Source organism: Pogona vitticeps, chromosome 4, assembly GCF_051106095.1.
Source record: "Pogona vitticeps strain Pit_001003342236 chromosome 4, PviZW2.1, whole genome shotgun sequence".
NCBI lineage: Eukaryota > Metazoa > Chordata > Lepidosauria > Squamata > Agamidae > Pogona > Pogona vitticeps.
The window spans coordinates 151,117,606-151,189,694 of NC_135786.1; the positions used below are offsets into that span (position 1 = coordinate 151,117,606).

Below are 72,089 nucleotides of genomic sequence, written 5' to 3' on the forward strand. Positions count from 1 at the left end.
CAGCTCACTTTTGTGGAAGAAACAATTCCTGCAAATGGTAGACTGAATTAAAAGCACCTGAAGATAAAAAGCACAGAAAGCACACACTTGGCAAGCAAGAAGAAAAAATGTTTCAGTTCCTCATCCTCATCTTCAAGGACAAGTTAAATGATTATTTACATTCTCTGTTGTAACTTGAGTTGAAGTAGAAATTAGTCTGCATGCTTCATATCAGAAGAGTTTAGCAAATGTTGAGCAGTATTCTGTCAGTCAAAATACTACACAATCAGACATAAAATAATAGCAAGGTAAAAGCTTTTGCAATTGAAGGGAAAAAGGACAATATAGCTATAGTGACTTCTAAAATTCGTCTCTCGACTCCTTTGTCATGAAGTATTTTGTCTGAACTTATGTCAAGTGCTTCTGAGGGCATTGCTATCACTGGCTGGAAAACTAGAGACCAACAAAGAGAACCAGAATGTGTCTGCTCTCTTGAAATTATATTTTAGAAGTGTTTCTAGGTACATTATTTTCATGGAGGGCAGACAGGGGAAGAAAAAAGTGTGAGATTTGCTCATATATAAAGGCTTCTAGGCACGTAGTGAATACATATGTAGAATAACACAACCAAAGAGCAACCCAAGTTACACAGAATGGACTTTGCTCACTCTGAAATTCACTCTAATGCTGTTGAACTTGCTCCAGTCACTTATTTGCTACATCCATCACTTTTGAAGAAGCTTGCAATGAAAACAAAGCATGGCTTTATCCTTTCCATATCATACTTGACTGTCCACTGCTTGATAAATATAAACATGTATTTATCAGGCTCAATACTGCCCTGGCCAAGGGCAGTGGCCACCTGCACAGCAATCATTGTAGGTCTCCATACATCCTACAATTTCACTTCCTTCTTCCAAGGTGTCCGGGAGACATGGCCTCTCATGGTGGATTGGTAAGTGAGTGTGCCTCACCATCGAGTTCTCCCTTTTGAACAAATCATATGATCCTGGAACTTGACTACCTAGAGAGAGAGATCATCAGCTGCAAACATATTCAAAGGGATTTCAACAATGGATAGAGTGGTTTTACAGTAGCAAAAAGGCACCATTATAATGGGCAAGGTTCATTTGGAGAGAGGTCCTACACATTGCAGCGCATTTGAGCTGATGGTTGCTAGACATTTTTTGTGGACAGTGACATATTTACTTCCTGAGAGTATGGAAGCAGTGGTGCCTTGCTCAACAACTACCTTGTTAAACGATGAAACCGCTTGACAATGAAGTTTTTGCAATCGCTTCTTCGATTGCAAAACGATGTTTTATTGGTAAAAATTGGCTTAACGAGAATTGGTTCCCTGCTTTGGGAACCAATTTTTCGCTAAACGACAATTTTGAAACAGCTAATCAGCGGCTCTAAAATGGCCGCCCGCTGTGCAAAATGGCTCCCCGCTGTGTTTTCAGGATGGATTCCTCACTTTACAGGCACCGAAAATGGCCGCCATATGGAGGATCTTCACTGGACGCTGAGGTATTTAGCCCATTGGAACGCACTGAACTGGTTTCAATGCATTTCAATGGGCTTTTTCATTTTGCTTGACGAGGATTTCGCTTAACAGCGATTTCAACGGAATGAATTATCCTTGTTAAGTGAGGCACCACTGTATTTATTAACATATCACCACCAATGCACCCAATGGCTGTATAGTAGGATCACCATATCCAGGGGGGATCAGTACCAAGCCCACCCATGGCTGTTGAAAAATACTGATTATAGCAAATGCTATTTTAATAGTTAACATGATACAGTACATAGCATGGTTGCTGGATCTCTCCAGTGGGCAGTTCTGTTAACTTCATCTTTTGTTTAGTCGTTTAGTCATGTCCGACTCTTCGTGACCCCATGGACCAGAGCACGCCAGGCCCTCCTGTCTTCCACTGCCTCCCAGAGTTGGGTCAAATTCATGTTGGATGCTCCATTTGAACTGAACATTGATTCCATGAACAGTCCCACATAATTAAATAAGAGCAAAAGGAAATCAAGCCAGTCTTCACCTGTCTTAGCCCTGCCTTCTCTTCCATTGTGTGGTAAACTGGACTGTGACAAGATGTTGGAGAGCTGTCTTTTATATAGGTAGATCATAAGGCTATGATGTGGTAACAAGTAGCCAAGCATTGCTAATGGTGCGGTTTTGTGTACAAATAAGTCAAGGAATTCAGCATATAGTACTAAATACAGCTCTCCTTGTCTTGAGCATTCAAGCACTTTGCCCTTTTCTGTCATGATGCTTTATGAAATATGAATTGTGTGTATCTGGAAGCCCTAAGTGTGACAATGGAGCAGTACTGACAGTAATGTATTGTCATTTTGTGCACTGAAAGTGCCTGCTATTCTTTACCGGGGTTCTCAAGTTTAAATTATGTCACTGACTACTAAGGTTCCAGTCAGATAAATATGAAACTGCCAGGAATGTAAGGCTTGGTAGATATATCTCGTGATTATCACTTTAAAAACATCATGTTGTAGGTGTGTCTGTGCCTAGGTCAGTTTGGCCTTCCAACACAGGTATGTCTCCTGTCATAGTTCACCTGAATTCTTTGTGTGAGACCTTGAAGTAGACACCCTGTTTTTCAAGTCTGCAATGCTTTGCTGAACAAAATGAGAGTGGGGAGAACAGGTGTTCAGAGAGATTTTACATGGATCCCGTTGCTAAGGAAACCACTTCTTTTGGCTGCCGAACATGGGCCGTGTCTGTCAAAACTGGCGAAAGCAAACAAGGGAAGGGATTAAACACACACTAGAAACACACATTTTGCTTGATACACAACAGGTTTTGAGAAGGGGGGGAGAGTAATATTCTGTACAATTATTTATATATATATATATATATATTTGCAATCCTTGACTAGATTTGTAGAATATCCCCTCCATCAAAAACCTTTAACTCAGTATTTAGTTCCCCTAGAAAAATCTGACAAATAAGAATAATGTCTTCTTGTAAAAGCTATAAATGTATGTTAGTTTAAATAACAGACAAGGCTACCACAAATTACTTGGGTCTGTAGTTTTAGGCAATGAAAGAAATTCAGTATGTATGGTGGGGAGAATAGACTAAGAATCCAAAGAACTATTCATATATGGAAATTTAGCAAAGAATGTGATTAGAATATTTGTCTGGAATGGTTCCAATTTGCTGAAAATTTTAGAAGCTGGGCCTAAGCCTATATAAATTAAAATTCCATATAGAAACATGACATAGAAGTCTTTTGTGGTAAATATATGGGTGTTTAGTCCACTGCTTGATCCACTGCATGGACAGGCCGTGATCAGATTATGTCTTTGTTGGAGTGAACAAGCCTACTCCGGAGAAGTCATATCCATCCATCCATTCATTCATTCATTCAAAATATTTTTACCCTGCCTTTCTCCTTAAAAGGACCCAAGGCAGCTTATAATATTAAAAGAACAATCTTTACAAGCTAAAAACAGTATATATTCAAATATATAAAAAAGAATGAAACAAGTATCATATTAAAATGATATATAAAATTAATATTAAGAACACATTTAAAAGCAACAGAACACAATAGTCCAATTGAAAAAAAAAACCTCTCAGACTTCCAGTCACAAAGGAAAAGCTTACATGAAGGGAAAGGTCTTAATCTACTTGCAGAAGGACAGTAAAGATGGGGCCAGCCTACCTTCCCATGAGAGGGAGTCCCAGAGTCTGGGAGCAGCAACAGAGAAGGCCCTTTCCCATGCCCCCACCAAGTGCACTTGTGAGGGTGGTGGGACTGAGATAATGGTCTCCCCTGATTATCTTATTGCCAGGATAGACTCATAGAGGGAGATGGCTTCTTTTAGATAGCTTGGACCCAAGCTTTATAGGTTAAAAACTGCATTTTGAATTGTGCCCGAAAACAGATAGGCAACCAGTAGAGTTGTTATAACAGAGGAGTTAAATTGCCACAGTCTCAGTTAACAATCTGGCTGCTACATTTTGGACTCTCTGAAGTTTCTGAACACTTTCCAGAGGCAGCCCCAAATACGGTGTGATACAGTAATCCAGCTGAGATGTAACTAGGACGTATATCCATACATTTCTGGTCCCTGTCAAGGGCGTCTGTCATTTGATGTGGGCAGAGTCATTCTGTTTTGGTTCATTTCCAGTGTTGATGGTTGGAAATGAACCAAAAGTTAGCCTTCTCTTGTCAATTTGCCAGTATCCTGAAGTGCCTTAATAAAAGAGCCACTTCAGGATATTGTCAGATTAAATGCTTCCTTGGCTCCAAGGAAAGGTTAATGAAATGACATTTTTAAGTGTAATAGGGCAGCTCATATACAACACATTAAAAAAAAAATCTTAAGAGAAAATAGAAAAACAAAAGTCCCTTTTGTTCCTTCTTCCAGACTTCGGCTTCTGAGAGGAAGTTTTTTTAAAAAACAATTTCTAAAGTGATGATGTGCATATGTACTGTCCTAATGCATTAAAATGTTTTCCTACATCACCAGCACCTCCATGGAAGAAAAAATGTTTAATTTGCCAATATCCTGAAGTGGCTCTTTTAAAAAGTCACTTCAGGATACTGGAATATTGAGACTGGGTTGGTGCAGATCAAGGAGGGTTGCTTGAGGTTTATATGGTTTCAGGTGTGAGGATTGTGTCAAATGGCATACTGGACATCCTAGAAATCTTATTTAGCCCTCAACATTCCACTTTAGCAAAGCCTTGTATCTGTGTAGACTCAAGTGACTACCTTGGGTCTCAATGTTCCACACGTAGTATTTCCTGGGAAAGGTTCCAGACTTGGAGAAACACTTGGTGAAAGACTTTGGACAGCTCTTGACAGTCACAGTTTTCGCATGTTCATCTCAAGGGCAAAGGGCAGCACTTTTGGACATTTGTGAAATATCCAAACACAGGAATCCATCTGCCAGGTCCTCCTTCACCAATCTCATATTGAAGAATAAAGGGCAGCTTTAAGATATTTCAGGGAGCAAACAAATAAACAATGAATAGGCAGAATTCACAACCACTTTCTGGTTATTACAGCTACTACTTAATATAATTATAAGTATTTTGACAACAAACCTAGCATTGAGAGGAGAAAGGTGGTGGTGGGGCTATACTCTGAGCACTTAATTTGCCATCTGGTTAACAGGAATCTTTTATGTATTTATAGATTTAAAATCCATATTTCATGTATACTGCCCTCACATGCTGGTGTGTGTGCCAATTTGATATGTTTTTCATTAATTAAATATCTATGTAATTCTTTGAAATCTTCAATAAATATCATTTGTTTTAACATAGGGAAAGGGAAAATAGTATGTGTTAAGAAAGCCTAAGGCAGCAGCAGTGGGGAAGACCAATAGTTAGGGCCACCTGAGTCCTTCCCCTTTTGTCCATCTCATCTGTTCCTCCCTTCTGTTCTCACAGAGAAATTCCCCTCCTTTCCCTCTGCCCTTTTCCATCTGTTTGCCAAGTATGTTGTGTAGGCAACAGTACCAACCTAAGTTACCTTTATATCTTAGAGCAGGGATTCTCAACCCCTGGTCCATGGCCCAATGGCGGTCCATGGCCTAGGGTGGACTGGGCTGCGGAGATAGACCTCTCATCCCCCCGCACACAACCCCTTTGTCCATGCACACGAGTGTGTGCATGCTTCCATGAGCACCACCCCCTTCGTACATGTGTGCAAGTACGCACGTGCCTGTGTGAACGCCCCCCACCCCTTCGCACATGTGTGTGAGTGCAGTTGGGGAAGGACTCCATTATCCCCCAACCAGTCCACGGTGACAAAAAGGTTGGGGATCACTGTCTTAGAGGGAACATCTGTAATTCTATCCATGTTCCTGGTTTCTCCTAAGTCAGTATTTGCTCCTTAATTACACCTCATGCACATCATCCCTTCTTTTAATTAAGACACAACAATTAATGACATGTAGCTTGAAATAAAAATGTCTTAGTAGCTTTGTATAGCTCTTTAGTGAAGAAGATTTCCATGTTGTTCAAGTAGAAACCATTTTATAAATCTGGGGATTTAAAAGAAGGGCCCCTCTCTCACAAAATCTCTCCAGGCAGGGCATCAGAGATCAGTCTTAGAGTTCATACACATAGTCCTTTAGGTAACCAAGTTCCAAATAGTCTGAAGTTTTAAAGGTAAGAAAAGAAAAAGAAGCACTTTAAATTGCTCCTTAAGACAAACCAGCAACTGGGTATCTGTCACGGAACAGTTGCAATACTTGTGTTTTTCATCAGATGCACATTCCTCCTGCTTCATTTTCTATTAAATGAATTTTCCAATGTGTCTTTCCAGGCAACCCCATTTACAGCACATTTATAGTGATCCAATCTGATTATAACCAAAGAGCATGTGCCACTAAGGCATGGACTGCTTTCTCCAGATAGACTTCCACCCTTCATCTTGCAGCTATCTGAATTTCATCAGTATTCCCAGTGTAATTAAGGTTCAGATAGAGTGTTCAATCAGAAGAAAATGTCACTACTACTTCATCCCCTGGATTACACTTAAATTACAGTACCAAGGATAGCTATTCTAACACAAAACTCAAAGGTTATCTGTTAGCCGATAATAATTTCCAGAAGCTATATGACGGATACTAACTATGAATTCTGCTTTAAAGTATAATAATTAGAAGACAATTTATATTACAAGGTGGCATTTACTGGATACAATGTCCATGAAGAGTAGCTTGCTATTTCTGTCTCCCATGAAAAAGGTAAAAATGGGTCAGAAGCTACAGCTTTCTCCTCAGTATGAGATTTCGAGGCTTATCTGAATTGCCAGTACATTAAAATCTCAAATCAACAATTGTAAGACCAGACCTTTAAACCCAATGTTTAATTTGTATTAGTATCAGAAGCAAAGCAAGGGTAACCTTCAAATGAAGTTTAAAGCACCTTTGAGGCCTCTGCTTTCAGCAGAATATTGTGAAGTATTGAAAGGAAGTAAAAACATGTCAATAAAAGTCAGAAACAATCTTAAGATGATTGAGGATGCCCTAAACTTTTTTCTCTGAAATTCGACTGAAAATGACAGCTGAAGTGTATTTGCTCTCGGAACATGGGATGTATCCAGCAGTAATCCAATGATAAAAGCCAAGGTTGCCCCAAAACCGCTGCTTCCTAAGTGCCCCCACAATGATTTAGAGGGCAGGGAATCCATTTGTAGCAGATTTTTGGGCAATTCAAGATGCTTCAGGAAGATATGAAAACAATTCTATCACTACTGTTAGTGTTGCACTGAATTTAGACCCATGTCGGTTTCATCCTCTTACTGTTACCAGGCAGTTAGCTTTCTGGCCTAATTTGGGAAGTTTGTTTCCTTTGTCTTCAGTCTTTCCTGGTGAGGGCATTCTGTATCTCAGGTCCCATTTTAAAGATTTTAATAAGTTTCTAGTACAAGGGATATAGAAAGGGGAATGGGGTTCATAGGGAGCAAAACAGTTTAACAGTTTTTCCAAAGGACTGACATTTTGGAACTTCCTGTCGCTTGCTACTCAATCTAACAGTTACTCCTTCGCTTATCCAAAGTAGACACCTCAAAGTAAATATTCACTACATGAAAGTTATTACATACTTGGGATTTTAGAAGTCTCCATTAATTTGAAGTCTTAACCATATCTCTAAAGTTCAAAACCATATACCATTAGTTCATTTTTCCCTTACGTAACTGAAAGTCCAATAAGGGCTTTGAAGTTGTTCTGAGGTTTACTAATGATTTGCCCTTAATTGGTGCTGAGAACATCAGAATTTCTGCTATTTCCTGTACCTTAAATAGCCATTCTTTCACTGTGTGTACTTTATTCAATTTTCAGTTGGATAGCACATAAGAAAGTTGTGCAGCTGTTGCCATGTATCTGATAATTACTGTATTGTTCTTTTCAATCTGAACATCCACTAGGCTCAAAGGAAACATTTATGAATTGAAATGCAGGTTGATTTTCAGTATCTCTTGAATTGTTAGATTAATTTCCTTCCAAATCTTTTTTGCTGCTTTGCACATCCACCACATATAGTAAAAGGCACCTTCTTTCTCTTGACAATTATTGGTAATCCTTTTGTGTATTTTAAACATCTTTTCTGGCATCAAAGATCATCTGTACCTCACTTTGTAAAAGTTTTCTTTAAGATTATAACTCATCGTAAATTTCAATTTCATTATAAATATCTCAGGTCCAAGCAATACATTGCATCATGAATTCTTTTTGAAGAAAAGTATTATACACATTCGCAAATAATACAAAATTATTATTTTTAGTCTCTTTGTGCATAGCTTTAAGGATGCAGCACAGTAGGTGAACCTAGTATGGTGTAGTGGATAGGCTAATAGACTAAGACTCTGTAGAGCTGGGCTCAAATCCTCACTTTGCCATGGACACTCACTAGATGGTGGCACTCGTAAAACCTTTCCTTAAATATCTAACTTATTTTGAAAGTTGGTTCTAGCATGATGGCATATAACACAAGTGTTAACTGGTGACATGCATAATCCAAAGAATAATCACAATATAAGTCACTCTAGATGTTACCTCAGATTAGGATGCTACTTTAAAAAAAGAGAGAGAGAACTGAAGAAAATTCTTCCTCTGGAACATACAAGGGGAGGCGAGTCTAAACAAGGGCTCCAGTGAGAACTGGATGGGAGGTTCAGTATGCTGAGAGGTATGCAATGATAAGACAAGAAAACTCATTAAATGCTAATAATGTCTGATTGTTGCACAGGCTGATTTTTGTACTTCTCACTGCTTGAAAATGAGTTTGTTTTGGTTTCTATTTGGATAGAAACATGAATTTTGAAAATATGATTGCTCAACAATAGAGGTCTGTCTTCTGAAATGGATTCCTAGCTTTTAATCAAGGGCTATGTGTAATTCATTGTTTGGACCTGAGGTACAGAATGCTTTGACCAGGAAGGATTGAGGTCAAGATGAATTTCATGAATTAGGCCATAAATCTCACTGTCTGGTAACAGGTATCTGGTGCTATTTCCTTGTTCTTGAGATGGGAGCAAAAAGATGAAATTTCTGAAATGCTTTCATGGATGAAATGGGTTCTACTCCAGAAAAACTTATTCAGGGTGCTGTAAGACAGTGGTCCCCAACCTTGGGCCTCCAGATGTTCTTGGACAACAACTCCCAGAAACCTTCACCACCACCTCTGCTGGCCAGGATTTCTGGGAGTTGAAGTGCAAGAACATCTAGAGGCCCAAGGTTGGGAACCACTGCTGTAAGACACTTTCTTGTTTCAGCTGTAACATGCAAACATAGAATCATAGAATAATTGAGTTGGAAGGAGCCTATAATGCCATCATGCTTGATGGCTATAATGCTTGACCAATCCCATGGTCAATTCGGGAATCCAAGTCAAAGCAGATCTGACAGATGGTTGTCCAATTTTCCCTTGAAAGCCTCCAGTGTTGGAGCGCTCACCAGCTCCTGAGTTAATAGGTTCCATTGTTGTACTATTTTAACAGTTGAAGACGTTTTTCCTTATATTCAGTCTAAATCTGGCCTCCTGTAGCTTGAGCCCATTGTTATGTGTCCTGCACTCTGGGATGATCGAGAACAGATCCTGCCCCTTCTCTGTAGAACTACCTTTTGAGTATTTGAACAGTGCTATCATATCTTCCCTTAGTCTTCTTCTCTCAGGGCTAAACATGCCCAGTTCTTTCAATATTTCTTCATATGGCTTGGTTTCCAGTCTCCTGATCATCCTTGTTACCCTCTTCTGAATTGTTCCAGTTTGTTCCCATCCTTCTTAAACTGTGGTGTCCAGAACTGGATACATATTCTGGTTACATGGTTACTGTTCTTTCAGTTTGCCAGATGTGGATGTTTGCTGGAATCAAAAATTGTAGTTAATTTGGATGCCCTATGTGAAATATCTGAGGAACTCTGAGGGAAGCTATTCCAGTAAAACTAGTAAAGATTCTCAGGACATTTCACACATTCCCAAGGATGCTGAAAAAATCCCTGATATTACAAAGTGGGAGATGATGATGCCAAATTAGCAAGACAGGCCCCAGTTTTGCAGGGAGGAGAAAACCAACATATAATGTGTAAATGGTAAAAGGCACTCTGACGTTAAGAGACTGAAATGACTGTTCTTTGTAAATAATGCATTTTTAACCTTTCTGAGTTAAGATGATAAGACATACAACCAAAAAAGTAATATTTAACTGCAAGAAATTATACTATTCCAATAACACAGAATGTCAGCCCATCTCTTATTCTGCACACACACCAAAAAGTATTGGGCATCAACCCACTTTTAGAATAAAAATAACAAATAGGTATCTTACACAGCTCAATGACATTTAGCAAAACAAAAATTTTAGAGAACTATGTAATAGTATTCAGCATGGGCAGAGATGGAAATATCCATGTATTCAGGCATATTAACAGCTTGTTTCAATATATAATGGTATCCATGAAATAGCCCCCTAAGATGTTGCATTTGAATTACTCTTCTTTTGAAATTTTCACTGGATATGAAGGCCATGCCTCCTTAGTTTTATCTGTTTATTCAGAGTATCAGTGAAAACATTCTTTCATGTATCAACCTTGGACAGCACAACAATGTCTCTCTTGTCAAAGAACAGCAAACACCACAAGATTAATATGACTGAATATACCCCTAGAGTATTTCCATTGACTTCAGTGGAGGCAAACCACAGATCTACTTACTGTTCATTAATCCATTTGCTAATCCCTTTTCTATGAAGGCAGAGAGCTGTGTGGAATTAAAATCAAATGCATTTATTTGATTCATCCTTTGGAGGAAGAATGGTAAATATACATTCAGCTAGAAGATGACTACAGATGATCCTCCCATGCAAAATAGACTGTAATTTCAGTGAACAGTAGGTGTCAGTTGTTCTAAACCACTGTGTACTATAAACTCACACCTAGTTATTCTAGGAGTCCATACAAATTTTGGAAGAAAAGTACTAAGCTGAAATTCTATCCTTCCTAAAAAGGTAAAGGTAAAAGTTCCCCTTGACATTTTCAGTCCAGTCGTGTCTTTAGGGGGTGGTGCTCATCCCATTTTCATCTATCCTTCCTAGTCCTTACCAAAGAGAATAATAACATGAATCTATGAATATGTGTTCCTATCCCAAAGGCAGCAGTCTCAGAGATTTGTCTACCTGGGCCAGTATCCAACTGCTAATCTCACTTTGAGTAGATCCATTGACTCAATTGTGTTTACATAAGTGTTGATGTCCTAACCAACAATTGATTTAAAGGGACTATTCTCTAGCTGAGACTGGCAATGTAACACTGGTTTAGGATTGGCAGATTTCTCTCTACCTGAAGACCAAGAATAATTTGTCCTGAGTTGTTACATGCTGTGTTAATAGCATGCAGATTGTCACTGTACTACAGTGCAAATCCTATCAGGAGGGCAATGACTTATTAGCAAAATACTTGTAGCATATATACAACGTGTCAGATTCAATCCCTTTCATCTCTTAAGCTGGACTGAGAATGTTTCGTGCGCAGGAGGGGCGTAGCCATGCCCTCGAACTGTGCAGCCGGCTTTGCTCTCCCGGTCCCGGAAGAAGCAAGCCAGCTGGGCCACGTGACAAGGGTTATAGGGCTGGTGTTTATAAAGAAGGGCCAGCCCTCCGTTTGTCCTCTTTCGCTTTTGGCAAAGAGAAAAGACGGATGGATTTGGCTGGCTAACCTGGAGGCTTTGGAGACAGGTTTGAGGGGGGATAGCTTTGAGCTCCCTCCCTGTTCTTTTTCACTTTGTTTGGGACGCGAGGGAGGCTGGATTGGGTTACAGTTGATTGGGAGTGGGGGGTATTAAGGGAGCAAGGAGGGTGAGCGAGGTAGTGCGCAGTGGGTGGGTGCGCCCCGCCGTGCGACCTAATTCATCAGCAGAGTCTCCTCTCCTCTCCGAGTGGCGATTTAAAAGAAAAGAGGGCATTCTCTTGTTGGGCTTCCCGCTCCTTCTGCCTTGGTCGGGAATAACCGGGGAAATAGCATGAGGCTGATATTGGTGCCGCTTGCTTGGAGACGTTTGTGATAGCAAGGACTGGCTGGCACTTTTCATATCCCCCCTCTCTCCCTGTGGTTATTAGTTCTCTTCCCCTCCATTGTCGGTACATCTCTTGCTGCTTTTACAGCAGAACGAAGGGTGGTTGTTGCAAGGGGACGCCATTTTGTTTGCCAGCACGCTCGCTTAGTATAGCCCCGTCCACCATTTCGTGGGCTAAATACATGTGGGAGTATATTCAAGAAGAAGAAGAAGAAGAAGAAGAAGAAGAAGAAAGAAAGAAAGAAAAAGAAAAAGAAAAAGAAAAAGAAAAAAAAGAAAAAAGAAAAAAGAAAAAAGAAAAAAGAAAAAGAAAAGAAAAGAAAAAAGAAAAGAAAAGGGGGGAAATAAGATAGTATACAGGAGATAGGATTTAAGGGGCAGGGGAGTCAAATCAGGGTCCCATATTAATGGGGGGGTTAATTATTAAAAAATTAAAATTAATTTAAATAAGCTAACAACATAATAGGAACAATTTAGGGCGTAGGGAACCAATTGATGGTTGGAAATTGGTTGGTAAAATTAATATACATTTATTTGATATCACTTTAATAATAATAATAATAATAATAATAATAATAATAATAATAATAATAATAATAATAATAATAATAATAATAATAATAATAATAATAATAATAATAATAATAATAATAATAATAATAATGTTAAATTTAATTAAAATCATTGGGGCCAATTAAGGGCCATAAAGACTGGTGGATTCATAAAGAAGATTTGAGCTTTAGTATAGGGATGAAAAATGTCTAAATTGAGGGTTGTGTTGCCATTGGGTGAAATCGTCAGGACTAGAGATGGGGGGTATTCGTATTCATATATGAATACGAATACCCCACCACAGGTGGACATAATACCCCTGGGGTCAGACTGTCCACTCACCCATCCGCTACTGTGGCAGGGTCCACACTCCCTTACTATTGCTCTGGAACAGTCGGTCGGCCAGCCGCTCTTTGACCTGGCAGAGACGCTTGGCCCACCTTCTGCCAGGAGTGGCTAATTGACCACAAGCTCCAGAGTGATAGGAAGGGAGCAAAGAGCCCATGGCAGCAGTGGAAAGGTGAGTGGACTGTCTGCCCCCAGGAGGCTGGACCCTTGTTATGTCCACCTGTGCAGGAGTATTCATATACGTACGAATATCCCCAGGACTAGTCAGAACCACAGGTACTTGCTGCTTGTCTCCTGATCCTCTCTCAGTGTCTTTGTCTACACACTCTCATTAACTTAAATACAATAAGGATCAGATTAACCTTTTCCAGAATGCTTTTAAAGGGTATACTAATGAGGCTTCCAATCATGTGCCATATACTGCAACATTTAGTGTTTTGACTGCAAAGAATCCTAAAATCCTACAATATTCCACAGGTTTTTAGGAATTGGGAGAGGCATTCAAACCTCACTGCACTCCTTAGAGCATCAGCAAGATGGAAGGAAAAGTGAAATAAGACATCCTGATGTGTGTGTTTGTGTATGTGTGTACGTATATGCAAAGTTTTGAACTTCTGGTAAAATTCCTTTTGCTACACAGCAGAAGTACAAAAACTCACAAGTCCACCCCTTTCTCATTAACTGGCACTTAAAGTCTCAATAACTCACTCCTAAACATTTGTAGGAGAAAGAACACATAATATTTCATTAATTACAGTTGTGAACAGATCAACATCAAACAAGCAATAGATTAACGAGAGTAAAAGGAACACTACACAGAGAGATGGGGCTCTCCTTGAATGGAAGAAATGATTTCCAGTACTGGATATACAATCACTCCAGTCCCAGAAAAGTCCCTTTGAGCCAAACTACAGGCAGCATGAGATGTTACAAGAACTCCAACAGTTGTTGGTTCTGTGACTTCTCTGATATGTTGCAACCAAGTAAAGATCATATTTGATTTAATCCAAGGAAACTTTGGAGGTGAATTCAGCAATGAAGTAGCAATTGAAATAATTTATTCATATAGTTTTGATTCCTTTTTACTATTATAGTACCTAACAGTTAAACAGTTTGGAAAGAGGAATAGTAGGAATTTAGTAAGTGATGTATCAGTTTAAATGTTCCACTTAAATGTGTTCTCAATATACTGCTCATTTGTAGTCCTCAATTGTTTATCAATTTTTATATATATATAAACTGATGGGGTCTGCATCTAATAAAATGCTCTTCCTTCCCAAGTATTCCCTTAATAATAATCTATTCTAAATAGCAAAGACCTTGTTATTCTATTAACGTAAATCATCAGAATGTGTTACCCTTAAATATAATTAAGGTCAAAATTTGGTTCAAACATATGTACACTGTTTTATTAGTCTACATTTAATGACTGTCAGCAGAATTTCTCTACTAATTCCCATGGAAAACATTATGAGTGAGGTATTGTGAGGTAAAATGAAATTTCTGGCCTTGTTTTATATCTTTAATAAGCTTATTATAATATTCCTTCTTCTAGGTATGAACTCAAGGAAGCATACATCAGCCCACTTTATTTTTCCTTCAAGGAGGAACTGTGCAGGGTAGACAGAAGAGGGCTAGATCATTTCCAGAAGTTGTTGAACGGCAGTTTTCTTCAGTCCTACCCAGGTAGGTGTGGCCCAGCAACAAGAGAGACACAAAATTCCAAGCATCAAGACAGAAAGGTGGTGGCTGGCCCAAATACGCCCAATATATAATGCCAGTCATTCCAATTAAACCATCAGCTCTTTAGAAATCTGGCCTCCATCAGAGCACAATAGCTGTGAGGGCCTTTTTTTTATCCCCCCACAGAGGAGAGGTAACCACATTGGATCCAGTGTGCACCTAAGGGAAGATGCCAGGGAGCCTATTAAGGCTGCCTTGCCACAGTCTGGGCCTCTTTTCTAATTGAGCAACTTTCTTGCTCACTCTGTGTCCAATGTGAGACTATCTGTTTGCCTTGTGGGGCCTCATAGGAATTTTTTGGCCCAGCTCATCTGACTGGTATCTTTAGAAAAGATGGTGCGTGTTTTTTTTTCACTTATCCCATGCTGGACTACACCCATGAGAGTGACTGGGCAAACTGGCAGGTAAAAAGCAAAGTGTGCTGCTTATATACACATAGCATTTAAAGCACTCTCTGGCAGTATGCAAGTTAATTATGCAGGCTACACATTGTCCCTGTCCCAGCTATCCGAGTACTCATTTTATCAACCTCAGAAGGATGGAAGGCTGAGTGAATCTTGAGCTGGCTACCTGAGACTGGACACCAAGCTGTGAGCATAGTTTTGGCTGCAGTACAGCAGTTTAACCACTGTGCCACAAGGTTCGGTCAGTACAATTTCCAGAGGGGCACTAATGGGTGCTAGCACATCCAAACTCTTAGTGCTGCAGATCCTGAGATTACAATACTGGGAGGTGGATGCATCGGGGGCTCCCAAGTTCATGGGTAAGGGCATGGCTAGCTATTGGTTCAAGGACGTCATACTATCATTGGCCAGCCAAGTTTGGCTGTCTTGAGGACAGTATAACTTTAGAGCTTGGTTGGAGTGGAGGTCAGGTGAGACCCTGGCTCCAAACCAAGATTCCGCACTACAGCAGACCCCCCTGCTGACAGAAATTGGGAGGGTTGAAGTGTAAAAGTTTAATAAAGTTTTGGCCCTTATTTCAACTCGACACCTGTAGCTTGCCTTTTTATTCCCGGATGAGTGAGCAAAGACCCACTGATCTGAGGATCTGCACATTGTTTCTGTTTAAGCATTAATACATTTCTGAAAGAACTCATGCCATACATTTCTCTACTGATGTGTTACGTATTTGGATACGCAAGTCACCAAAAATGATTCATTCTTAGTTTGCTTCCAGATTTTTCTGATTTTATGAATACAAAAAAAGCATCAAGGAGTCATTTGTGCATAAAAATCTTCCATTCTACATTCAGCAGTAGTAACTGAAAATGCAAATTAGGCAAAGCACATTGTGTCCCCCTCCCCCGCACTTGGAACTATGAACATCTGTTTGCATACAGGAATGTGAAATGTGAATTGTATCCTTTATACCCACAAAAGCATGCCTGAGAAGGTTTTGCATTAAGTACCATGTAAAAGGAACAAATGTGTGTGCAATTGATGGAAATTTTGCCTTGATAGATTATTAAACTGTGCCCCAAAATTGATTTCCCCTCCCCCACAACCTTGGGGCACCATTTCATGCTCAAGGTGAGCTGGAACAGAACTGTGGGGCTCTTACATATGGATGGTTTTGGTGATCAGGTTTGAAAATGTCCTTAAAAACAGACCTGCCAGATTCTTATCATAATGCAGACAATCCACAATTATGGCTGATGCCTTGAATTCCATAACGCAGTTTGATAGCAATCAGCTCCTTTCTGGTGCTAAGAAAATTCACCTAATTCAGAATGAGGATGGGTAGATCTGTGAAGTTCATTTCTGTAGCCTACCCAGTTCCAAGTCTCTTATGTGCCAATTCTAGGATGATTTTACAAAAACAGGTGCATATTTTTTGCCCATTTTTGGAAGTGGTGCATGAATGGATGCATGAATAGACCCATTTATGAATACATGCCCCCTAAGGATTAATGTATGTTTGAGCAGAATGCAGGAATGTACAGTCGTGAAAAAAAGAGTACATCCTGTGGTTGTTGTGGGTTTTTCGGGCTCTTTGGCCATATTCTGAAGGTTTTTCTTCCTAACGTTTTGCCAGTCTCTATGGCCGGCATCTTTAGAGGACAGTAGTAGCACTCCTGTCCTCTGAAGATGCCACCCACAGAGACTGGCAAAATGTTAGGAAGAACAACCTCCAGAACACAGCCAAAGAGCCTGAAAAACCCACAACAACCATTAGATCCCAGCCGTGAAAGCCTTTGCGAATACAAAGTACATTCTCTTTGAATGCTATGTTTTTCCAAATTAAGACATATTAAAAATCATCTGGTCTTTAGCAGGTCTGAAAATTAAATACAACCTCAGATGAAGACACCCTTACTGCTTCCATAGGGATTAAGAGGCTACGCAGCAGCCAGGTGCTGTTAACAAAATGCCCTTGAGTAATTGATCATCAGCAAGTGTGACCATTTCTGTAAAAGTCAAAGGTTTAGCAATTTGCTGATCTGGAGCATTCAGTTGTTTGTTAACACAATGCCAAGGAGGAAATGCATCAGCAATGATCACAGAGAAACTATTATTGCTGCCGATCAATCTGGGAACAATGTTTTTGTGTCTAATATGGAGCTGAATACTTTATTTTATAAGTTTTAAAATAAAAACAAATGTGACATGTATATCACATGTCATGTTAATATACTTTGTTAAGGCAATATGCATGTCACATAGTTTTCATGACAATGAACTAGAAGCATTTCCAGAGTCTTCCTAATTTATTAGGATTGTGCACAGAGAGCTTTCAAATATGTAAATTACATTTCTTTAAGGAGTCTTTCATTGGGCTTTGCTTGGTAGAGGTGCCCCGGCCACCAAAAGGCTGATATTACCATTATTCAAAGAAATAGCATGAAGCTTCATTCAGCATCGATAAATTGGATGGAAAAACAAATGGGATATTTCTTCTTCCTTTAAAAAGTAAAGAAGCAGATGAAGGTTTGAGGGGGACATGGTTGAAAAATGTTTAGAAAAATGTCAGAATGGGATAACATGAGGCTGGACCCTACCAGCACCTTTTGGTGGGATTCCTCTGCAAAACTGGGCCACAGTGTTGCTAGAGAGAAAGAAACAGTACATTTCAGGAAGGAAGGAAGGAAGGAAGGAAGGAAGGAAGGAAGGAAGGAAGGAAGGAAGGAAGGAAGGAAGGAAGGAAGGAAGGAAGGAAGGAAGGAAGGAAGGAAGGAAGGAAAATGGAGGGAGAAAAGGGTTACAACCTGGGATGGGAGGTGAAACTCATTGGGAAAAATTCTGTTGCATAACTTTGGACGTGGTACAACTCTGATCAGGCACCACAAACATTTAAACTATCAGTGACTGAATTCCTTTTGGGAAGCCTTTTCGAGTTTTGGCATTTGGACCGTGCAAACTGGGAGAATTTTTACATCAGTTCATTTTTGAGGCATTTACTTATAGTCACGTATCTTGATATGAAAAGAAACTGAGATTTTTAAAAGAAACAAGAATAGCAAGAATGAAACTGAGAGATTTCTCTCTCTGAAGAATTGATTATTGTGAACACATTTGGGCCTCTCCTGGGCAACAACAACACCCAGTTGATTGACTCTTCCACTCTGGAAGTGCCATTAGATTAATTCTGACATGAATGAATGGAGAAGAATCTCTATTTGTGATGCACCATGCCAAATATGGGCCACCACCCATACCACTGTGGTAGTCATTACTTGCTGTCAAGTTGCCTTTGCTTTATGGCAACCTTATGAATGAGTGACCTCTGAAGTGTCCTGTCCTCAACAGCCCTGTAAACACCACAGTATGGCTTCCTTTACTGAGTTAACCCATCTCATATTTGGTTTTCCTCTTTTCCTGCTGCCTTCTGCTTTCCCTAGCATGTTGTCTTTTCCAGTGAGAGTTGCCTTCTCATGAGTACAGGAGAAGTACAAAAATTGTTTGTGCACCACAGCTCTCAAAATACCCAAGCCAGCATAGTAACATCCATGGCACTTGGAGACTAAACCATAGAAATGTTCATGCTGTCTGGAGACTTCTGTATTTTCTGCTAAAAACAATAGTCCAAAGAATCATTTTCAGATCTCCAGCTCATAGATTGTTATATACCAGGAGCCTGGTAGCTCCCCTACTATTTTCATCTCAGTCAGCCAGAAAAAAATAGCAGCCTTATCTAGTCCCTCTCTGATGGTGGTCCAACACAGGTGGCTGGCAGACTTCATTTGTATTGATGGATCACAAGCTGTGCAAGCTGCTCTAACCAAACAGTTGAGAACATAGCAGCTTTTCATACCAGAAGAACAGCCATCCATCTTTCGTCGTTGTTGTTTAGTCGTGTCCGACTCTTCATGACCCCATGGACCAGAGCACGCCAGGCCCTCCTATCTTCCACTGCCTCCCGGAGTTGTGTCAATTTCATGTTGGTTGCTTCGCAGACACTGTCCAGCCATCTCATCCTCTGTTGTCCCCTTCTCCTCTTGCCGTCACACTTTCCTAACATCAAGGTCTTTTCCAGGGAGTCTTCTCTTTACATGAGATGGCCAAAGTATTGAAGCCTCAGCTTCAGGATCTGTCCTTCCAGTGAGGAATCAGGGTTGATTTCCTTCAGAATGGATAGGTTTGTTCTCCTTGCAGTCCAGGGGACTCTCAAGCACCACAATTCAAAGGCATCTATTCTTTGGCAGTCTGCTTTCTTTATGGTCCAGCTCTCACTTCCATACATCACGACAGGAAAAACCATAGCTTTGACTATTCGGACTTTTGTTGGGAAGGTGATGACTCTGCTTTTTAAGATGCTGTCAAGGTTTGTCATCGCTTTCCTCCCAAGAAGCAGGCATCTTTTAATTTCGTGGCTGCTGTCTCCATCTGCAGTGATCATGGAGCCCAAGAAAGTAAAATCTGTCACTGCCTCCATATCTTCCCCTTCAGTTTCCCAGGAGGTGATGGGACCAGTGGCCATGATCTTAGTTTTTTTTATGTTGAGTTTCAGGCCGTTTTTTGCACTCTCCTCTTTCACCCTCATTACAAGGTTCTTTAATTCCTCCTCACTTTCTGCCATCAGAGTGGTATCATCTGCATATCTGAGATTGTTGATATTTCTTCCGGCAATCTTAATTCCGGCTTGGGATTCCTCCAGTCCAGCCTTCCACATGATGTATTCTGCATATAAGTTAAATAAGCTGGGGGACAATATACAGCCTTGTCGTACTTCTTTCCCAATTTTGAACCAATCAGTTGTTCCATATCCAGTTCTAACTGTTGTTTCCTTTCCCACATATAGGTTTCTTAGGAGATAGACAAGGTGGTCAGGCACTCCCATTTCTTTAAGGACTTGCCATAGTTTGCTGTGGTCCACACAGTCAAAGGCTTTTGCATAGTCAATGAAGCAGAAGCAGATGTTTTTCTGGAACTCTCTGGCTTTCTCTATAATCCAGCGCATGTTTGCAGTTTGGTCTCTAGTTCCTCTGCCCCTTTGGAATCCAGCTTGTACTTATGGGAGTTCTAGGTCCACATACATCCATCTTTACCTCATTCAAATGTTTTGGTTCCCCAGTGACAATGCTTTATCCTTATAGAGGCCTTGGATCTTCCAATAGTATGAGAGAAAAGACACTGCTTTAGTAAGAAACAGTTTTTAAGCCAACTCCCCAGTATGCCGTTTCTCACTTTGGTAAAGTTACTAACTGTATATCAACTTAGTAGTCAAAATTTAGAGACTCCTGGGAGACAAATATTAAGCAATTATTCAAATACGTGTTAGTAGGCTTTTTCTTTGTTTGTTTTTAATTAACATAACCACAGTCTGCATGCGTTTGCTAATAAATTAAACCATTATTAAGAGATTTTAAAGGGATAGAGGACATGCATCGGGGACTGAAAGTCCCTGATTACTGACTATTCTTTGAATATTCAAGATATATTGTTTAAGAAAAAAATAACAGATCTTGGCAATCTATTACCTTTAATCTTTTCATTTTTTGATAAGATGGTTTCAGTAAAATGACCCCCAGATGGATAGAAAAAGAGAGATGGAAAAATGTTGTCCTTTCATCTTTTTGCTAAAGTGGAGGATGGTGTTTATTCATAAGTATGCCATACTGGCTGAAATCCTCTTGAGCCAGTTCCAGGGATTGTGTCAACAGCTGCAGAAGATTGCCACTGATTTAAAAATTCCTCTTTAATTTTGAGCTGAGCATGACTTTGTCTCATTGCATGTTAGCCTCATGCACCCCAAAACTAAAAAGGAAAGTCTTTAATCAGAGGCATTCTGTCCTTGACCATGATGTCATTCTTGTTGCACAGATGGCACAGTGCAACACGACTTTGAGAGTTTATTTTCAAGTAGGTCTCCTGAGAATTAAGGCAAAACCAATCTACCCAACTGATTTTAACAACATCTTCAACAACAATTTAGGATGTTGCTGAGCCAAATGTTCGTGAATTTTGATTTTCAAATTGAATAATGTACTTTGAAATACTAACTTCATTGAAAAAGAAGACCGGAATAAAAAACAGGGAGATTTTTACTACTGGTGACAAAATTCTTTTTCTTAACTTTTAGGAATAAAAAGGTGTACCTTCTGCACATTGCAGCCAAAGGATTTTTCTACACAATATTTGTCCAATATATAAAATGGACATTAACTCAATGTAGAAAATAATGGGCAAAATTTTATTGGTGTCAAATGACACTGAAGGAAACTAGAAAGAACTTCATGGGCTCTTCAATACAAACTGAGATAGACCACTGGACTATGTGGCTCATGCTTGGGACCAACTCTCCCAGATTCTCCTTGATTCTTGTTGCAAATGGAAAACAAGTGTAGGCTTATAGATCTCTGTGGCCAAATAATCTTCTCTCCTTTCTTTCTCAAAGATTAGAATCCTATTTACTTATGCAAATGCATTTGTAGAAGTTTTTCTCCTCACTGGAAGGCTCTAAAGGAATGCAGACAGAGAAACTGAGGTGAAAAACCACTGTGCAATTGTCTTACATGTATGATTGTTCTCAACTTGGATTTTGGGCACCGGGGAGAATTTATACTAGAAGTTCTTCAGGGCAATGATCTCTTTCCCACAAAATGCCCTGTATGTGGAATCTGCTGTAATCATCCAGCAACTTTATAGCCAGTTTTGTTGGGCTTATAATGCAGCATGTATTTTCCCCTTTTGTTCAACTCATATATTAAGGACATTCAATGAAGCAAGGTATTTATATCTTAGCAGTTCTTTAATATTAACTATACATTTAAATGATTTCTCGGCTGATGTCCTAAGAAGTACTTTGCATTTCACTTATTTAGCATAAAGAAATCTAAATATAGACAGTTAGAAAGTACGTGAGGTGACATTTTCTTTGTTCTTCAACTCTTCTCAATAACTCCTATTTTGGATTTATCTAAATATATCTTCCATCTGAACTCACTTTTAGTTTTTGTTGCCCTCATATTTTCATTATTTACCTGAGCAACACTCTGTTTTCAGAGTTGCGTATTCAGTCTTCAGTTATTTTGAAGACACAGGCAACTTCCATTTCATTGATTACAATGCATTGATTAAGACTGGATTAATTCATCTTGCCTTTAAATGTGATACCTGTCTGCAGCACTTAATGGAGGCCAAACAATTCCATGTGAGTCCCAATAGGGGAATAATTTTGCCCCATTTCCATCTTTCCTCTTACTACTTAATGTAAGGTCTAATAATGAGCTAGGCTCGTCTCTTTACTGCAGATACTAGAGTGAGACCACCATGAGAAGCAGAGCTCTGTTAAGGTTTTCCTCATTTACCTTAGTGTGAGGTTTCTCAGCTCTGCAAGTGGCAGATTATTGTGCTTTTATTTTGGTACCTGGTCATGGAAGATAGGCTTGGGGTCCATTCGCAAGGTGATTGGCCAAGCACACTAGCTTTGATGGGCTGTGTCGTGGGAGGGAAAATGTTTTATCCTGTTCTGATCATGAAGCCAATGCCTCATCTAGTTTGGCTCAAAAAGTGCAAAGAGCACCACCTCTCTGCCCGAAAGACTTTAAGGATGGGTGTTCTAAGAATTTTTGTTTCATCAAGTATTACTCCTCCTTTCCCTCCCTCCCTCCCTCCTTTCTTCTTGGTAGTCTCACATATGGACACAAAGGAATATGGTAAATGTCTCTCAAAGTGAAGAAAGACAATCCCTTTTTAAAATACCCATTTTAAACTCTCTGTTCAACAGCATGCACAAGCTCTGTGATGTAAACTTTCATGTATTTTCTGACAAAAGTGCCATCCTTTTCATAAAAAAATGAAGCAATGTTTCTGTGACATTTGTGCGGTCAGTCAACAGTATAGAAAAAATATGTAAATGTGCATACATACTCATGTACATGAACAGAAAGAGGGAGGGAGGGAGGGAGAGAGATATATATATTTTTATTATGACTGTACCTTTTGATATTTTACACTGGAACTTTAATGGCGTATGCATTCCAAACTGCTCACAAACCTCTCTCTCTCTCTCTCTCTCTCTCTCTCTCTCTCTCTCTCTCTCTCTCTCTCTCTCTCTCTCTCTCTCTGTGTGTGTGTGTGTGTGTGTGTGTGTGTGTGTGTGTGTGTCTGAACTACATTTTTAGTTCTCATCCTAAATCAGCCTTGGAGGTGACTCTTTCTGTAATTTTGCTCCTTTTTCATACATAGATACACACTTCCCAAGACATTTCTATGGAAATTTCATACAAATTATACCCCCATAGAGGTAAGCAAAATACTTTTTGAAAACCTTCCAAATGTAAAGACAGATTTTGCATATCCACTCCACGTTTCCTTCTGAAATGTTACCTGTTAATTATTTAAGGGCACATGTACAGTCCATGAATAACTGCTTCACATGAAACAAAAAGGGAAGAAAACCCAGAACATGTTTTCACTTCTAACAGCTCTAAAGGCACCTAACTAGAGATTGCAATGAGCTGGGGAAAATGGCAGTTCATGATGGTTAATCTCCGTTCATGAAACACGAACTTTCTGACAAAAGGAGCCATTTTGCATTTCATAATTCTGGGAGTGGTAGAATTGCCCCCACATGAGATAGAGACGCTGAACCTACAGCATGTCTTCAGAGGACTCTCCTCCTCAGTTCCTTCAAGTTTGGTGAACATTGATTTGGGATGGCCAAGGTGGCAGGGTGAAGTGAGGACACACATCCATGTGACGTACACCCCATGTCCTTTGTTTATTTTGCCTTAAACACAAGTCTACCCTCTGGATGTGTGTCCTCACTTCACGCTGCCACCAGGTATTATTCCCTTAATACCAAATAGAACTTAGACACGTGCTGCCAATTCAACAGAGTTATTGATTTTATAGATGTCATGCAAATCACAGGAGTACATCACAGATGTTTAGGCTTATTCATTAAATATCATTTGCCTTCACGTTGGGGTTGTTTGTTTTTATTCACTGTTATAATATTCTTTGACTATCTATATATTCTCTATACTTTTAAACTCTTTCCTATCTCTCTAACATTCTCTCTTAACTTTCTCACTACAATCTCCTAACTCTCGCTTCAATTCCCTATCTGCAACCTTTTATCTCCCACTCTCTTCCCTAACTGTCTGCCTACCTATCTCTGTCCTTTTTGTTCCGCCCCTCCTGTCCTCTCATAGGCTCCTGCCTTTGAGCTTCCCATGATGGACAGGTGTGACATGGAGTTCCGCTCCAGGAACCATTTTGAATTTCATACAATTCGGGAATTCTGGGAGTGGTAGAATTGCCCCCACATGACATAGAGATGCTGAACCTACAGCATGTCTTCAGAGGACTCTCCCCCTCAGTCCCTTCAAGTTTGATGAACATTGATTTGGAATGGCCAAGGTATAGCTCCCCAAAGCAGGTCCACACAGGAAAATGATATTTAGCAGATGGCTTGTCTGCAATCTCATGAACCCCAAGCATATGAATCACCAACACTGATAATAGTCCAGTGTTTCATTTCATTCTGGACAGGCACATTTTCCCAAAGTGCTCTGAAATGAACCATGAAAAGGCCCAATTCATGGGTTTGTGGTTTTTTGTTTTGTTTTGTTTTTTGCTTTGTGATCCATTTCATGCCCAGCTCTACACCTAACATGAATACAACAACCTTTGGACTGGTTCTTTCCCCCTCTGGAATGTTGCAGTTTTCTTCCATCTCCACAAGATATGCAGTTTTTACAGAGCATATGGAAGGGCTCCATGCACCAATGGATTTTTTTTAAAAAAAATCTCCAAATTGTAAAGCCTGTTCCTGCCAACAAACAGGCAGACTTCTTTAAAAATCCTGTGTACCTACATTTATACAAAGTTAAAGATTCAAAGAATATTCCCTAAATTCTCCGTACACAACTATTGAGGATCACTCAACCCAATGAGGCACCTTGTTTAGGAATATTCAAGCCTTCCAGGATTCCTTTCCTTCAGTGAAAGAGAAATACAAGGCACACTATTTTTCTTCTTCTTAAGATCGGGGTCATTTGAATAAACTTGCTGTGCAAAACTAATTTCTTTTCCATTTGAGAGATGAAGCCACAGAGAGAGCAAATACAGTCAGACTTGGTAACTGTTTAAGTAACACACACACTCCAATGGTTCAAATCCATAAAAGGCAAGTCAACAAAACAATGTTGTTATATGCTATCATGTCACCTCTGACTCAGGGCGACCCCATGAATGAACACTCTACACAATGTCCTGTCCTCAGTTGCCCTGCTTAGCTGTTGCTAACTCAAGCTGTGTTTTCTTTCAGGGAATCAGTCCATGTCATATTTGGTCTTCCTCTTTTCCTGCTGCCTTCTACCTTTTCCAGCATTATGGTCTTTTCCAGGGAATCCTGTTTTCTTATGATGTGCCCAAAGTAGAACAACCTCAGCTTCAACATTTTTGCTTCCAGAGAGAGTTCAGACTTGATTTGATCTAGGACCCACTTGTTTGTCTTTTTGGCAATCCAGGATATCTATAAAGCTCTTCCCCAGCACCATATTTTAAATGAATCATATTTTTTCCTGTCAGCTTTCTTAACTGTCCAGCTTTCAAATCCATACATAGTGAATGAAAATTCTGCTTAATTCATGCACCAAAAATAAACAAAGAAACAAATAACAAAATCATTCTTGTTCTTTCTTCAAAACCACCTCAAAATGCATCACCATCTCATGGGCCAAGAAAGTAATTTTGCAGTATCCTTTCCATATGTTTTAAGATTTTTTAATTTTTTTTTAAAGCATCATTCTTCATGACAGACAATAAAATTAATTTATTTCCTTTGCCCTCCCAGATCCTCACAGAGAAAAGCCAGTATTTACTCATTTTTGTTTGTTTGTTTGTTTGTTTGTTTGATTTGTATCCTGCCCATCTAGACTACGTCTACTCTGGGCGGCTTACGGCAAAAACATGAAAACAACATATAAACAATTAACAATTGGAAGGTAATTTCCCAGCTGAACTGTTGAAATGTGTAACTGCAACACAGGAAGTATGTTTATCTATGTTCATATCAGAATGACTGTGTTGTATAATTTATACATTTGAACTTATGTAACCAATCAGATTCTGTCCGTCATTAACCAATGGATGTTAAAAGAATTAACTGCCAGATAGATTTTTAAAAGAGACATTAATTAATTGGTTATCTGTGAGAAATGTCTGTTAGAAGTAGCCTGTTATGTTTGTCTGTTAGCAGTCTGCATGTACTATTGGTCTGAAAACCTGTCACTATGTCTGATGAGGAAGATAATATGAAATCATTATAAATCTGTCAAGTACAAAGTCTATATCAAGCCAAATATTTCAAGCGCTGCTACTTTATTCTACATATATGTTATACAGTCAACATCACTTAAGGTTTTTACCAAGACTAAGTTAATATTATTCCAGTTGCTAGCACCCACAAGGGAGAATACCATTCATAGTTATGTGGGTTTTTTATACTGCACTCAAATACTGTGTCTAAATTTGTATGCAACATCCCAGCTGAACATGGCTATAACAGTCCTGTCCCGTTCTGTTTGGTGCTCTGAACAATCCTCTCAGTGTCCAGGGGAATAGATGTGAATATATAATATTGTGCAGGTCAGGGTCTATCATGGAGGCCCAGGGCTCATACGCATGGATATCCAAATGAATTCTACAGACATTCACAGAGAGACACTGACAGAATTGCAAGGATTGAAGATATTGCACTGTAACTCTTCTTCTGTTAAAAGTCTTAATTTGTTATATGTAGACTTTGAAAATGTGCCACATTTTTGTAATCCTCTTTTGTCATTTCTTCATTGCTTAACATACTGGACCCTTTAAAGTGGAGTGAGTGGGTTCCAGGCCTCTTTTGACCTCTGAAGAACCCCTGGGACAAGTTCCACTTGTACTCTATTATCATGACTTCCTTATTTTACTCAAGAAGGTTCTTCATTCCAGAACTTGTTCACTGGTTTATTTTCGATGTGCCCTAAGCTTTCTGGAAGACATTCTCATGTTTTTATTGAATGACAATCAATTAAAAATGAAATGAAACAGAGGAAAGAGTTCAGTGGATATGAAATGGCCCACAAGTCCTTCAGAATAGATCCACTAGTTCTGCTTCAGTGCATAGCTTAGAGGGGACTTAGCAAAGAGCTCAAAAGATTCTCCCATGTTTCATTGAGGGACTTGAAGTGCCTGTGCTTCATAGCTGAGGGAATTAAACATTCCCATCCACAGGGAAAGGAAGAAGACTTTTTTTCAAAAAGGACTGCATTTTCATTCTCTGCAGAGAAAATGCAGCATCCAAGCCTATAAAACCAGAGTAAAGGGCACAGATTCACCTCATTGCATGTGGAACAGAGGTTAATACTAATGAGAAATACATAGCCTTTAGAAAAATACATTCTGAAAGTACTTATTATATGGTACATTATATCGGAAATTAATAACATTATACCCAGTATTATTCACTGAGTTAGGCCGAAATCCTGAACTGATAATTATTTTTTGCAGTGCAATGACTGTATTTAGCAGTGTAGCTAGTCCTCAGGCATGAAATGTGTTTAACTTGTTCAGCCTGATCTATGACGCTTGTATTTTTTTCCTGCTGATATATGAAAGCAGAAAGACATGGAAAAAATTATCAAAGAGTAAGTGTTCAGAAACTTCTCTTCTCTCTCTCTCTCTCTCTCTCTCTCTCTCTCCCTCTCCCTCAAATCTTAGAAATGCCTCAACCCCCTCTGAGCCTGAGATTCTTCTATAAACTTCCACCATCTTACCATTCACATTGTGCATTATTGATACTTTTATTATTGTTTAATATCGTTTAAATGTTGTTAGGAAGTAGTGGCTCTGGATTCTGTCCCTTTCAGTTTTCCCATTTAAGGCCCCTTTTTCCACCTGCTAGTATGAACAAATGCTATATTTTTGTTCAGTATCACCGAGTGAAAAATTCCCAGTAGCATTTATGTTACACTTCAAATAATTTTCTTCCCCTTCCCACAATTGGCAGACAATTCCACCCTGATGGAGTTTTTGGTAAACTCTTCACACCATTTTCCAGTTCACCAATAGGATACATATGCTCGCAAAGATATGTTCCATGTAAATCCATCAAAATACAGGTTGAGCCTCTTAACTGCAGTCTATATGGTCTACTGCATACATTAGTAGTCAAAATTGGAATCAGACCACATGACTTCATAGAATCATAGAACTATAGAATGATGGAGTTGGAAGGGGCCTATAAGTCTATTAAGTTCAATGCAGGAATCCAAGTTAAAGCACATCTGAAAGATGGTTGTATAATTTTCTCTTGAATGTTTCCAATTTAGGAGCACTCACCACCTCCCAAGGTAACTGGTTCCATTGTCATGCTGATCTAACTAAGAAGTTTTTCCCCTGATATTCAAGCTAAATCTGGCTTCCAGAACTCTTTGATGACTGAGAATAGATCCTGCCCCTCCTCTCTAGGACTATCTTTCAAGTATTTGAAAAGTGCTATTTTATCTCCCCTCAGTCTTTTTTTCTCAAGGCTAAACATGCCCAGTTCATGATTCTGTCATATGTGTTTTAATGCATGGGGTGTCATTTGAACCACTCTCTATGTTGGACTGGGTTTGACACAAGTTTTGTGCAAGAGTCTTGAATTACAGATGGTAAACCTAGGAGGAGTAGGAATACATTGGCACCACGGTCTTCTGTATCTGGCTCTTTCGCCCTGTTAGCACAGAGGGTGATTAGTTTGAAGGGGTAGATTTCATATATCTGTGAGGATCTTCACAGAAATTAGAACTCTAATTTTTCAAGGATGATATCTGATACAAGACCCTCTTTGTTTCAACTTCTCTTCATCCACACACAGAGGATAATAGACAATATGGTGGAAGATGAAAGGATCAGCATGTTCTTCCTCCTTGCAGGTCTGCTGTCAACAGTTTCTAACATTTAAACATGTTATAGCTTGCTGACTCTTGGTTCTGAAATTTTCACTGGAAGCTGCAGTCAAAGAAAAGACTGTCTTTAATTTTACTCTGTTGTTACTGTTGTTGTTCTTTAAGATGATCCAAAAGAAGACAAATGGCTGAATTACCTCATCAAGCTTTGTCACACATTTCAGTGCTTTATTTGATTTGTGTACAATTTGTCATTTTGTTCCACGTTGCCTTCTGGTAAGTCATAGAATATTGTGAAACAACCCATGAGGAGAGAAATAGAAATCCTTTTGTTAAAGTCAACTTGAATTAAAAAAAAAAGATATGAATTTGAAGGCTCTCCCACCCAGCTTCATTCCCTCCTCCTCTTTCTGTGCCTTCCAGCAGTGAAAAAAGCTCCAGTCTGTTTACACTGTGACTGTTTCATTTACAATTCAATTAGAGCGAATGGCACTGGAGGCAAATTACTGTGAACAGCATTGCTGGATTCATTTATGAAGATGCCTACTAGACATTGAAGGTTCAGTTACCAGGAGTTAGACGCCTACTCCAGAACCCTGGGATGTCTATTGGGGTTATATCCTTTTTAATCAGTAAAGTATATGCATGATGTGCTTTTCAGCCCATTTATTCATAGCTCTTGAAATGTTTGCTGCAAATGCTTCAGGGCCTACTTCAAAAGGAGGAGGGAAAGGAGGGAGAGGTTCGTTTACATTGTAGATTTCTATACCATAGATGTGGAGCCATGTAGGTTAAGAGCATGGGTCAATGTGTTCCAAGCCTGCATAAGTATCTACATAGCAGGTATGCCCTTGGTTCCTGTAAAACGCTTGTGATAGAGCTGTTGAGCCTCATCACTGAGGATGACCCAAGCTGTTTTGCTGAAGTGGAGCAAGGCATGTTGCTGCCTAAAGTGCTCCCCATAGGATGAAAGGTTCATAGGATCAAAGACTGGATGAGTTACTGTGGTACCTAAAACAGAAAATACCAATATCAAGATCAATTTTCACAAAATATCTCTGGGCAAAACTATTGCGCTTTCCCTTTGGCAGCAAAACACGTACATATAAGCAAGCACAGAAAGAACACAGGCAATCTATCCAATGCTTTTCTTTCATGGCAGTCAAGGAAACAAAGCAGTGGCTATCACAGTTTTGCACAATTTGTGCTATTTGTGTTACTGCATTATCTGCTTTAATTGTTCATAACTTGAGTGTGGAAAATGTAAACACTGGGATAGACAGAAAATCTCTCAGGACAGGATATCATTTCCCCATGGTCTTGTTCACATGCACCAGAATGAATCTACCAAGAATTTGCTTCCCCAGGTTGACCTGCCACACCCCCCCTCTTTTTTGTTCCCCATTTTGGGTGATAAACAGAGACCTACTGTGGGGCTGGAGAATAAACTGTCTTACCAACTGCCATGTTATGATTTTCTTAGACATTGTTTTCTTCTGAGAGACAAAATGGCTTGCTATGGCTGGTTGCTCTGGGACACATTATTACCATAGATGCCAAAGAAGGCAATAGAAATTTAAGATTAGAAGAAAAAAAGTTTAAAGAAAGCCATCTCTGGTGACTCTCACTTTGATTTCTCTTACTTTTAATGTTCACCTTTCATACTTCTTCCACTATATCTACATTTTGCCTTAACTCAAACACTGGAAAGTTAGAATGTCTAACTTTTTGGTAGGTCCCCCTGCCTCAGTTTTTATAACCAAACATGGCAGAACATAACTGATATTGGCAGACAGTGCCAACTTATTTTTGAATGCCATTCTAGAACTTCCCTTTTAACAACTCCTAACAATATTCTGAGGGAGTCCAGAGAATGATTGTCTCAGTAGGCTGTGCCTTAATGAGCTGAGTGCAGCCACTTAGTAATATATAATGGCTTTCTAAATGTTTTACCTACACACCTCTTTTTTTGCAGAAATTGGGAAGCCAGATAAATTTAAAACACTGTTGGGTCATCTCCAATTGTGAACTGGAAACGTCAAAGACTAGGGCTTCTAGATCAACTGTTCTCAACCTTTTCTGGCCATGATCATAAACAGAATATGAAACAAATATAAATCAAATCAGGATTGTAGAAGTTGCACAACAAACCTCGTAAGATGGTGTGTGAAGAATTGTTTCCAGTCTGTGGCCACCTTCAAATGTGCCAGGGTCCCAAAAGGGGCCATATTGCCCCTGTTGAGAATGATTGTTCTGGACAATCATCTAAATGAATATTATTTCTGCCTCTTTAACCAGCGAAGACACCATTCTTGCTTCTGACCTCTTCCTGTCCTGACTCCATTTTCAACTCTCCCTTCCTTTTATGGAGCAAATTTGTAATGCTGTGTTCCTAAGGCAAACTTGAAGGATGGATGTAGAGGACAGTTGATGAACAGAAAGAGGCAGTTATGGTCTATGGGTGATGACCTGGAAAGCTTTACTTGGACATAACATTTTCAAGGCAGTAGAATTTTCCCACAAGCTAGAATCCTGTGAGCATGGACAAGTAATTTGGTTCAATCAGAAAATCATGGCTATACTTTTGAGATGGAAATTGCTCCCACATTAGCACCTGAAAAATATGGTGTCAGGTACAGCCCTTCAAAATACATTTTATAAGGTTATATCTTGCAGTTACAGCCTGCATGACATTTGATGAGCTCACACCTGCAGTTTCTGAGATTCTACAATTCATTTCATTCATCACAAATTCTTCCCTTTATCTTTCAAATGAAATGGCAGCATTTGTAGTGTGAACTTTGAGAAGGGCATTGACAGAACCGAATATAAATACACTGTAATTCTACAGTTTATTTCTGTTGCCAGGAGCCATGTTTGTGTCCCATAGCTTTATAGCTGAGGTGTTTCTAAAATGATGTCTCATTATATGAAGAAAGATACAGTCACCAGTCAGAGAACAATGATGGAAACTCACAACATAAATAGAAGATATATTGGCAAAACATAATGAAGCCACACTAGAATATTCTGGGATAGAGCAGAACTAATGCTGGGTGAATAATTCCCCACTCCTGAACTTGGTTTACCTTTATTTTCATGGATTTTGAAGGCAGGGGCAACTTGTGGACTACAACAGGGTATCTCACTCCAAAATTTCAGAGGCCACTCACCCCAGTTATGCACTACTTATCCTTGAGGGGCTCTTCTTCAGATCTCAATCCCTCTTGCGCACAAAAGAAAAAAACAGACTAAGAGTTGTTAATGTAAACCTTTTTCAGCAACTGGATTGGGTATCTTCCACACTACAGATGGGGATGAATTGCCATTTTGGCAATTCATCCTGCTTCCTGATCCATCAACGTTGATGAAGCACGAAGCTCCCCCCATGAACCGATGAATCATGAATATCTTTGTTGGATCGTGGGGAGGTTAGACAGCCAGAGGCTGTCTACAAAAAAACACACACCTGAAATGTTTCAAATGAAACATCACTGCCGCCGCCGCCACCGCACCGCCCCTGCACCGCCGCCACCGTGGAGGCAGTGGAGCCAGGTGATTGCTTTGGTCCCTCTCACTCTCCCCCATCTCTATGCCCCTGCCAGGTATAGACAGAGGGGAAAGCCAAACCCAAGGCACCTCCCACCACCAAGGGTGGGTGTAACATTCAGCCCTGCTCTCACCTGTCCGTCACAGCTGGGCAGTGAAACATCAACCAATGAGGGGACGGAGGGTGGTGCAGAAGGGGGAGGAGCTGGAATATATATATAGGGGTGTGTGATGTGTGAGATGGAGAGATTGAGAGATTGCTAGTTAGTGATGAGCATGTTTGAAGGCCTGTGAGCCAAAATAGTCAGTGAGGAAAAGTCTGTGTGATTCAATGAATGAGAAACAGTGATTTACAACTTGATTATCTACCTGTGATTTACTCATTTTATTTTATTATATCAATAAACAAGTTTTGTTTTGGAAGAAACACTTGTCCTTTTTAAATATTGATTATATTTGGTGGCAGCAGTTGAAGAGGAAGAGTAGTGAGCACTCCTGGGGGCCTGAGTGGATAGAGGCTTCAGAGTGGCCCGCTACAGTGGGTTTCCCTTCTGGCAGACTTTAGCAAGCTGCTGGAAGGGAAAATCCCTCTCTGCTTATGCCCCCAAAGAACAGCTGATCTGCAGGGACATAAGCAGATAGGGAATGAAGAGACAAATATTAAAGGGTTATATTCATTGCTGTGTATTTTTCGGGGTCTCTGGACTCCAAGAATATGGAGCAACGAATATCTGACAGATCAGGGATATTTGTTGAATATCCTGATTCGTTTTTATATTTGTCCCCATGTCTATTCCACACATCATTTTCATTCTGCATCATGGTTTCAACCAATCTGCCACTGGAAGCCAAGCCATTACATCCATGGCCTCAAAGCAGTAGAACAACCTCCATTCTGAGAGAAACAGAGGAATCAGTGCTGCTTTTACAAGTTCCTGTATGGACAGGATGATTGAGTAAATGATCATGGTAAAATAATCAGTACATAGTCTTTGTTAATTATTTAGCCAATACAACGAATTTAAAGAAGTCATGAGAAATTATAAGACAAAAGTACAAATAAGGGAGGTACCCTGTTGTACTGACAAGAAGATTGAGTGAGTCGGCCTAGGTAAGAATGAAGGAATGGGTCAGTTAGAATGACCGCAGGGAGGTTAGGAAAAGGGATATACCAAATAAGGATAGAAATAAAGAGTCTGGGGTCTAAGTAAAGAGAGGAGTGGGAGATGTAAACATAGGCGGAACTTCCTGTGATCAGTTTAGGCACACCGGATAGGCTTGGAGTACCTAACCAATGGGGAAACAAGGGAGGGACCATGCGGCCGGGAATAGGGTATAAATATCATGCTACCTGTATTGATGTGTGTGCCTACACAGTCAGGACACCCGGTTTTGCAAAAGTGTTTTTTAATAAAGGAGAACTGCTTGCATTTGTGGTTGTCTGGTTACTGCATTTAAGCAACAAGGGGCGAGCATTTCTCACAATTCAGAACTAAAGAATTTTTTCTTTCTGGTTGACTTTTGGGGCAGGGGAGGGTGTTATAGAATTTTACAGCATGCATCCATCCATTTGTGCCTGGCCTTTAAAAATTTCACCTCAGAAAGATATTGTTAATTGGCTGAAGGGTACACTTTTAGTTATTTTGTTTTGCTTTTGTTGTTTTCTTTTTAAATTTACTTTTTAATTTTTACATTTATCTTAAAACCCCAGAGCTACTTTCCACATAAACCAGGTACACAAACTGCTTTAAAAACAAATTGGACTCATCACCTGTTAAACCAACTGGACTTCCTAGATATTAATGATGTCATACAGGCCTCCGTAACAGTGTGAAACCATCGGGCTTGCCTCAAGTTAAACAATGCTTTAAATGGTGATGTTGTTTTCTGTCAAAGAAAAACTCTATCAAGTAAAAGCAAATTGTTCTTGCTGTTGAGAAAACAGATCACAATAAAATTGCCAGGCAATGGATCATTATGTAAAAAGCAAAGCAAAACAAAACAAAAAAACAAATTATAGCCCAATTTTTCTTGAATTTCTCTGGACTGATTAACTGACAGATGAAGCATTAATTTGGTTTGGGAAGGTTTCAATGTTCTTAATGAAGATTCAAAAGCAAAGGCTCTCATACTGTCATAATGCTTCATAAGAACACTGATAACTCATATTAAGAATCTCAAGTATCCTGCAGTGCAATTCTACAGTGGTGCAGGAGCCATGGAACAGAACAGAAATGCCATAGAGAAGGACAGAGACAGAATTTGAGTCTCAGAGAAGATCAAATGTTTGATTTCAACCTTGTTGAAAGGTTTGTGCTCTCCGACATCAGAAAAGAGGGGTAAGAGAGACATTAGAGACATTGTGTGGATTAGAAAAAAAAAAAACAGCTAGAGATAGTCACAAACTGAATTATGAACGGAAAAACCCACAAACCATTTTGGTTCGGGGATCCAGTTTTGCTGAAATGAAATGAAGCACTCAACCTTTTTCCACTGGTCACTTTGTTTTTGGCAAAATGGATGCCCTGTCCCCTAGCTACTGCCCCTGTTACCTCCCTGCTTAGAAATAGATACACACGTATGCACAGAGACAGATAGGCTGGCTCTCAGGAGGAAAGTCGGGCCACTGTTTCTAAAGATGGCAGTGGAGGAGGACAAAGCGGAGGCAGTAGCAGGACCAGGTAAGGAGGTGATGGGAACAGTGGAAAGGGGACAAGTCAGTGGTGGAGTGGGTGGAGCTCTTAGGTTCCCTTCCCCCATGCACAAACTGAGGAAAAACAAACCATAAACCAGTTCATTTATCTGGGGTTTGTGGGTGGCTTGTAGTTTGCGGGTAGCCACAAACAACCCTGATTCTTCATTTTTTTCTGGTTTGTGCACATCTCTACTCACTGTCTCTCACATTTTAGTAAGAAACCAAACAGAGGGGAATCCCCTTTGCAGAACGATTCTCTGCAATATTTTTATCTTTTTTCCTGCCTGAGAATTCCTGTGAGAAGTCTTGGAGAATTTATAAGAAGTTATACAGGGTTATTGCAGTACCAGCACAGAAGGGCATCTTTCTTACAAAAATTTTCATCCATAAAAAGCAAATTAATTGGCAAGGTTGGCAGGATCATTACAATTATGATGCAAAAAGTCATTTTTCCTGCATAGGATTCACTGGAAAGGCTGTTAAGCTGCACCAACTTTGCCAGTTTCTAGCACAGAACAATAGGGGTCGAATGAAAAAAGGAAACAAATACATGGGATATAAATAAGACTAGAGTTTCATATACACATATACTCAAGAAGTCTTCCAAGTCCAGGAGGAAGTCTCAGCATGATGAAATTTGGAAACTATGAACAAGTTTTTTTCGAATATTCATAACATCTATTGTGAAAATAAAACAGGGAAAACATTCTTCATTCCAAAGTGACAGAAAAAAGGGGGAATTTCCAGCACTGCCACAAGCCAGCTGCTAAAGGCCACTTTCTTCCGGCAACTCATTTTGTGGGTGCATAAGCCGGATGTCCAAAATGCAACCTTCATCAAACTAGATTGTAGACAAAGGTTAGAGGAAGTTCCCCTGTACTTTTGGTGAGTCTACATGCCTGGTGTGCCATTTTATAGCATTTTAAAGTGAACATAAATCCACAAATTGATTCATGGACTGTTGGGAAAAAAATTGTACATTCATGATTCGTCGACCTTGACGAATTACAGATTGCAGTGAATCACGCCCATCTCATTGATTCATGCCCATCTCTTCATAACAATTAAAATGTAAGTGAATTTAAAAGCAGAATAAATTATTACATCAAAAAGATATTAAATTAAAAAGATAGTTAAACATAGGTGACTTCGCCATCGGTGACTTTTTATTTGTCACTTGAAAAACAAGAGGCAGGGAGCCAGCCTAGACTCCAGAGGGAGGGTGTTTCAGAATTAAGGAGGAGCCACAGAGAGGGTCCTTTCACATTCCCACCAAATGTGCCTGAAGAATGGTGGATGTGAGAGAGCTTGTACTGAAGATCTCAAAAGACAAGAAGGCTCATATAGGAAGTTACGATCTAGATAGCCTCAATTCAAGCTCTATAGAGCCATAAGTCATAACCAACACTTTCGATTGGGCCAGGAAACAAAACTGGGGAAATATATTTTCTTTGTATTCAGTCCTGATCAGCAGCCTGGCATCAGCATTTTGAACCAACTAAAATTTAGCAACTGTCTTCAAAGGCAACATCATGTGCAGTGTAGTAATCCTAATGAAAAGTAACTAAAGCACGTGTCACCATGGCCAAAACAAAGATCTCAAGGAAGTGTCTTTTAATTTGGAAGTGTGAGAACAAAACTGGCATGACACTGTTTTAAAGATAATTAGTTGGAAGTCAACAGAGAAAAAGAGGGATATTTTGACAATGATAAGATAATTATTTCATTACAGTCTTCTATTTATAGTTGAAATGAATCTGATACAGATTAGGGCTTGAAATGATAAGCAAAGTATCAGGGTAACACTGCCATTCACTGGTGACATTTGTGGTTACACCAATTGCAAACAAACTTTATATGAACAGCAGGATGACAAAAGAGTACATTCAAAGCAGAAGATGGGGCTGATATATAACAGAGATGAATCATACATATTGATTATCAGGAAAAATATCTCAGATAAAACCACTCAAGTTCTGGCAATGTAAAGCTGATCATTTAAAATAAAGAAGTTCTTCTGATTAGTTTAAAAAAGAATGAACACACATGAAGCAACAGTCACAAACTGTGCAAGATTTGTATGATTCCTGGGTAATGGATTGTCCAGTGGTTCAGCCTGATCCCCACAGATTTTTCCCCCTCTAGCCAATTTTACAGCCCACCTCTCAACCGTACAACAATTATTCCGGCATCTCGGCCACTTTCTTTTCATTGAACTGAGACATGGTGATTTTATGGGTTGTAATCCCCAAAAACAAATCTTCATGGATTGCTGTCTTGTCATGGCGAAGGGCCTTGAGTAATTCAGAGAAGCTATGGGCTATGCTGTGCAGGGACACCCAAGACAGACAGGTCATAGTGGAGAGTTCTGACTAAATGCAGTCCACCTGGAGTAGAAACTGGCAAGCCATTCCAGTATCGTTGCCAAGAAAATTCCATGGACAGAAACAAAAGGCTAAAATATATGATGCTGGAAGATGAGCCCCTCCGGTGGGAAGGTGTCCAACATGCTACTGAGGAAGAGTGGAGGAAAAGTACAATTAGCTCCAGAGCTAATGAAGTGGTTGGACCAAACCTGAAAGGATGCTCAGCTGTGGACGTGTGTGGAAGTGAAAGGAAAGTCCAATGCTGAAAAGAAAAATACTGCATAGGAACCTGGAATGTAAGATCGTTGAAACTTGGTAAGCTGGATGTGGTCAAACAGGAGATGACAAGAATAAAAATTGACATCTTGGACATCAGTGAACTAAAATGGATGGGAATGGGCAAATTCAATTCAGACGATTATCATATCTACTATTGTGGGCAAGAATCCCATAGAAGAAAAGGAGTAGCCCTCATAGTTAACAAAAGAGTGGGAAAAGATGTACTGGGATACAATCTCAAATATGATAGAATGATTTCAATACAAATCCAAGGCAGACCTTTCAACATCACAGTAATCTAAGTTTATGCACCAACCACCGATGCTGAAGAGGCTGAAATTGACCAATTCTATGAAGACCTGCCCTGTACAGGACGCAGCAACAAAAACCATCCCAAAGAAAAGGAGATGCAGGAAAGCAAAGTGGCTATCCAGTGAGGCCTTACAACTAGCAGAGAAAAGAAGGGAAACAAAATGCAAGGCAGATAGGGAAAGTTACAGAAAACTGAATGCAGACTTACAAAGAATAGCAAGGAGAGACAAGAGGGCCTTCTTAAACGAACAGTACAAAGAAATAGAGGAAAATAATAGAAAGGGGAAAACCAGAGATATGTTTTAAATATGGAGACATTAAAGGAACCTTTTGTGCAAAGATGGACATGATAAAGGACAAAAATGGTAGGGATCTAACAGAAGCAGAAGACATCAAGAAGAGGTGGCAAGAATAGACAGAAGAATTATACCAGAAATATCTGGATGTCCCAGAAAACGCAGATAGTGTGGTTACTGACCTTGAGCCAGACATCCTGGAGAGTGAAGTCAAGTGGGCCTTAGAAAGCCTGGCTAACAACAAGGCCAGTGGAAGTGATGGCATTCCAGTCAAACTATGGTATTTAAAATCTTAAAAGATGATGTTGTTAAAGTGCTACACTCAATATGCCAGCAAGTTTGGAAAACTCAGCAGTGGCCAGAGGATTGGAAAAGATCAGTCTACATCCCAATTCCAAAGAAGGGCAGTGTCAAGGAATGCTCCAACTACCGTACAATTGCACTCATTTCACACACTAGGAAGGTTATGCTCAAAATACTACAAGGTAGGCTTCAGCAGTATGTGGACAGAGAACTCCCAGAAGTACAAGCTGGATTTCGAAGGGGCAGAGGAACTTGAGACCAAATTGCTAACATGTGCTGGATTATGGAGAAAGCCAGAGAGTTCCAGAAAAACATCTACTTCTGCTTCATTGACTACGCAAAAGCCTTTTACTGTGTGGACCACAGAAATATCAACAACCTCCGATATGTAGATGATACCACTCTGATGGCAGAAAGTGAGGAGGAATTAAAGAACCTCTTAATGAGGGTGAAAGAGGAGAGTGGAAAAATTGGTCTGAAGCTCAACATAAGAAAAACTAAGATCATAGCCACTGGTCTCATCACCTCCTGGCAGATAGAAGGAGAAGATATGGAGGCAGTGACAGCTTTTAATTTCTTGGGCTCCATGATCACTGAAGATGGTGACAGCAGCCACGAAAATAAAAAACACCTGCTTCTTAGGAGGAAAGTGATGACAAACCTCAACAGCATCTTAAAAAGCAGAGACATCACCTTGCTGACAAAGGTCCACAGTCAAAGCTGTGGTTTTTCCAGTACCGATGTATGGAAGTGAGAGCTGGACCATAAAAAAGGCTGCCCGCCAAAGAATTGATGCTTTTGAACTGTGGTGCTGGAGGAGGCTCTGTAGAGTCCTCTGGACTGCAAAGAGAACAAACTTATGAATTCTGAAGGAAATCAACCCAGAGTGCTCAGTGGAAGGACAAATCCTGACGCTGAGGCTCCAATACTTTGGCCATCTCATGAGAAGAGACGACTCCCTGGAAAAGACCCTGATGTTGGGAAAGTGTGAGGGCAAGAGGAGAAGGGGATGACAGAGGACGATATGGTTGGACAGTGTCATCGAAGCGACCAACATGAATTTGACCATACTCCGGGAGGCAGTGGAAGACAGGAGGGCCTGGCATGCTCTGGTCCATGGGGTCACAAAGAGTTGGACACAACTTAATGACTAAACAACAACAACAATCCTAAATAAGCAAACTGGTGGATAATCCTACTGTAAGGGCAGAATCTAATGTTGGATGCTCATTGGCTGGACCAAGAAATACATGCAAAAATGCATGATATTACCTTCCTACTGAGCTCTCCATGGCTCCTTAAAAATTGCATGGGAAACCTTTGGAAACCAGCACTTGGCAGGCCTGAGGACTATGGAAAGGAGTGAAGGATAAGACCCCATTACACTGATACAAGAACACGAACACCAGCGTTATATTGGATTTAGTTTCAAGTAATATAGATCTCAGTAAATTTAGTTTGAGCTGAAAATTGAGCCAACTGGTTCTACGCACAAGTAACTGAAGCTTTATCATACACACTTAGATTTAGGGACCTGGTAATTATTATTTCTCACAAACTATTGTTTGACATTCTGAATCACAAGGACCTTTCTAAAAATTCTTTTAAATTCTAAACCACAAGTACGCTGAGCAGGTAAGTGGAAGATGATGAGACTGTCGCCCCAGGTGGTGCTATTGCTCTAGGCAGGATATGTTTCATGCCTACATAAGTACTTTGCTTAACAATGAAACAGGGAGAAGTGGTACAATTACCATGCCATAAAACTACAAGAGTGAGTAAAGATCAATACATTCAGCAAAGGCTTATTCTCTCAGGATCCACTTCTCCTTCAAAATGGTACATAATCAGAACTGGCATGGCTTTGTTGTTGACTCTATCATTTTGCTTGGTGGTGGAGCCAAGTTTATTATAGCCCACATGCAAACATTCCTCACAACATCTGTTGTTACTCTGTTTTTAAATTTCTTGCACTCCCTTCTCTCCTGTCTCAGTTACAACGAAGAATAAAGACACATTGTACTGTACCATTATGAGTAGACATGGGAATGAACTGCATATTCAGCAGTTCATGGCAGTCTGGGGCTTCAGGCGCACAGCTGTTATGCAGGCACCCTGGCTTCCCAGCCCTGCCTTCACTGGTGGGCACCCACTCAGGGCCAGCGCCTGAAGAAGGTGAGGCTGGGAAGCTATACTGCTACCTCTGAGTGGGCACCCATAGAGGAGGCAGGGCTGGGAAGCCAGGGCACCTACTGTATGGAACAGCGGTGTGCCCAAAGTTTCATTTCATGCCCATCTCTAATTATGAGACATTCCGTGCTCTTTTTACTAGCCCCAAAATTCAGATTCTGATTTTGAATTCATAATTGCAGCCCTTTGGAATTTTATAAATCCCAAATGCCATTCTCTCTGTGAGCAGAGTGTGTCACTCTCTCCCCCAAGGGGATTTCAGGGAAAACCAACAATGGTAGGCTAGCCTTAAGGAAATAAAGTTTTTCTATAGATCCCGGTTCCAGGCATGAGCCATGTGGACTGACAATGTCCTCTTCCTGAAAGAACACTCCCTCACTGGGCACACTAGTTGGTGGGCAAGACAGCAGTCCCACCACCACATTGCCTAGATCTCCACAAATGGACTCCCTTTCAGCCCAGTAAGATAAGGAATTGGTCTCGTTCTGTTTGTAAGACTCCTGCGTGTACACCCCTATCTCTGCCTCTGCCATGTCTTTCCTTTGTGATGGTGTCTTCAGAAGATAGGTCTCTGTTCTGCTTGTCAAGGCAGTGTTCCAGAAAGCATTCTCTGTTGTGATTGTTGGCAAGGGACTTGAATTCTAGAATGCAACTCCAGCCACTGCCATTTGGGGTGCTAAGAACATTGTTAGTTTCCTCCTGCTTTAGGAGACCCCTTAGTGTTAGCCAGATGTTCTTCACTAGCTGCTTGCTGCATATGATGAAAAGTTTGCTGGCATTGACCACCTCTTGCTGCTGCTAATACTCCCACTGTGTATTTTGGGAATTCAAGGGTACTGGAAAGCTGGAACATACTCCTTCTTTCACAAGGAGGCAAACCTGCAATGGAGCGGGTCTTTTGGTTTGCTGCTCAAGGCCAATGCTTCAAGCTGGAAAAAATGTTGCTCTCCTTTTATGGGATCCCCCATCTACTTAGATTGTCCCTTCATTATGTCCTCCATCATGCCAGCTATGTCCTGGAACATTAGTATCACCTGGCCTTATAAGGATGGTTGTCTCCCCACTAAGGGTTGCACTCTCAAAACTTTAGGCAGTGCAGATGACTTTTTTCTTGTTTTTGCTGCACCAGCAGACACTGTGGTGGAAATGCCCTGCCACCTTTCTGCCCCACCCAATTATAATAAGTATGTATGCATCTGACAATACTTTGCAAAGCACCCCACACTACTCGGTTGAGAGTGTGGGCCATACACCACACATTTTTCCAGCTAGCAGTGCGGACACCATGTTTGCTCCATTGTCTGTGACAAACAGACCTTGCTTTTCTGTACCTGGACTCCATTGCTGCAGCATATTCCTCAGAGCCTCTTGAATGTTGTGAGCTGTAGGGCTGGCCTCCATCCCAGCCATATTCAACATGGCTCACTTGTATCCTGTCTTTCTGTGTTGCCCTATCCTTAATGCCTCCACCTCTCAACAGTATCCTGTCTGGGAGAGACAGGCTTGTTTGATACCCCTGTGTGAGATCAGGGGTGAGAGGAAGGAAGCTCTCGCCAGAGTGCCGTCCACTTTAAAGACAGAAAGGGAGGTGAAAACTTCGCTGATGCTCATAACTAAAGGAACCACTCAATAGGGAACTGACACCCGGGATCTAGAAAGTGAATTGTGCAAGATAACTGTGGCAGTTCAAACCCCAGATGAATTGGCGGGAAAAAGGGGAACAAGGAAGGTGGAGATTGTGGAGGGGATAGTGGATATAAAAGAGAGGGACCCGATACTGGGAGGGGTGTTGGGAGATGGTATGGGTACAAGATCCGTAGACCAAGAAATGGGAAGGGGTAGAGTACCCAGGGAAGAAGCTGATTACTGATGCTAAAAAGGGTTCTCAAAAAGACCCTCGTATTGGGGAGAGTCTGAGGTTCAGGAGTGGAGAAGGAAACTAAGGGAGGGAAAAGAGTTTGTTGAGAGGGAAGACAGGGAACGTTGGGCATGGTGAGTGGAGGAAGTGAGGAGGAGGGGATTCCAGATGGACCCTGGACCACCTTGTGTATGACCCAAAACATCAGATGGGCTACCCCGACCAAGGATGATGTGTGCCCTGGCCAGCTGCTGCTGTACCACTTGCCTGACACCCCAGAAGAAATATGGCACCACCTTGCAACTAAGGGTTGTTTGGGATGGCAGTTGGTCATGGGGTGTCAGTTCTGCCACAAACCTATGGAAACCAGTGTTCACCACCAGAGCAAATGACTGATAATTCTGGCATTTTTACATTTGCACAAGGCCATTTCCTGCACCCCTCAAAGCTCCTCCAGAGTAGCCTAGAATTTATACTTAAGATGTGGATCTGGTATTTGTTTACTCCCATATCTTGCTATTTACTCATCTACCTCCCTGCTTCCCTGGGCTCATGGCTCAACTTCTGCCCTCTGAGGACCCTTACCTTCCACAATAAGAAGCACTTTGCCCCCACAGTATCCCCTTCATTTGCCAGCAGCAATGCCCTCTGCTGAGTCTTTAGGTGGCTGAACATGCTAATATTGAATTGTTGGCCAAGATCCCCCGTCACCACTTGAGCATGTTGAAGAGTATGCATTCAGCCATCCAAGCATCTGTTGCATGCTGTTGAAAAACTTTCAGATAACTGACTTTTTGGGAGGTCCTGTTTTTGACTTCAGGTTTCTAACAGGGATTGCTAAAGGGTGGTTTCAGTTTCACATGCCTCTGAAATAGTGCTCACTTGAGTCCCCTCAGTCCTCTCCCCCCCTTGAATATGATGGAACTGCATGGTATGGAAGGCAATGTCTGGAGCTCTTCATCATTCTCTTCCCCAGCCACAAAAAGCAGCAGCACCACTGTCATCCAGCCTAAGTGCTAATCCCATCCTTGTCCTTCTCTGACACATCATCTCTTTGGGGGGAAAGTGCCTTCTTCATCATCTTTTTTGGCCCCTTGCCCTGGCTGCCCTGGCTGGATTGCATGAAGATATCACTCGAATGACTCTGATGTTCACTCATATTTGTCCCACCTTGAACTTGAAGATTTCCTGCTACCTTCTTGGCAGAGAAACGTACACCCTGTACTGCTGCCTGCTGTTCTTTCATAGAGTCAGTGCTGAACAAGGCAGCTGGGTGATAGAGTTTGGTTGGGTGACTCAAATAGCACTTATAGGCTATTATTTTTCTCCCACTCCTCTCAGAAGAAGCTGCTGTAGCATTCCTGCAGCCTTCTTCAAGGGCCTACTTTTCTACCATACCCATATTTCACACTGCCTGAAGATTGCTCAAAGACAAATAGTGTCTCATTCTGCTACAGCAGAACACAAACTCTTCCAATGAAAATTACATAGACAGAGAAGCACAAAATTTATTAGCTTAATGTATCTGTCTAGATATAATAAAATCTTATTCCTGTACCAGATAGACCCCTAAGGGTCGCAACCTAATATTTCCCTGTTGATTTATAACATATTAATCTATGAATCTACTAATTTCATTCCTAAATTATATATAATGAGATGTACAGAATGTTAATGAGCATTCAGAGAAGGCACAGAGAAAGCTGCTGCACTGCAGGCTTGCACCAGAGGACATCCTAATAGCATATGCTCAGGGGATTTATAAGCAGCTGTGTCCACCTTCCAGTTTGAAAGAACCAATGTGAAAAAATACCTTCTGGTTTCTGTGTCTGCTTCTAGATCACATTGTAGACAGCCATCATTTACAGATTTTGCTTTCTGCCCAGCCCTACTCCTTGGGAATCCCAAGCCAACCCTAACTGGGAGACACTGTGTTCTCTCCCCCCACCACCACCACTACCCTTGAAGCTAGAGTGTCTTCAAGTTTCATGTCTCAAGAAATCACTGCAGGATGCTTGAGGAATAGGTTTCACTTTTGATTCTTCCTCTAGTAAGCCTTTTGCTTTCTAATTTATAGGAGCAAATGGGACTCCAAATATTAGGAATTATTATTACAGATATTAGAACTATCAAATTTATACTCAGATATACTTGGAACTATCCAAATATGGCATTATTTGGTGAATTCCAAATATTTTTGAATCCTAATGTCCCATAATACATGTAGAAAGCTATACATACCATAATGACAAACATCCATACAGTTGTGGTTTTTTTAATCCCACATTTAAAAAAATGAACAAACTCTGCTCATTCCAATTGGATGGAATTTGGGGACTTTTTCACTACTCTGCAGGTAACAATGTCATAGAAGAGCTATATAGCAGATCTATGTTTTTTGTCAACTACTCTTTGGGTTAAGGGATAGATACTACTGCTTCAAAGAGTTAATAAAAACAAAACCTTGATACTGAAGGATAATCCCTGTTTTAGTGGAAGTTTAATTATTGCATACATCCTTCTATCCTGTTTTCTACAGGGCTTATTATTTTTAATATGGCATTTGTCATGGTAGAGCTGTAATTTCTGATGCCATGTTTGTCTTGGAATTCCATATGAATCTGACACGAGAGTTATTAGCCTTCTAAATAATAGAACACCTTTCAATCAAACAGATGGCTGTTATCTGCCTTGAGAACTTGTTCTTTTACCAGCTGACCTGATTTGCAAATGCTCAACAAAGCTGAAAATCTGTTTCCTCATGCATTTCTTGTATGTGTGTCTATCTTCCATTAACATACCACCATTTAAATTTGCAATGATATTTAAGTATTGTATGTGGCAACATGATCAGAGAGGCATACAGTGAATGGGAAAAGGGTGTGCGTGATTTGGTTTGCAATACTTTTATATATTTTCCTTCTGTAAATGTTTCATATTATTCATTTTTTTCTCATCACTTCCTGTGCTGTTGAAAATTTACAATGAAAGACTTTTACGGTGCTCATTTCCATTTGGGAGAGGACAGAGCTTCAGGTCTGGGGCAATCAGAACTTTTGAGCCTTTCAGTCAGGACCCAAAAACCTGACTCTCAGGAGGAGAATTTGTTTAACTCCTGCCTTGGGGATCAGTTTCTGTTTCTGGGTCCATTAAAAACATCATTATGTGAAAACATTGTTAAGCGAAACACCATTTCCCATAGAAATGCATTGAAAACCGGTTAATCTGTTCCAATAGGAGCCTATTCAATACATTTCAATGGTGAAAAAAAAATCACCAAAAATTCAAAAAGACTCAGAACGAAGCCAAATTACTTTAACGAAGGTTTTATTAGGTGCACTAACAATTCCAAGCATTTAAAACATTTTTTAAACATTTTAGAATATTTTTAAAATAGCGAAAACAGGGCTGTCAAAAAAAAAAAACGTTAAGCGAAACAGGGGACCTAAAACTGTCATCGTTAAGTGAAGCAAGGTCCCAAACATCGTTATGCGAAAATCCCCCATAGGAAACATCGTTAGGTGAGGCGGCAAAATTTCCAGCAAAGGCCATCGTTATGCGAATTCATCATTGAGCGAGGCACTCATTAAGCGAGGCACCACTGTATCTTTAAAAGAGTAGAGAACAAATATTCAGAAGCTCAGTTGTTTAAGCTGTGAAATTACCATTTTTGAATAAATGTATTTGAATAAATTTATTTTTTTCTACATAAAAAAACCTAAAACCTCCCCTGAAAATAAGCCCTAATGTGTTTTTGGAGCAAAAATTAATATAAGACTCTGTCTTATTTTCAGGGACAACACGGTAATATATGCAGTGTTTGGCCATCTTGCTCTTAACTTTAAATTCAAAGAGTCTGAAGTAGCATGTCCTTTCTTTTTTCCTTTTTTAAATGTATCTCCAAATCATCCAGCAATCTTTCTCACATTCCTCAAGCAGCCTTCAGGCTACCAGCATTTCCTGGAATGCCTGAGGGAGAACATCAAGAGGTAATGTCCCCCATGGGCATCCCAGGAAGCAACGGGAGAGCTAGAGGCAACAGAGACCAATGCAAAGCTGAAACAAACAAAAAGCTTAAATAAAGAGCAAATGACTTAGCCACTTCATAACAAGTTATTATTATGATTTTTATTAAAGGTGAAAGCAAGATGGATAGGCTATAGCCTGAAAAAATCTGGGGTGATACAATATAAAATAGTAAATTAAAATCAAAATATTTTGAAATCTCTTAATGAAAATGCTAATAATAGTTTACATTCAAAGAGAGAGAGAAATTCAGCACATCCACTAAAACCTTGTGCCAAAGAACTGCTTAAATAAAAAGTTTTTTATCTGCCTGAAAAGAGCAGCAAGGAGGGGCAAACTTAATTTCTCTGAGCAAAGAATGACCGGACAAGGAACCTTAATAAAGAAGGCCCTCTCTTGAATCCCCACCAGATGGACTTCTGAAGGTGGTGGGACCCATGAGAAGAACCAATTTAAAGTCCAGGCAGGCTTGGGTGAGGCAATTCACTCTTCCAGATAGCATAAATCAAAACCAGATAGGGCTTTCTAGATCACAATTAGCATTTTGTATGGTATCTGGAAATGGACTGAAAGCCAGTAAAGCTGTATAGGAGAGTTTATCTTATCTATAATTGCTCTGACCAGCAATTGGGCTGCATTCTTTCTATGAGCTGAAGTTTTCAAACATATATCAAAGGTAGCACCACCCTACAGGACTTTACAGCAATCCATTTGAGATGTAATTCAGGTGAATGTCATCAGACATCTTCAGAAATGGTGTTACCACACTAGCCAGGTTTGTACAACACCTCTGGACAGTCTCATTTTTGCTAACACATGTATGCATAACACAGACTGTTTTAACTGAAAAACTTGTCAAATCAAGGACAAGTATAGGTTTAACACAGTGACTGTGATGACATAGTCTTAAGTGAGCCAAGCCCCCAAGAGGAAACCACCACGGGAATATAACTCTAAATGACCACTTTTGAAATCACATAGAAGACATGAATACTCCAGCCAAAGAGAAGGGGTAGCCCTCATGTAGATGGAACAGATAGAATGGATTGTTTTATTCTACAAGGATTGCCTGGAGTGCTAGGAAAATAAATGCCGTGGGACTTCTCTGCATTTTCCCAAAGGAAGTCTTCCCATCTTCTTCCTGTGAATTATTGGATAGGATTAGCCACTGGGCAAGATTAAGATCAGCAGGCTAAGTGGATACATAAGAAGAGTCCAGATCATTAGACAGCCTAGCCAGAAACCAGGTAAAAAGAAGCTATATTAGTTGTTGTGGGTGAAAGTTCTAAAGGTGAATTTTCTGAGGTAAATCTTCTTGCTGTGTCTCTGGCTGATTCCTGCCAGCTGGAGCCCCAACATTCCCCATTTCCAAAACAATCTAAGAAGGCTAAGGAAAGGGAATCTTTGTCACCCCTAATATATCTTCTAGTCCACTGGTTCTTAACCTTGGGTTACTCAGGAGTTTTGGACTGCAACTCCCAGAAGCCTTCACCACCAACTGTGCTGGCTGGGGTTTCTGGGAGTTGCAGTTCAAAAACATCCAAGTAACAAAGGTTAAGAACCACTGTTCTAGGAATTATTTCCCTCAGACACTGGTGGCTCGGCCATCTCTCTCTCTCTCTCTCTCTCTCTCTCTCTCTCTCTCTCTCTCTCTCTCTCTCTGGATCTGTCTTTCCTCTTTGCATCCATAAAGCATCTCTACAAGATTAGCCACTGCAGAACTTTGCTGTGCAGCCTAAATCTCAGAACCCTCTTAGTCATGTGATTTTGCTTCTTTGGAGCCTATATTTCCTCATATTTATTATACATTCTATTTTTTTTATCTTTGCTATTTCCCAATATAACCATTGTCTATATTTTAATTTTGGTTGTTCAATAAAATTCCTCTTACGAATAACTCCATGTCAGTGTAATATACTCAGCCCAATCAGTGTCGAGATACACTATTGCCATCACTCAAAGATCTTTTACATAGCACACCAGACAACAATGGGTGCAACAGTCACAATAGCTTCAACTGCGCATACACACTCCTGATCCCCTTTGACACCTGGCCCTGCAGGCTCAAGGATGAATCTAGCTGCACACCAAAGATGTGAACCTGAGTTTTCAGGGGAAGTGTAACCCCATCCAACACAGGTTGGATCCCTATTTGCTGATCTGCCTTTCAACTCTTCAGGAGTGACCTTGCCTTGTCTGGATTGAGTTTCAACTTCTTCAGTCCTATCCAGTCCATTGTTAACTCCAGACAATGATTTAAAACTGAGATGGTTTCCTTGAAGTTAGATGGAAAGGAAAGGTACGAGTTTGACATCATCAAAATATTGGTTGCACCTTTATTTAAAAGATTAATAAAAGAGTGTCTGTGTTAATACTATCACAGCACTTTCATCAGATTCCTATAAAGCGAAGGTTGGACCTTGCTCAAGAGATTTTTCACAGATGAATTATTTGAGAATTGTATTCTCAAAGGTTTTCACAGCCAGGATCCGATGGTTGTTGTGGGTTTTCCGGGCTGTTTGGCTGTGTTCTTAAGGTTTTTCTTTCTGACGTTTCGCTAGTCTCTGTGGCCGGCATCTTTAGAGGACAGGAGTCAGAACTCTGTCTGTGTTCTGTTTTTAAGAAACCTTAATATCTCAGTCAAAATTTCTCAAGAATGTTTTGCATAGCATGTTCTTTTATATTCTTATAGGTGCTGTCTTATAGCGTTCCGTGTCTAAGTCGCACTGGCCATGTGACCACGGAAGATTGTCTTTGGACAAACGGTGGCTCTATGGCTTGGAAACGGGGATGAGCACCGCCCCCTAGAGTCGAACACGACTGGACAAAAATTGTCAAGGGGAACCTTTACCTTTATAGGTGCTGTTTACAATGTAATTGTTGTGCTCCAAGACATAAACTGTGTGTTTCCCTGTCTATGGTGATATTACTTAATTAAAAATAAGGGCAAACATAACATAATACCTAGGGGACGTGGTGGCACTGTGGCCTAAACCGCTGAAGCCTGTGCTGCAGGGTCAGAAGACTAGCAGTCGTAAGATCGAATCCACGCGACAGAGTGAGCTCCCGTCGCTTGTCCCAGCTCCCGCCAACCTAGCGGTTCGAAAGCATGCAAATGCAAGTAGATAAATAGGGACCACTTTGGTGGGAAGGTAACAGCATTCCGTGTCTAAGTCGCACTGGCCATGTGACCATGGAAGATTGTCTTCGGACAAACGCTGGCTCTATGGCTTGGAAACGGGGATGAGCACCGCCCCCTAGAGTCGAACACGACTGGACAAAAATTGTCAAGGGGAACCTTTACCTTTAGCTTTAACATAATACCTATTGCTCAACTATTATGGGAAATATTCTTTTAATTCCTAATTTCTGTACAAAAGCTGTATATGTTTTATGTCCATCAGTATATTCTAAAGAAACCATTTGACTAAAAATCCAGATTGAAACCCCACCCAAAGAATTACTCACAAAATATGATTGCTCATGGTCTCTCCAATCTAATTATTTATTGATTCTTTAATAAATATGATAATGGATTTAAAGTGTGACTCTAGGGTTTCAGAAGGATAATAATCTACTTTGAAATCCTAGCTATCATTATTTAAATAAAAACCACTACCAAACATCTTGGTATTCTTTCATAATTAACTAATTTTGGCTAAAGGACAAACACCCTGTTCAGAAGCAAGAGCAAAAGAAATGTCTTTAAGAACACTAGAGAAATTAGTGCTTAATGTATCATTTTGGCAATGAAATGCACATAGTATAGGCTGAGGACATCCCTATAATACCAGCAGAACAGTGCTGTCATCACTTCTTAAAATGAAGGTAATAAAACACTGGCAGCAATGCCTTCATTATAAAAGGGTGAGGATGTCATTTAGTGTATAGTGAGTGCAATCCAGTCAGAGTTAAACACTATTAAGTCACACTGATTTCAATGGGAGTGATTAATGCAGGTGCTTAACGCTACCATTGAAAATCAATTGGATCTAAATGCCCTTAACTTTTGCTAGATGGTGCCTTCTTAAATTTATGAAGAGTTTAATCTGATGTACTTACTCAGGATATGCTAGAACTAATTCTCCAGTCCAGATGTTTACAAACCCACACAAGCCAAAGGAAACCCTGAATAGGAATTCATGTTATCTATTAGCCCAACACCATTTTCTATGGACATTCAGGATTCTGGTATTAGCTACCCTACACATAAAAGAATAAAACTAAAAAGATAGGTTCCTCTACATTACTTCCACACAGATTTATAAATCAAATGCCATTTTAGTTAATCTTATGCTCTCCTGTTATTTTGGACTACAACTTCCATAGTCTCTTGCCATTACCAATATGGACTTCGGCTAATGAGAGTCATAATATAAAATATCCAGAGTGTATAAGGTAGCCGCACATTGCCAAGCTAAGGCATACTAGTACACTTTCACACTCACTAATAATAGAGATTACTTTGCGGGGTGGCGGAATGGTGGGTGTATGATAAAATATAAAGTCAGAAGAAACTGGGATTGAAAGGGTAATAAATTGTGAAATTCATTTCATGACTAAAAACACAGCAGTAAGCCAAATGCTGAGACTTTGAGAATTCTTCTGGAAACTGAACCCCCCCAATGGGCGTGGGGGTGTCTAGAGGGTATTTCAGTGTGATCCCATGGGTACAGTGGGTAATGCACTCTATGTGGGACCATTGCAATGCACTCTACGTGGGGCTGCCTTTGAGGCTGACGCGGAAACTTCAGATGGTCCAGAATGCAGCAGCCAGGCTCCTTAGTGGGGTGAGAAAACACCAGCATATCTCCCCCACTCTGGCTGCTTTGCACTGGTTGCCCATCCATTTCCGCGTTGACTTCAAAGTGCTAATGATCACTTATAAAGCCCTAAACGGTTTGGGACCTCAATATTTGGCAGACCGTCTTCTCCCACCCAGATCTACCCGAATCACCCGACATAGCCAGCAGGGGCAGCTGAGGGGTCTGATGCCGAGAGAGGCCCGGAAGGAAAAAACAAGAAACTGGGCCTTCTCGGCGGTGGCTCCTCGGCTGTGGAATGCCCTCCCAACAGAAATTCGGCTGGCACCCTCACTGGGTGTTTTTAAAAGCCAGTTAAAAACTTGGTTATTCAAGAAGGCCTTCCCTCCAGTCAATTAAGTCTTTCTCTTTTTTCTTTTCTTTGCTGTTCCATCTTGGTAATCCTCTCTTTAAATTAATTGTTTTAAATTGAAATTGTAGTTGTAATTTTATGATTTTATATATTTTTATACTGTTCTGTTTTTATTTTGTAGACATGGTCTAGAGGGATGGATGATGGAAGGCTTCCAAATTATCTCCAAAATATAGAAATGAATCATGGAGGTTCTGCCTGTTTCCTTTCTTTTTGGTAACATTTTCCTTACAGCTATTATTCCCTATTTTGCAGTTCTGCCTCTTAATTCTCCTGAAAGATTGAGGTCTCTATTTATACTTTTATCTAGACAAACAATAAAACATTGCAAATATGATTTTCTACACACCCATCCCTTCGATAGGTCTAGAGTTTGGTGGAACACTTCTGATCCTGAAGTCATATGCAGCACCTGTCGTTTAGTCATTTAGTTGTGTCTGACTCTTCGTGACCCCATGGACCAGAGCACGCCAGGCCCTCCTATCTTCCACTGCCTCCCAGAGTTGTGTCAAATTCATGTTGATAGCTCAAACCATCTCATCCTCTGTCGTCCCCTTCTCCTCTTGCCCTCACACTTTCCCAATATCAGGGTCTTTTCCAAGGAGTCTTCTCTTCTCATGAGATGGCCAAAGTATTGGAGCCTCAGCTTCAGGATTTGTCCTTCCAGTGAGCACTCAGAGTTGATTTCCTTTATAATTGATAGGTTTGTTCTCCTTGCAGTCCAGGGGACTCTCAAGAGCCTCCTCCAGCACCACAATTCAAAAGCATCAATTCTTCAGTGGTCAGTCTTCTTTATGGTCCAGCTCTCACTTCCATACATCACTACAGGGAAAACCATAGCTTTGACTACGCGGACTTTTGTTGACAAGGTGATGTCTCTGCTTTTTAAGATGCTGTCAAGGTTTGTCATCGCTTTCCTCCCAATAAGTAGGCGTCTTTTAATTTCGTGGCTGCTGTCTCCATCTGCAGTGATCATGGAGCCCAAGAAAGTAAAATCTGTCACTGCTTCCATATCTTCCTCTTCTATTTCCCTGGAGGTGATGGGATCAGTGGCCATGATCTTAGTTTTTTTGATGTTGAGCTTCAGACCATTTTTTGCACTCTCCTCTTTCACCCTCATTACAAGGTTCCTTAATTCCTCCTCACTTTCTGCCATCAGAGTGGTATCATCTGCATATCGGAGGTTGCTGATATTTCTTCCGGCATTTTTGATCCCGGCTTGGGATTCCTCCAGTCCAGCCTTCCGCATGATGTATTCTGCATATAAGTTGAACAAGCAGGGGGACAATATACAGCCTTGTCGTACTCCTTCCCAATTTTGAACCAATCAGTTGATAGATTTAATAGAAAGCAAGAAAAAGCAGTGGTAGATTTCAGACCAAGGAAAGTGGTGCACCCTAAGAGGAGTCTTAACACAGAGACAAAAAAGGCTTTAGTTGAAGTTTGTAGATGATGTCTATCAAAAGCCTGCATTCCCTTTCACCTCTTCAACAGAACTAAGTGATGGTGCTAATACGGAGTGGAGCAGTTAGAAGTGTTTTACAAAACACTTCTAACTTTATTTTGCAAAATGACTTCAAATTGCCCAATGGTGAGCATGACACTCTCACATTTCAGGTGGAGGATCCAAGTTTGAACAACGTGGATAACACCATACCTTGTCAGTCTCTCATTCTGGCCCTATTCAGAGCAATCAATGAAGTACTTATTACCCAAATAATATCTTAGAACTTGTCTGCATTTCTCAAAAAACCCACAATATGTAGCATTTTAATTTTAGCTGATACAGGTCACATGGTTTTTGATTCATTTCCTGTGTTCCTGCTGAGTAACTGAGTAACCTAAAGGACCGCCTTCTTCCATATGAGCCTGCCCATCCTCTAAGATCATGCCAGGAGGCCCTTCTGAAGGTGCCATCCCTGAAAGAGGTGAGGGGGATGGCATGTCGAAATAGGGCCTTCTCGGCTGTTGCCCCCCAACTTTGGAATGCCCTCCCTATAGAGATCTGCCTGGCTCCAACACTCTTGGCTTTTCGGTGCCAGGAAAAGACCTTTCTGTTTAGCCAGCATTTTAATTAAACAGTATTCCCTAGCTGGCCACATGAGCAGCAGGATTTATTAATATTAATGTTTTGAGAATTGTTTTAATATATGATATTTTATATTGTCTTTTTAAATGTTTTTAATGTTTTTAAGTTTTAATATTGTTGTACGCCACCCAGAATACCCAAAAAAATTGTAAATAAATAAAAAGAATAAATGCTCCCTTTTAAAACTGGCTGTAACATTCACAGTGGACTTGTCAATTAAGAAAGCAGTGTGCTAAAATAAACAAACCTCTGGTGGCCACTTATTTTTACTTGCTTCCTTAGAAATAATACAAGTCAGAGGGAAATAAATATACACACTGGAATTTATTGTGTGGACATGAAACTCAGCATGGTTTTTAACACAGGTGAACTCCCAGATTTTTTGGCTATGTGACGCAGACCCTAACAGTCCTTTTTTTAAACCAATGGCATTTAAATTCATTAGTTCGACTAAAATTCTATGGTTCTTAATTAACGGCACAATGGAATGGATTTGATGGAGCTGACAGGACTGATGGCCCAAATAGGAATCCGACACGATCAAATAATCCCTTCTCACCTCATTTCAGTGCCATTAAGGAACCATATAATAGGTCATCATCACATCATATGATTCTCACCCTCTTTCCCATAGCTTTCACTTATGTATTAGACTGTATAACATGATCTGATGTGAGCTGTTTCCTTAACTTCATATCACAAGGTGAGGAAAACTTGCTAGTGAGTTGCCATTCTGACAGCAATGCCACGGTAACTGTCATGCCTAGTTACAACCTGAAAAATCATTTTGGTGCAGCAACATCTCCAAAAAATAGGAAAACTAATGTCTGAAAATTCCCCTGAGCAACAAACTTTCTAAGTTAGTAAACCAATTAATAGATTTCAGGGAAAACACCCAAAGTTTGCAATAATTATTCCAATGCCCATTTAAAATTGTATTTGGAAAATGTGCACACTCTGAGGTTAAGATGCAATGAAATTCTATTGTTTTTAATTCTTAAAGTTTATTAAACCATTCTGTTATAGATATTCAATTATCATATAATAAACACTTTTTACAAATCCATATCATATTAATCTCCTCAGAGTTTATATACTCAAATGCTAATTATTAGTATAATTGCTATTAAACTTCAGCTATTGATTTGTTAGCTATCAGTGTTTTTCTGCAACAAGTGGAATTTACAAGAAAGCCTCAAGACAGAGCCAAAAAAGGTAATTTATTGTCTTGTTTACTTATGTCCTTGCAAATTTTCATTCAGTGCAATTAACTGACACAAATTCATCCTTGTGTTTTAGAGGAAACATTCTCAACCACAGCCATAAACACAATATGAAAGAAATACAAGGCAAATCATGATTGTATAAATCACATAACGAATATTATGAAGTGGTGTGTGAAGAATTGTTTCCAGTCTGTGGCTCCCTTCAAATGTGCTAGGGGACCCCAGAGGGCCATATCACCCCCACTGAGAACTGCTGTTTTAGAGTCTTTGGGACCCAAAATCTCTGCTCTCACTTTCAGCATTCCACTTGCCAATATCCTCACCTGACCAAGAGTCTGATGCCATTGGGACATCATACTCAAAAGGCCAAATAGTGCTTTATCTGCCATTTCCTTGAAAGTGTATGAATAATTGCCTAGACCTTTTGCTCTTCTATGATTTCCTCTAGTCCGTTCCAAGTAGAATCTCTGGACCTCTCAAATGTCGTCACATGTTGCCAGCAATGTGGAGCCTCACTAAGATTATCAGAGTCAGTATGCTTCAGCTCTAGCCTGCTTATCTGTGAAATAATTGCTTGATTCATTTTATAGGCCTTTTGTCTTCTCTCTCAGCCATGATTTCAATATGTTCCAAACTTGCTTTCCAGGTGCTATTTTAGGAGACAGTGCTCTTGACTCTCTCAACTGTGTTACTGCTAGTACTGCTTGTTTTCAAGAAATCAAAATATTTCATATATAGATAGCTGATGCTCCCTGGTATCAAAGTTATCTCTAAAAAGAATATACTTTCCCCTCTTATGGTGAAAGATGACCAGTCTTCTGCACTTTTGTTTTCAAAATGACAGACAACATATAGAAGATGGCCCCAAGGAACAGCAAATCTGACTGGTTCTAGAAGAATCAGTGCCACAGTTAATCTGAACGGGGAGTTCTCAGATACTAGAGGGGGTGATTTACATTCCCCCTTCTGTTTTTCTTCAGGGACAATGGCAAAAAATTCCCATATCATAGCAGTTTCCTCAGGCAATAAAGCTTGCCAAGTGTCAGAAGTATAGATGCAGGGGGAACTGCAATAATGATCTAACATCACTCATTCATTCAGTTCCACTCCATCCTCCATCTTGTATGAAATTTCACAGACTTAAATCTTCCTTTCCAAGTCCTGATTTCTTCATGAAACTTCTGTGGTCTACTTTTGATTTTGTTAGTTTTTGACTAGAGACCATCAAGAAGCATGAGACCTCTTATGCAGTGACTTGGGTTCACTCTGGCTTTGAAATTCACTACATTCACAAAGCTAAGTAATCTCCCCTTTCTTCTTGAAAGAAGAGAAGGTACAGTTTCTCACTCTTGCACCTGTGCTCTAAAATGGCATGGTTCAACTAAATATTATGTCAGAAGAATATTACGTCAAAGAATCCAACTGTGACTTACCATAGTAAAGTAAGTTCCAGCTAGAGAAAGTCTATTTGAATCAATGGAAATTCTGAAGGAGCTGGCTCACCAAATCCCCATTGATTCACTAAGCCTACTCTAATGTGATTTAATACACTAACAGGATTTTGAGCACTTTTTCAGGTTCTACTAATGCTGAGCCCCTTCCAACATCTACTAGTGAACCTACCCTAAGAACACTAAATAACATCTTCTAATCAATATTCCTATCTGATGATTCCTGATAGAGAAATTTGAGAAGCCATTTTTGCTCTTTTCAGCTTTTCACCTCTTTTTGCTATTCTCTCCCACCGCTCATATTCCAGAGGTCATTGAAATATTCACCCTCCTACCTCTCCTTCTCATCCTCCTCAAGCTCTGGAAAACTGTCTCTTTCATTCCTAGAACAGCCACATTCTAGTTTCCTAAACCCAGGTACTCTTGTTTGCATCTTATACAAATTATTTGTTCATTGTGTGAATTATGTGATGACATAAACATGTGAATTATGTAATGACAAGGTGTGCTCTTTTCAAATTGACAATACATTATTCTTTGACCAGAATCCTCAATAGTACAGTGGGAAAAATACACTGGGCCCCTGCATGTGCAGCAGGTCTTTCTCAGATCTTTCAAAAATGATTCCAGTGCAAGCCTGAGAAAGCAAAGAAGCCTAGAACTTGAAATTAGCAATGACTGTGTTATGAGGAACAGGTGAAATAAAGCCTTCTTGATGGAGAAAATAAACATCAACTTGCAAATGATTAACATTGCCCTACCTTCCTATCACCACTCATTTCCAGGCTGTAGACAGAAGCCTGTAGAAGGGATGGAGCAAAGGAAAGGCAAAATGGCAAATGTGCCAAATGGTGGTTGAGTGACATGGTGGTGAGACAGTGAAGAGATTGGTGTAGTGTGACGATTCACCATCCCATTAAAAATGGGGATAATCTTCTGCTTGTGCAACTAACAAGAAATTGCAGAAGTTGCATGAGCAGAGATACACTCCATCCATGTTAAACAGGATACTGCTCTTCAGAAGTAATTATGGAGTGCACAACCTGTGGTCCAGAATGTTTTTTTCACCCATGACCTATATTCTTTGCCACCTTTCAACCACCTATTCTCTTCACACATCTCCTAGCCCATTTATATCCATCATGTACAGATGATTTCTTCATTGGCCCCCTCATTCATCCCTTGTTTGTACTAAGTCATCCAAGTCTGGTGTACTGAAATGTTCATTAAGATATAAAGCTCAGCACATGGTTTTAATTTTTACTGGTCAGAATCTTATTACACTTTTATACCTGTGTAATGCGATAAGAGTAAATCCCAGCAGATGTTATGGATAAATTCATCTTGCTGTTCCATAAAACAGTAATACAGCTTTTCATGCCACTCCTTTCCAAATTTTATTTATTTATTTCAGGACAAACTTGCATTTAAGTAAACTTTATGAATTAATAACATGGCCAGAATCCTACTGCCTATACAGACTGGGCAGACAAATCATTATCAAAAACATCAGTGGAGAATTGCCTCTAATTAAGACGTCAGTGTGGGCATTTGATGTCACACACCCCAGCTGGGCGACTTGGCATGTGACACAAAATACCTACTCCAACCTCTTAACAAGCGGCAGTTCACTGCTGAAATTTACATTGATGAACTTACATTGGCATTTTTCTTCAGCTGGATTCTGGCCATTACTGGCAGTTTCATCTAGCAGTTGGAAGTGCTGTTTTTCCTCCACAGCCAAAATGTTATAATTGCCAAATAATTTGTTAATCATATAAGTAAATATAGGACTGTGCCAAACAGGCACTTGAAACCATTTTTGGCATGAAAAATAGTTTATCGTGGGCTGCAAATCTCTTTTCCTCTAAACCCCACTGGTACCTTTTGCACCTGTGTTGATAGATGTTTGCAGCCATGGTATTCAGCTGGTATTATTTCTCAGGTGGTTATCAGTCAGCTGCTTCTCAGTGATATAATTTCTACTCTCAGCTGGTATTGTTGCTTGAGGCATCTCCCTGCTCACTGCATGATCCCAACCCACGAGGGATCACATACTGACAATAATGATGTCCTGTCACCACATAGCCAAGGAAAATTAACTACATGATACCATTAGCTGGTTAATGCTTTCCCCCAAAGATAAAATAAATATCTCGCTCAAAATACAAGTGGTTCTTATCTTTGCTATAAAATATAGTGCTCCCAAAATTCATTGGACATATAGAGAAGTGTAATATGGCTAAGGAATACAACTTCAAGGAAAACTGTGCTCTTTATTTGTACTCAGTTTTCTTAATGCACTCAATGCAGTTCAAGTGTAATATACTCTGTCAGCTGTTTTTACTAGTTGTTGTGTAATGTTGAAACATCAGAAAGCTATTTCTGGGTATAGCTCTAAGTGAAGCTCTTCTCTGCCAGAGCAGACTTACTTCAGCAAGCCATTTCTGCCCTCGCTCCAAGCAATGTATCAGTCGATTAACATATGTCCTTCTCACCTGCTCACCTAATGGTCTGCCAAAGAGGCACTGACAGTCTCATCTCATTGTGACTGGATAGCTCTTTCATTTTTTCTTCTTCTATCAATTGGTTGTGATCCTGACTGGATAAGTTACATGTCACTATAAAGCTGCCTTGAGGTACTCACCAAGGCAGCTTTCGTTTAACTCTTTTCCTCTCCACACTGACCTAGTGGCTGCGACCAAGCAAACATAACAAATCAGCTGAAACTCTTAGTCTCTGTTTTGGAAGTTGGTACAAAGAAAAGTTTGCCCTGATCCCAACAGTAGGGAAGACCCAGAGCATTTCTGTAGAGGCACCTCTGGAGAAACCCATTTTAGAGTTCATAGGGAGCAGGGCTATTACTCTGAAGAAAACAAAAGCAGGAGAAGGAAGCAACATTCATCTTTAAGAGAAGATTTTGTCAGGGTATGTATTTGCAGCCAATTTCATTTCCAAGATTATACCTGCCAGTTTGGCCACCATAATGATGCACAGTTTGATGACTAAATCCCATTCTATATCCCAAAGCTTGGAATACAAAAGGTTTTACTCACACTACCATCTGAAGCATTCTGTGACCCATCTGTAGAAATCATAGAACAGAGGCTCCATTAAAAGAAAATATATTCTAGAAGAGTCTATTTTATACCCAAAGACCCTGACTCGTAAAATCCAAATTTACTAATACTCCCACCCACACACAGGGGAGTATTCTGGATTTTCCTTGTCAAACTTGGCTATTTATCATGCAGGCCTTCCTTTTGGAACCCCACACACCCAGGAACAGGTCAAAGGTCTAAATTGGCCCCACTTGAAAGATGGCCATTGGTATAGGGGTATCACATATAATCCGATGCTACAGAAATATCCTATATACCTGCTATGAGAATGGCAGATAACTGTCTTTCCAGATGTGAAACATTTGCCTGTTTCCTACTGCGCTAGACCTAAAATATCTAGGTGGATGATTAGGCCAACATCCCCATCATCTCCTCGCCCGTGAAAGTGCAAAATATTTGTTCCTGTTTTGATGTGATTACAGCAAACACATGGAAGACATTGCTCCCCCTACCCCGGAATAACGAGACAAGTATTATGGGATAAACATGGGCTGTGCTTTATTGAATAATCATTCTTGCCCACTGTAAAAAAGGGGAGTCCTGCTGTAGTGTGGAATCAGGTTTTGCATAGGGTCTCAACAGACCCCTTAACAAACAAACGAGCGAGTCTTTAGCTCCAAGTTCTCATGGTCATGAAGACAGCAAGAACCTGGCTGGCCCAAATTTGCCCACTCCCAGACCTTGTGCCACGTTCTCCTTGTTGACTGTTGGTCCGGGTGTAGCCCCAGTGCATCTCCCCCCCCCAAGCACTGTAATTGTACAATCTGCAGCATAGGGAGGTCAGATGAGCTATACATTACCTGTGATTGTGATGGGACTCACCGAAACCTGTTCTATCTGCACTACCTGCCACAGCATAGGGACTAGTGATGTTAAGTCCCATGCCTGCCATCCAGCTTCTCAAGCTCCAAAAGCAGCCCGCCCGGATGTCTTTAAGAAAGACATCTAAGCGTCTATCGGAGAGGTGCACTCCATCATACCAAAACAGCTCAGGCCTATCCATGCGGATCTCCTGGTGACCAATCACCGATCCAAGGCCATTGCAAACAGTTCTGAATAGCTCCCTGTTAACACTCCTCAGCGCAGTGTTAACACACTGAACATGTCTTGCTGCCCTCGACACGAGCTGAAGGATGATCGTGGACCATGGAATGTTCATCACAGGGTATAGCACCCTCAGACATCTGATGTTGTGCATTACATCCATGATCAAGGCCTTTCCACAATATCTGGCCACATCATTACCACCCAAGTGTATTAAAAACACATCTGCGGGATGCAGACCAAATGCAGCCACTCTGCAAAGTTGGCCCCATTGCATTCCTCACAATCTTGTCTCATACCACTTGTAACTCTCGTTCTATGGAAAGGATGATGGAGACCTTTCATTGCATTGCATAACCTATGCAGAAATGTGAGACCTGGTGCCAGCACCCTGTATCGCACCATGCATAGCTCCTGTGGGACTCTTCCTCACTGACTGATTCTTTTTGGGCATCTCTCCCAGTGGCAAAACCCTCAGTGTTTGAAAAAGATCCCAACACTCTACCTTCTTTCACCTCCTTAGCAATTTTATCTTGGACTATAGTTTCCATCCCTTTTACAGGTTTCAGGTTGTGCACGAAGAACGCCTTACACTCATCAACAGCTGGTATCCTGAAACCACACTTAAATCCCTCTAAAAGGTATTTGGCATCTTCCTGCCTAGGGTATTCATGTAGCCACGTCTCTAAAACACAGACTTTAATTGGGCTGGGACCCTTTGCTAGTGTTACTCCCTCCACCGTTTGTCTTTTTGCTACCTTCAGGGCCTACGTCATTAATTTTTTTACCTCAGGGCCTAAAGCATGATGAGCTGGGGTGCTGGCCGCTGCAAACTGAGTTTTCATGTCTGAAACGGCATGCTTTTTGTGAGCATGCATTATAGTCCCAACCACCTGCTCCATGCCTACACAGGGGTTCTGATTTTGTCCCACTCTGCAAATGAGGTGCCCACTATTGAACCTATCACCTGAATTTGGCCTGACTGGCGTCATATACTGCAACCAAAGTCCTGGCAGAGGCTCATCCCATCGCAAATCTGGGTGAATCACGCTTCTCATATGAAACGATTCATCATAAAGCAACCATGCTTGCCCAATGAAGTCTACATATGTCCTGTATATCAAATTGAGGTACTGGAACAATGACTGAGCTCTCCAAGGCTGAGCCTTCACTACCACCCCAGCAAATTAGGAAATCAGGGAGCCAATTTGTCCATGTCCGATCTGGCCTACACCTCCTACGCTTCTCTATCTTTTCCATCCTCTTTCTCAAGATCTTTTTTCTCTATGTTTCTATTCAGGATCTCAAATAAGTTTACATAATTATCTCTTCAATTTTTTTTCTTTAGTCGCTGGGGTGAGGTGATCACCCAATGACATAGTGTGATCCCCAAATGGCAAAGCCTTTAAAGGAACAGAGTTGTATCCAGTGTCAGGTACTGATGGGTAGGGCCAAACCCCCACACCAGTTGATGAACCCAACAGATCTGGGAATGTAACATGTGGATATGGAGTGGCCCACTTTTCCAGCTACGTACTTGTACTAGGCCAAGGAGTGGTTGGGGCCCGAAATCCCTGCATGTCATGCACTATATGGAATGTTGAGCTACCTTGACCACTGCCAGGCCATGGCCAGTCAGGCAATATTGGGAGGGTGTCTAGTGCAACTGCTAGCTCACCTGATGACAAAGACATCATTGCATTGTGCTCCTCCCTGCCATGCTGGTAACTTGCTTCCACCTTTTCAACTGTTTCCTGCTGACCCCTATCCACTGCCAATGATCCAGTTGCCTCCGGTGTCTGCGTCTCTCTTTCCTCATAATCACTCTGATGCTCTGGTGTTACTGCTGATACATCAGATTCCCTCCTGGATGGCCCAGTGGCCTGCCGATCTGCCTCTAGAGCAGCAAAATGAGACATTAAATTTTCCACCACAGCCTTAAGCTTAGCTCTCCTATGGTTTTTGGCGTCCCTAGCAGAACGGCGTGGTTGCACTCCACTATGTTGTGGAGCCTTTTGCACTGTTCTCTCAGCTTCTAAAGCCAAACATTTTTCTTACAGTTGTTGTCAAATAGGCCAAGACCCCTCATCTGAGGATGACAGAGGAGGCAAAACTTGAGGAGCTACACACCTTTTAGCAGGCTACTTGCCTTTCTTATTACCTTGGCCCTTCCGGGAAGCCATCTTTACTGCCAAGACTCAACATTAACACTTCCAATCACCCCAAAAAGCATGAACCTAGCCTCCTGCACCCTCTTCAAATTCACTTAACATTAAGTATTCCACTACCTAAATAGGTGCCAGGCAGTAGATTGGTCAAAACTGCAGAGACTAAGGTAGGTCGTATGGCTAAAAAGGCCCTATTCCTTTTATTTTTAATGCCCTTTTCAGAGGCCGTCCTAGCTCAGCTATGTTCTTCACTATACCCTAACCTAAAAGACTGACATGTGCCAACCTGTCTTTTATTATTTATGTAATATACTTCCTTACAATATTATAGATATTAGTGACATAATATTTTTTAAGAATTTTCTTTATCTTTTCTTTCCTTTTCTTCTTTTTTAATTTATATACTTATTTATAGGTAGGCTTAATACACCTGTTATAATTGCCTGCTTTAACTCCTAACTTATTCTGAAATAATTAACACTTTCTGGGATAAAAAGGTTCCAAAGGGTGGAACCAACTGAAGTATCCCTCCTCTTGATAGGAGGTAATCAAATACCTAAAATTCGTAAAATGTATACTATGTTAACTAATGAATTGATGCCAATTAACTTAAGTATTAAATATTAAATCATTAACAATAATTTATTCCCATTGATCAATCCAATCCTACTGGCCAGAAGGGCCAAATGCCCACACATAGAGCCTGGCCAATACCAACCCTTGGTGTGCTGACTTTTAATGATTGAATAAATAAATAAATAAATAAATAAATAAATAAATAAATAAATATCATCATCATCATCATCATCATCATCATCATCATTATTATTATTATTATTATTATTATTATTATTATTATTATTATTATTATTATTATTATTATTATTATTATTATTATTATTATTATTATTATTATTATTATTATTATTATTATTATTATTATTATTATTATTAAAATGAATTTATATTCCTAGTACTGCAAAAGAATTAATTGTTGGCCAGATTAGGGGTTCCCCCAGAGCTATAAGGAGGCTTAGAGGGCACTCAGACCTCCGCTTGGAGATGCCTGGGTGGCCACGCCCTTCTGTCTAGCACTATCTTTGATTACCACCCGATAACAAAATTAGGAAAATGAAATAAATTAAACTCTTCAGCTGAAAATAGCTCCTTGCTTAAAGAGCTGAAAAGTCACTAAGCAAACTGTGGGGGGGGTGCCGATGCCAAGCCCCCCGTTCCACGAGCAAGATCGTCCAGGCATCGAGAAGGAGCTACACAGTTTGGAAAAGATCACACAAGCAGTGGAGCTCTGTCTTCCTTGTGTTGCCAGCAAGGAAGAGGATGGAGTGAGGGGGGAATGCCATTAAATAGCTCACTCCTTCCCCCATCCCATCCCAGGTACTCTCGCAAGACTCCCAGCATCTCACGATATCCTGGGAAGGAGGCAATGGCGACCCGCACTGCCGAAACATGGCTCACCAGTGCATCAAGCACAGCAACAGTACGTAAATCAAATGTATATACTGTCCCATATATTGTCCAGATAGCCAACTTTCCAATAATTATTGTGATAAAAATGGCTCAAAGATTTTGCCCAGGTTTAGCTGTTACATATGTAAGCCTTTTACTGAACACAACAGGAGATTGACCTCAGCAGGATTTGATGGTTTGGGTATCACATTAGTAAGATTAATAATAGCTCATATATATTACTTTGTTTCTGATCGTCTTTCTTTAAGAGTAAATAAATCTTCACCTGCAAATTTAGAGATAAGCACAACCTTAATCTGTAATTCTCCTGGGGAGAAATGATGAACCAAATCCTTGCTGCCTTTATAACAATTGCTTGTTTACTGTAAATTTTGCTGAGCTGGGAAGTTCCCTGGAGAACTCATTGCTTTCTGATGTGAACAGAAGGTATAATATTTCATATCTGATAACAAGCAATAGTAATGAGTAGGTATGGACACTGACTTTTTAGGACAAAGTAATGAAATCTGTGATCTGATTTTATTTGTTGGAAGAAGAAAAAGTGACATTTCTGAGATCCAAATTACACATCACGGGGAAACAGAATTGCTCCCAAGCTGCATCTGCCTTCACACTGATCCAACAGAATGTAGTGGAAAATAAATGAGATCTGTTAGCATTGCAGTTCCTCCTAATGATCCCACTTTTCCATTATTAGCTGATGCTTGTAATACAAATGTGAAGGCATAAGAATATGTATTATAAAACTTTTCTATATTGGGACAAGGGAAGAAACAGATATGTATCAGGCATGTAGGACCTCAGACAGGCACAGTGTGAGCATGAGGAATTGTGTTGTGAGGAAATGAGCCTCCAGTTTTGTGGCTTCTGGTTAGGGAATATCTGCAGCCCAGTGGCTCAATGTTACTGCAAGCTTCTAAGAGATGTAAATGAAACTGCTTAATGTATTGAAATACTTGGCAGAGCCCTGCTCTAGAGAGCAGCAGCCAGTTCTCCAAAATGCCATTAGCTTATAAAGCCCAAATCCTGTTTGTTTGTTTGTTTGTTTGTTTTGTTTGTTTGTTTGTTTGTTTGTTTGTTTAAAACATTTTTAAAAGACCCTGAGTAGATGTCTGCTTGTATAAACTTGTCTACTACCCCCCGTAGATCTAACTTACACTGAAATCTACCTCCTTGTTCTCCCCAGACATCAAAGTTCTCTCCTGTTTTGGTCAGACCTCACCTGAAGCACTGTGTCCAATTCTGGGCACCTGAGTTTAGGAAGGATAGCCATAAACTGAAAGGTGTTCAAAGGAGGGCAACCAAATTAGTAAGGGTCAGAAACCAAGCCCCATGACAGACGGTTGAGGGAACGGTGTAGGTTTATGAAGAGCTTATTGAGAGGACACATCATAACCATTTTCAAATAGTTAAAGGACTGCCACATGGAAAATGTAGCAATCTTGCTTTCTCTGAGGAAAGGTCTGGATGAATGTGTTCTAATTCAAAGAAAGCAAATTTGGACCAAACATCAGGAAGAACTTCTTGCCAGTTCTCCACTGGCAGCTACAGATTTTTTAAATTGTTTTTTACTGGGATGCCCTTAAAATGCTTTCGATTTCTTCCAAATCTACTGTTCTATGATTCTTTATCATTCTGAAGGGAGATAGAGGCTTGCTCTTTTCCCCATTCAGAAGACCTTCCTGCCCCACTCTATATATGCACTAAAAAGACACACAGAGATGTGCGTGTGTATACCTATAGCTATACTTACACCTGCACCTATACATACACCTATACATACAGAGATACAGTATAGGTTCGCTATATGATTGGATTATATAGAAGTTAGAGCTGTGTTTCAGGAGTAGACAGGCACAAATGAAGACTTACATAGTCTTGGCCCACCAGAATCACATTTTCCTGCTTTTGAGGAGACCCCTCCATTTGATGAACCTTCTTAGTCCCAAAATTCCTGGGGTCTGCTATGTAGTAGCTCATTGTGGAAGTAAAAACTAGACATGCATCTAATAAATTATAATGAATTATAATTATAAATTATAATTAATCAATCTGTTTTGTTTTTAAAAGCACATACACACAAAATGAGCATGAGATGCACACCTTCAGGGTCTTCTTGGTGACTGTGTCAGTTCTTGCATGATTAGTTATCATATCCTTGAGAATGTGGCACTAGGGTGGCATTTGTGAGGCATAAGAACATTTTACCAAATATCTGACAGGAAGAATGGGGGCAGAAATGAATATTCCTATGCACATGCATGCAGATAAACAAACAAGCCTTCACATGTACAGTACATACATCAAGATGAGATAATAGAAGAGGACAAGGTCCTCCATCTCTGGTACGGAAGTAGGTAGGAATGGGCTCACTAGGAACAGCCTGAGTTAGGGCACTGTTCCATTTGTTCTAGTGGATAAGCCTCTACTTCCTATTTCCACTCACTCCTCCACCTGTCTAAGAGTAATACACACAGACTCTGTCCCTTCCTATCTTCATTCATTCTCAGGGAAGCCACTTTTTAAAAACTTATGCATAATACATAATAACATCCTTAATATGTTGCTACTGATTGGGAGTGAGGTGGCAAAATATTCATTTTCAGACCACTTTGGCAATGTATCTATGGACGACAGGTACCTAAAAACAATTACTTAGATAAACACCATGGGTTAAATGTCCAACTATGGGACAGGTACCTCTTTTTTCTGAAGTTTCACATACAGTCTTCTTGAAATGGTTGTGGAACCCCACAAAGCAAAGCTGAGGAATGCATGAGAATGCAGGGAGAGGAATTTCTGTTTCCTGAGAAGATGTCTGCTTTTATGAATTTGCATGCCATCCCACTGATATAAATGGACAACAATATAAGTAAAAAAAATTGTGCTGGACTGCTGTTAAATTCAGTGCCACTTGTGTTTGTTAAACTGTGGGCTATGTTTATTTTAGTTTTTTGACTATGACTTTAAATTTGAAAAATGGATTATCTGCATTTTGTAGTTTCAGTAATTGCTGTGTTTTACAATAGAATATTAGTGCCTTATTTCATTTCTCACACATACCCTTTTTTATTCATAGAGGGACTGTATTTCAAAACAAAGGCTGTAACTGTTTTAATAAAGTTCTAGCCTAACTTAGTATTTTGATCTCCAAGATACAGTCTATTTCGAATTGTTCTGTTTCTTTATAGAATATTGATAATAAGGAAATGGAGTTTTCTACTTCAAAGAATTTTGCTACGACATGAACAAAATATTTAAATATGATGCTTGTATTCCTGAATTTTTGGGACTATTGCCTCTAAGTTATTATTCATTAGGCTTTGTTATCACTGAGTGTTTCAAATTTGCATCAGCTAAAGCATTAGCTGTCAGTTGCATGGAGCAAAATATTTCAAAGAATGCCTTGATCCAACCATTCACATAAAGTATAGGTGGCAGCTCCCGAAGATCTTAAAAAGCATTTCCCCCCAGAAGTCTGTTGAAGAAATAATGCTTATGCAAACTCATTCTTTCACCCGATGCTGTTACAACGAAAAAAAGGAGATCTGAAGGTCTTTTCACACAATCACATTGTGTTATGCTAATGTGAAGACTATTCTGGAAAAGCCTTGTATCCTTTATCCTTCTATAATTGAAGGGAAAGAATAAACCTCTACCACCACTAACTCTCCTTATGCTGTTGACGGCACAGCCTTTGGGGAAAGGTTGTAGAAATCGCCAGAGGCATACAGTAGGCATTACATTTACAGGCCTCACCAGGATGTGGTTTGCAAATATCCACAGCCCTGAGGAAGGAGGAATGTGTGGCTACAATAACTAACATGCAAATTCCTAGACTTCCAAAAAACATTGTGTTAAAAGGGGTTGCTAAACTTACAGACTAGAGGTGCCATTTTGGCTCTACATTCTAGAGCAGTGGTTCTTAACCTCTTCTTTACCACAGACCCCCTTTAAATATCATTTGTTGCCACAGACCACCAAGACTCAACTCAATATTTAAAACCCTAAAGTGTATCAAAGATTTATTTAAAGTCTCTCATGAAGGGTTTCATCAACAGAAATTCCTTGGCATAACAATAACATTTTTAAAGATTTTACTTTGAACAGCATATATACCCTCATGAACAGCATAAGTTCTTTTACATTTCAAATTCAGCCAGCAATTCATTCTGAGGTTCAGCCAAAATGTATTGTTACAAAATTCACTATGATCATATAAAAATTTCCTTTACTTGACAATAACCTAACAATTTTATTAGCAGAAATTGAAGAAACACAATCATGAAGTCCATCCAAACACTCACTGACACTGACAGACTCTGACTCTCTCTTCCCCCAGCTTCTGACTATCTGCACAGCAGCAAGAAATGTCATGTGTCATCTCTCAGCCACTCAGCATGATTCGCTTGCATATTCTCACCATGTGCAGAAATATAAAAGCAGTTATTTGCTACCAAACAGTTATTTTCATAACTGGTTTTTACTTTTGTTTGTTTTTAATAGAGGTGGTAGGCTAGAAAAGCCATGTTTTACACAAACAAGCAAGGGAAATTCAGATTTTGTTCTTTGTTTCCTCTGCTTTCTTTCTTTCTTTCTTTCTTTCTTTCTTTCTTTCTTTCTTTCTTTCTTTCTTTCTTTCTTTCTTTCTTTCTTTCTTTCTTTCTTTCTTTCTTTTTTTCTGTTTTAACTGCAAAAGATCATTGCCCTCCCAACCCCGGAATAAAGCTGTGAGACAAATAATATGGGTTAAAACATGGGCTATAGTTTATTGAGTGAAAATTCAAATTTGCCATCCTTTGGCAAAAGAGGGCCTGCTAAAGTGAGGAAACAGGTAAATCGCAGAGGTATCCAAATACCCCTTAATCAACAAATGGGAGAGACTCCGGCCCCAGGTTCTCACAGTCTTAAAGATACAGTGGACCCTTGACTTACAGATGGCTTGACTTACAGACTTTTTGAGTTACAGACTTCTCTGGCCGCAAAATTTAGGTTTGACTTGCAGCCTGAGAATTGACTTACAGACCAGAAAAAAACCAAAATGGAAAAAAAACCGAACTGTTACGGGATTAATCGGTTTTCAATGCACTGTAGCTCAATGGAGACTTGACCTACAGACTTTTTGACCTGCAGCCACCGTTCCAATACGGATTAATTCTGTAAGTCAAAGGTCCACTGTACTGCCTGGACTGTATTTTCCCTGCCTTCCCTGAACCTTTCTTGACCTAAGAAAAAAAGAAACAAAATATCCCCCTCTAGTGGTTGAAGGAGGAATAGCAGCTTCCCATTAATTTCTATGGACGGAAAAGAGCAGATACGGATCAAATGGTTTTCAATGCATTCCTATGGGAAATGCAGATTTGACCTGAGAACTTTTTGACTTGAGAACTGCCTTCCAATACGGATTAAGTTCTCAAGTCAAGACCCCACTGTAGCAGGAACTCGTACGGCTGCTAATAAACACCCCCAGACCTCAAGCCATCTTTAGTTGATGACTGTTGGTCCGGAAGAGGCCCAGCACGTCTTTACCCCTAATCATGGTAATTGCATGATCCGCAGTGCTGGGAGGTCCGATGCACTGTTAGCTTACCTGATCTTACAGTGGGACTCACCAGAAAATACCTGTTTTTTCCACACTACCTGCCAGTGTGAACGGAATTTCTGCCCTGTTCCAGTGTGGGATAGGCAAAAAAATCCCTCCATCCAACAGCCAATTAGGATGAAGGTCAAAAATTCCTATCCGGTCCCAAAGGCGACCAGAGAAACTCACACTAGAATTAGGGTAGGCGGGCAGGTGCTCGAAAAAGAAGAGGGTGGCTTGAGGGGGGAACACCCCTTAAATAATCTGGCATTCCCCCCTTACTCTTTAGAGCTCTTGAGAGACCTTCAAGATCTCATGTTATCCGTTGCTGGGAGGCAAAGATCCAGCCACACTGACCGAAGCCTTGGCTTATCAGCGGCTGCAGCATAACATTTCTTCAAGCCTTTGCGGACCCTCTGTGAGGGTCTGCACCAGACTGCACCAGATCACAGTGTGCTACTCTGTCCTCTGAAGATGCCCGCCACAGAGATTGGTGAAACGTGAGGAAGAACAACCTTCAGAACATGGCCAAAGAGCCTGAAAAACCCACAACAACCATTAAACCTCTGTTAAGACATTGCAACCCCATGGGGGCCTGTGGACCACAGGTTAAGAACCTATGTTTTAGAGGGTCACAAGGGTGGTCCCTGTTTGTTAGGGACATTAAATCTGTCCATCTCTTTTTCAGTGCATTTCTCAATAACAAACCAAATCTAATTCTGTCCATATCCCCTACTGGGTTGTCAGGTTCCATTCCCCTACCCACCCATGTATACATTTCCGTATGTGTCTTTCTTTTAACAATGTGTACATGTTTATACATTTTGTTCACAGATTACACCATGTCTGTTCATTTTTCAGATGTGTACATCATGCACAAAACTATCTTATTTTTTTTAGACAACATCTCTCAGAAATCTACAGGCATTCCCACACTCAGAATATTGGGGGATTTAGCCAAAAAAAAAATCAAAGTCCTCTCAGGTGTTTTGATGAACCCTCATGAAGACAAGAAAAATGGATGGGCAGAGATAAGCTCTGTGGGAACTCTGAAGCACTCAGGGTCTGGTAATTTCTTGAGAGGCACCCTGTATGGAGCATAATGGAGAGGGAACCTTTCCAAAGTTAAAACTATTTTTTTTTCAATCTCTTCTATGGTTTTTACCTAGCAGCACTTGGACTGTACAACAACTAACTGGTTCTCCACAATGGACAGCTATAGGTGGAAACAACAACAACGACAATCTTAGAACGGCAGAGCTGAAAGGGACCCTATGGATAATGGAGTCCAACCTGTGTTAAGGAGGCACGGTGGGGAATCAAAGTCCCAACTTCTGGTTCTACAGCCAGATGGCTAAACCCTTGAACTATCCAACAGTTCCATGATCTTATGTCCCAGGCATGCATGTAAAATGGTACAGGACATTCCGCATCCATAGTAATGGTGGTCAACTGTATTCCTGCAGATATTATGAGACTACAATTCTAATAATCCCTCACCACTAATTCTGCTGGTTTAGGGCCTATCCACACTGTGAAATTAAGTGTGATCCATCCAGTGCTTAAAGGGCCCTTACTGTATCTTCAGTTCAATCTATTTTAACTCAATTATCTGTCCACATAGGCAGAACAAAGAGCTATTTTGCATCTAAATGAACAGTCCCAAAAAGATTGCATGCCCAAGCCCTGTGCCAAAAAGATAGAGGGCAGCTCTTAAAGGGAAAAGATGGATCATTTTAAGTAGGAACACAAACAGACAAGGTTTCTTTTCTGTGGCAAACAGTGCTGTCAGGGAACCAAAAACCATAACTATATGACAGAGTGGACTGGCTCTTAGCATGATAGCACCTGCA

General features: G+C 40.3%; 1 long non-coding RNA gene across 2 annotated transcripts; it reads left to right on the top strand.

The window, feature by feature from the left end:
- The first annotated feature begins 11,568 nt into the window (after window positions 1-11,568).
- On the top strand, window positions 11,569-39,130 carry LOC140706836 (uncharacterized). Of its 2 annotated transcripts, XR_013544813.1 has the most exons (4): window positions 11,569-11,711; window positions 14,505-14,635; window positions 23,323-23,380; window positions 25,412-39,130. It is a non-coding gene; the product is annotated as an uncharacterized LOC140706836 (long non-coding RNA). The 2 variants fall into 2 exon arrangements; XR_013544812.1 differs by lacking the exon at window positions 23,323-23,380.
- The last annotated feature ends 32,959 nt before the right edge of the window (window positions 39,131-72,089 follow it).